Consider the following 72089-nt stretch of genomic DNA (forward strand, 5'->3'; position numbering starts at 1 on the left):
AGGATGAGAAGGTACCAAATGTAATAATAGAGGAAAATTATACTTCAAGACAAACCTGGACTAAATCTCATGTATGACCTATCTATAATAGACCCAAGCTTGTAGTGTAGGTTCATCACAACTTGATACGTGCATATCATATTTTAGAATTGTGATTATGATCATTGAATGTAAGGTATAATATTAAATCCTCACATACAAACACAAATAGACAAGTCTAAGCACATCCTAACTCTCTCGTTGTTAATTAAATTTATCATTCTCAACTCTTAATTAATTTAGGTCCAATAGTTTATTAATATTTTTTTATCATTAATTAGATATTAAATTAGTCTAGGTTGTGATTTTTTTTCATTTTTATTTCTAACCATATTTTTTCTCCATTCTAAAATCTGTGTGTTTATATTAAATTTTCTTTTTAATTGATAAATTGTATATTGTGATTGTACATCAAAGATTTTTCTCATATCCCATATTTTAATTCAATATAAACCTAGACCTAACACTTTAATTTCTACGCATAGTTTTACATACATTTGATGACGCTCGTCTTGAAAGTACCAAATCTCAAAAGAAAATAGATGTGATTTCTTATGATAAAATATTATGATATTAAGATTGATAATAGTATTGAATAAATTACTGATAAATATAATATTCCTAATGATTCCCCCCTCTCTTACATTCCCTAAATTCTTCCTCTATTCCCTCTTTCCAAACCCAACTATAAACCTTTCCATTTCAACATCCATCTCCACTCCTACATTAATAAATTCCTAACCCTCCATCCTTAATCACCTCACATTAATTATGTTTATACCCTACTTTCCATACACAACCTACTCCATCATCTCTTTACATCCTATTTCTCTACCACCTCCACTCATACCTTCCCCACTATCCCATTCCAAAGCATTTACACTACACTTTTCTTCACACATTCACACTACCTCCACAATTACATATTCCTCACTTCAATGCATCATGAAATATCTTAATGAAAAATTTAAAATAAGCTTGATACTCAAGCTCTAAGATATACAAAAATTTGAATAATGAATTAAATCTTAATCTTCTATCTTAAAATATTTTAAGCTATCCATTTCCAAAATGCTTTGTGATACTAGAGTTTTAATTTTTTATATTCACTATCGTGGAATCTGGAGGTGTCCTTGCCGAAGCAAGACAAATCCCCCAATGTGTACAACCCACTCACAAGGTAGCAACACACACAGAGTTAACATAGCCGGGGACTCGAACTCAAGACCATGGGGAGCATACGCACGCCTTAAGTTGCGATCCACGACCGGGTGAGCTAGGGCCGAAGCCCTTAGAGTTTTAATTATGATAAACTTTTGCAATAATACTCCCATATTTTTCTCTCTATAAGATAGAAAAGAGGTTTTTGCAAGAGAGAACCTCGAAGAAGCAACGACCAAATTTTCTACAGCAAATTTATAGCAACTTCAACCTACAACGGCTCTCTGTGGGTTTTCTGCAGTGTAAATAAGGCAAGCTCTGCTGAGATGGGTTCCAACCTACAACGGCTCTCTGTGGGTCTTCTGCAATGTAAATAAGGCAAGCTCTGCTGAGATGGGTTCTCTTTAAAATTTCCACTAGGCCTCTTAACACAACACATTGCATGAATGTTAATTTTACACTCAGGAATTGCATCAATTAAAACCAGGCTCTAGTAGCTTTTGGGTTTCTTGCTTGACTCATCCACTCCCCTTCTCCGCCCTACAGCTTGGGAACCGCCATGGGAAGACTTAGCCAAGTTAGACCTCTCTTTTTCACGGGGGTACAATTTCGGAAGGCTGATTTAAGTGGCCGACACGGACGCGTTGGGCAGCGGTGAAACCCTGGGAGGAGCAGATCTGAAAAGGGTTACAAGACAAGCAATTGTTTTGGCTTGCTAGTTGAAAGCTCAATTGTGGAAGTTGATCTCTCCAAGTCCGAGTCCTAGAATGGTGAGACCAATTGCATAAATTCTCTCATCTCAGAAATTCAAGCTCTCAACATTTTCTTCTCATTGCAAATTATTACTAGTGATATAGATACAATTTCATGCAACCCGCACGATGCTTTGAGCTCCCAGTTACAGGCATTGCAAAGTTTTTCAATGGAAATTGTTCGAAGGTGGGAATTTATGTGAAAGGGAGGAGGATGGGCAGAAACAAGCAGGCTATGATGAGAAATTTCATAACAGCTATACAGGCTGCAAAAGTATAAGCTCCATGGAGAACCTATTGCATTGCTCAATTTCGGAGGACGAAACGATGGAATGCAATTGCAGCAATGTAGTATCGATGAAGAAACGAGGAATTTGAAATATGTGGTTGCCTCAAAGCAATTTTAAATCATATGTAGGACTCACGCAAGAAACCCAAAAGCTACCAAAGTCCCATTTCTAATAGATGTCATGAAACTCATAAGGAAAATCCTGAACCATTTGAGATTTAGGTATAAAAGCATCATCAATGCAATGTCTAATGTTCAACAGGTCTCATTCCTTGGGAATTTTTAAAGAGAACCCATCTGCAACAGAGCTTGCCTTATCTGGTATCGAACAAGGCCCACCTTCAAGAGAACTGATTTGTGAGAATGCATCACAATTTAGAGGCCCTTGCAGTGGTTTGGGCTTACCTGTAGAAAGCTCAATTGTGGAAATTGATATCTCCCAACTCCAAGTACAAGAATGGCGAGGCCAATTGTATGAATTCCCCATCTTAGTAGTTCAAGCTCTGAACCTTTTCTCTTCGTTGGTGACGGATAAAGAGTCTTGCTGCTTCCACTCGTTCCTCAATTCTTTAAATGAGACAGAACATATAATATCTCTCTGCGTTGTGGGTGAGTGACATTATGAATTCTTTTAACGGTTTCTGATATTTATTGCAAGGTTGTCTATCTGACAATTTGTGTAAGCCTTTGCATTGCTATACTTCTGCACACAATTTTGTTTGATATTAATTGAGAGTATTTTGACGCTGTAGTCTGTGCCTTTAAGAAAAGTTGTAAGGTCAATGTTGAGTGTTGATTTTCGCTAGTTTCTGATCTAGTTGAGCTTTGCTGATTATTTTTGTGATCTAGTTGAGTTTTGCTAATTATTTTTGTTATCTAGTTGAGTTTCAAAGAAATCTGAGGATGTGGTTTATCAAGGAACCTAAATTTATTCCTCCTTTTCTCTTCTATAGATGTATAAGTTTCAATATCTGTTCCATTCTCCTCACATAAGAATGAATAGGAAAAACCAAGACCTGTTTAGGTATCATACATGGGTGCTCACAGGTCATTGAAGCTAATCCATTACTCATCCTTTCTATATAGTACGGTGACTATATAGTAGAATTGAGCAGCTCGTGGGGCAGAGCAGGTATGTGAAGAGAAACTTCATAGACAATCAAATAATTCATAAATTCTAATGAATAGTTTTTAAAGATTGTTGTCGTTTGCTTTCATTTTGAGCTCTACATGTGATGTCTTATACATTCCCTTTGCCACACTCATATATAACTTCTGTCTTTAATGGAATACTCTCCATATACTTTTGTAACATTGAAAATGGAAGACCCCGCAACTTTGGTAGCTTAATCTAGTGCACAATGTTCCAAAACTTTTTCAAGGCTTTGTTCATCTCTGTTATATATATATCGTAAAATTGCAACATCCATAATGTCTCCATACTCCTGGAATAGTCAACATCTTAATTGCATTCGTCGTTGCTTTATTTCATTTGCACTAGAACCTTCTCATGAACTGTTGTCTTGTTTGGAACGCTCCTTTGCTTAATCCTTGGTCCTAAAACAACATGAAATAGTGTCAGTCTGTTTCTTCTCTCTCCAGCCAAATAGCTCAACTGATATTCTAATGACTGGATGATCACTTGTTTATCCATGAATTTTTTGACCTTTAGTGTAGTGTCAAAAATATATTAATTGAGAAATCCTATTGAGAACAACATACATAGAGTAAAATCCATACAGTGACCTGGACATGATTCAGGTGAGCATGATATTTTATTTGATAGCCATGATAGATGTCCCTGGGGTGCACCGAGAAGAGGGTCTATTTGAAAATTATTATAGAGAACGAAGAAACTTCAAAATCTAATAAATTATTTAAACTTTGGGCTAAGATAGATAGCCAACTGTATGGTGGAGAGGTAAGTATAGCAAATTTGGATCAGTGAGTGTCCCGAATGGAAGTTTATTTTGATTTAGAAATTTTTTCTTTTTTTGATATTAAAACTTGTTGGGCATGCTCTTAATTGGTATGAAAGCTATGCTCTTTATTTTTTAGATTCATTAAGTAGAAATGGTGTCCGAGTCATACGAATTCAATTCATTGTTGAGGAAGCGATTCCACCCCATTTTCCATAAATAAGAGAGAGTGATGAAATGACATCATTGTAATCAAGAATGAAAGAATCCTTACTGATTTCTACCAGACATTTTCAAGTTATTTGCCAATATCTTTACAAACAATTTACATGAAGCCTAAAACCCATTCATCCAATATTTTTGGAAACAGAATAATTGTTGGAAGTGAAGTCCAACGGACTCCTTCCTTTTGCCGCCAAAACTCTTGGCTATTCATATTCTCTTTGCAAGCTCTTTAAGAGCTGATTGTAATTCATTTGTAGAGGTTAATTTTCTGGAGCTGATTGCAGTTGTATATATGTAAACTAGATTGGTGATTAATAGATTGATTCCCCTGCTTCAAGTGTGGATGTAGGCAATTGCCGAACCACGATAAATCTGTGTGTTCTCATTGTCTGTGTTGTGTGTTTTTAATTCTGTTTATTTGCTGTTTTAATTCGTTTCTTCATCCTAACAATTGGTATCAGAGTGAGGTTAGATCGCTGTTTAGATTTTGGTGTTTGAATTCCAAAATCATGGAAGAATCGAAGAGAGAGAAGTTCTCCGGTCAGAGCTTCAGGTTATGGAAGGTGCAGATGGAGTCTTTGCTGATAAAGCAAGACCTTTCACTTGCGCTTGAAGGGAAAGCAAAGAAACTAGCTGGGATGGCTGATGAAGAATGGGAAAAATTGGACAAGAAGGCGATAGCGACAATTTTTCTCTCGCTGTCCAATAATGTTCTCTTTAATGTCACGGGTAATGCAACAACAAAAGATGTATGGGATAGACTCACAGCCATGTATGAAATGACATCGACTGCAAATAAAGTTTTTATTATGAAGCGCTTGTACAAACTGTAAATGAAGGAAGGTTGTGCTATGGCAAACCACATCAATGAATTCGATACATTGATTAGTCAAGCGACTTCGGTGGGGATGACACAAGATGATGAAAGCAAGGCTGTTCTATGATTATGTTCTTTGCCAAGCAACTGGGATGGCGTTGTAACAGAAGTTAGCACATCTATATCTGGTAAAAATAAGTTGGTTTTTAATGATGTAGCAGCTACTCTTCTTAGCGAGGATTTGAGAAGAAAGATTGATGAACCTTCATCCGGTGAAGTCTTAACGGTGGTCAGCAATGAAAATAGAGGTAGAAGTCATAATAGAGGCAGAAATAATTACCATAGACGTTCGAAATCAGCAAAGAGATCGAAGTCTAGAAACAGAAATGGTGAATGTTGGTTTTGTGGCAAAGCTGGTCATGTGAAGAAAGATTGTAGAAATTTCAAAAGGGCACAAGAGAGGGTGCGAGACAGCGAAGCAAATACAGTTTATGATAAAGATGATAGTGTATTAATCCTTTCAACAACCGACACTATTTCAGATTCATGGGTTCTTGATTCCGGTGCCTCCTATCATGCTACCTCATGTCTTGAAGCATTCATTAACTACCATGAAGGTCATTTTGGCAATGTTTTCTTAGGAGATAACAAAGCTTGTGAAATTACAGTCAAAGGGGATGTATTGCTGCCATTAGAAGGTGGTAAAACATGGCTGCTCAAAGATGTTCACCATGTCCCAAAATTGAAGCGGAATTTGATATTCGTTGGACAGCTCTTTGACCAAGGTCTAAATGTAAATTTTCTCCCAGATACATGGAAGGTAACTCATGGTACCATGCTGATTGCAAATGGTAATAAAGTGGGAAGTCTATACATATTTAAGACTCATGGTGAAGTGGGAGCTGCAATGGTGATTGAGGACAGCAAAGCGGATCTTTGGCATCAAAGACTTGGCCATATTAACAAGAAAGGACTCCATGTTATGCATACAAGAAATCAGCTACCGGGCCTCAAACTTGTGGACTTAGCCTTTTGTGAACATTGCCTTTATGGCAAACAAAAGAGAGTCAGTTTTTTGAAAGGTGGGCATGACACAAAGACAACACCGCTGGAGCTTGTATACTCGGATGTTTTTGGGCCTACCGAGGTAACCTCCATTGGAGGAGCTAACTATTTTGTAACTTTTCTTGATGATTGTACAAGAAAAGTATGGATTTATATGCTTTCTAGGAAATCTGAAGTACTTTCAAAATTTAAAATTTTCAAGGCTTTAGTTGAAAATCAGATTGGGCATAAGATTAAATGCTTACAAACCGATAACGGTGGGGAATTTTGTTCACATGAATTTGATGATTTTTGTGCTGATAATGGGATTAGAAGAATCAAGGTTGTTCCTTTCACTCCTCAAGAAAACGGTGCAACCGAGAGGATAAATAGAACAATTCTTGAAAAGGCACGATGTATGTTGTCTAATGCAGGTTTAGGCAAGAAATTTTGGGCAGAAGCGTGTAACACAGCAGTGTATTTAATCAACTGAAGTCCATCATCTAAATTGGATTTTGGTATTTCGGAAGAGGAATGGCAAGGGAAGAGGATTTCATACTCGCATCTTCATGTGTTTGGATGCGAAGCCTTCTCGCATATACCCAAGGAAAAGTGAACGAAATTGGATCCAAAGTCGCTGAAATGTATTTTTGTGGGGTATGGAGAAGAGCAATTTGGTTTCAAATTGTGGGATCCAGTTCACAAAAAGATTGTTCGCAGCAGGGATGTAGTTCTCCATGAAACCTTCTTTCCTGCACTACAAGATTTAAATAAATTAGAGACAGAATATGTCCCTATGTCTTTGTTTCAGAATTTGACTACTAGCGCTCTGCCTTCGGTCTCTCATTCAGTGGGAGCTCCTATGACGTCTACCTCTGTTGAATATAATTCTCAGACTGAGAATGAAGGAGTGTTGAAAAAGTTTGGTCTTCATTTAATTCAGAATTTGGGGGTCTGCAAAACAGAGCACATCCTCTTCAAACTAACACTCATATGGAAGAACATCCATACGGTGAGCACTTTGGCTCACATCATCACCAAATTGTTGGACATTCTCCACTGCATCTTGCACACCTTGCTCCACACTCCCCACATTCCTCACGGCATGCTGCGGAGCTTTCTAATGCAACACATCCACCGCAGTCCCCACACCGCGCAGCTTCCTCCACTCCTCCGCAGGCCCCTTGTGGTCTTCCCCGTGAGTCTCTCGCAGTCTCCTCACCTCTCCCGCGGGCTCCCTACAGTCCACTCCACGGGGTCCCTGCAGGCTCCACCTCTGCAGTCCCACCGTGGAGTCACCCTCCAGCGCAGACTGTGGAGGATGCCATCACGACTCCCCACTCTCTGCACTCCCGACAACCCCAGGCCGTGGACAATTCTGTCGTGACACCCAGCTCCTTGCACACATGCAGAACGCAAGTAGTGCAAAATATTGCTGCGGGTTCCTCCTCCCATGACGTGCCTGCATTAAACAAGGATAAAAATCCACAGGATTTCGCATACCCTGCAGATAGGAAAACAAACAGGAATATTAGCAGACAAATTAACAGTGGGAGTGATGTTAATTTACATAAACAAGGATTACAAAAATTGAATGACTCTACTACTGAAACAAAGAGTCAATTGAGGAAATCAACCAGACAGAGGCGACCTCCTACAAAGTTCTTCGATTATGATTTACTGTTTTGTGAAGAGGCTGAACCTTCTTTGCTCATCTCTGATCAAACAGAGCCTGCAACATACAAAGAAGCTTGTAAAATTGCAGACCGTGATAACTGGCACGCTGCAATGTGCGAAGAAATGGACGCACTAGTGAGAAATCAGACATGGGATTTGGTGCCACTTCTGCCTGACAGGAAGGCATTAAGAAATAAATGGGTGTATAGACTAAAAGATGAAGCCGATGGTCACAAAAGATTTTGAGCAAGACTGGTTGTAAAGGGATATGCTCAGTAGCAAGACCTCGACTTCAAAGAAATTTTCTCGGCAGTAGTTAAAATGACTACCATCCGAGCAGTATTGGGCTTAGTTGCAGCCTGGGATCTTGAACTTGAACAGCTGGATGTGAAGACGACATTTCTCCATGGCGATCTTGATGAGGAACTATTTATGCATCAGCCGGAAGGGTTCATTAAAAAGGGGCAGGAACATCTTTATTGCAGATTGAAACGCAGTTTGTATGGGCTTAAGCAAGCCCCCTGACAGTGGTATCTTAAATTTGACAAATTCATGATTGATCACAAGTTTACTCGCAGCGAGTCTGATCCTTGTATCTATTACAAGAAGCTTCCTAATGGCGAATTTGTCATTCTTCTCCTTTATGTGGATGATATGCTAGTGGCCGACACAAGCATGAGGATTGTGAGTGAACTTAAAACTCACTTAGCAAAGGAATTGGCCATGAAAGATTTTAGGGGCAGCAAAGAAGATCCTAGGAATGACTATTTTTCGGGATAGGAAAAAGAAAGAACTCAAACTATCTCGCAAGACTACATTAAAAAAGTCTTGGACAAATTTGGTATGGCGGATGTTAAGTCTATTTGTGTACCCTTAGCCTCTCATTTTCAGTTGTCTTCTCAATTGTGTCCAAAAACACAAGAAGATAAGGAGTTTATGGATAAAATTCCATACAAATCTGCAGTTGGAAGTCTCATGTATGCTATGGTGTCTACTCGATCGGACATTGCTCATGCCGTGGGATTGGTGAGCAGATTTATGGCTAATCCGGGAAAATCACATTGGGAGGTGGTTAAGTATATCTTGCGGTATCTCAAAGGTACTTCTGATTTTTGTTTATGGTTTGGAAAGCACAAGGCAGTTTTGCAAGGGTTTACCGATTCTGATTTTGCCGGTGACTTAGACAAAAGAAAGTCTACGTCAGGTTATGCTTTCACATTTGCCGGGGCAGTGATTAGTTGGACCTCAAAATTGCAAAATATAGTTGCTCAATCAACCGCGGAGGCTGAATACATAGCTCTTTCTGAGGGAGCAAAAGAGATGGTATGGTTGCAACTCTTGTTCAGCGAGTTGGTGTTGAAGCAATCAGATTTGTTTTGTGATAACAACAGTGCCATTTTTGTGACTAAACATCAGATATCTCAGCCGCGGTCAAAACATGTTGATGTTCGCAGTCATTATGTTTGCCATATGGTTGAAGAAGGCAAGTTTCATGTAGATAAAATTCATACCGACATGAATCCAGTTGATGTGCTCACTAAAGTAGTTAAGTGGGAGAAGTTCGATTTCTGCCGAGCTTCTCTTGGCTTTTCCAATAACTGATAGCAGGACTGAGTGGGGGAATCTACTTGTTGCAGTAGTTCGTTGGCCTTCAATGGGAGATTGTTGGAAGTGAAGTCCAACGGACTCCTTCCTTTTGCCGCCAAAACTCTTGGCTATTCATATTCTCTTTGCAAGCTCTTTAAGAGCTGATTGTAATTCATTTGTAGAGGTTAATTTTCTGGAGCTGATTGCAGTTGTGGATATGTAAACCAGATTGGTGATTAATAGATTGATTCCCCTGCTTCAAGTGTGGATGTAGGCAATTGCCGAACCACGATAAATCTGTGTGTTCTCATTGTATGTGTTGTGTTTTTTTAATTCTGTTTATCTGTTGTTTTAATTCGTTTCTTCATCCTAACAATAATAACATTGTATGCTGGAAATTAATTAATCAGGAGCAATATGAACTGAAATCTGATTAATAGCTATCTCTGACCTTACACAGTTGTCACCAGTAAGTTTACAACGATTGGGTATTGGCATTGGAAGTCGCCAATCCAGACTATACACCCAAGTCAGGAACTCAGTTCAAACTGAAGATGCGGATAAGATGCTGATGCACTCCACCCGTTAGCCCTGCTGCAGGTCACACCAAGTGAGGAGTAACCAGCACAAATAATGAAAGAATCCCGTCTCTCCGTTCAGTTCCATTGATACACCTTGCAGCCAAACCACATGAAGAAGTATATAAACAGCTCCTGAAAATTGCTAACATGATTCCGGTTCACAACAAACTCCAGAACATCAAACAGTAATCAATCAAGGAATTAACGGCTTCAAGAGAACCCATGAACAGATGAAATTGTGAGTGCTTCAGCACACTTATGGATAGCCAATAATGTTAAGACTCCTTGGTCACGCTATGCAAAATCATGACCTTTGATGCCAAATATTGAGAATGATATTCTGTGCAATTCAATTGCAATATTAATCAAATAACCAGACATGAATCCGATTTGCCAACCTTTGTTTAGTTTCGGCCCCAAATAACTATCCACGGCTATTTCAAAACTCATTATTTCCAAGCCTTTCTCTTGACATAGGAATAATAGTATCGTCGTCGAACACTTAAATCATTTGTTAATATTTGGAGAGCCCGATTTAATAACCTCTCGGTAGGAAAGTCAAATAAAATATTTACATCCAATCTCCTGCAAAGCTTCATGGCTAGACTCGGCAAAGATAAATTGTTCAACTTTTATATCGACTCATTTATTTATTTAGCAGATAACACAATGAATCTCACATAAAAAATATATCATTATACTCAGAATAAAGTAATCTTTGTTTTCCCTCAAATCGGATGTCAAATACCTCATTTGGCAAATATCTTTATATTCTGCAAATTTGTCTCCACTGGAGATTTTACAAATTTGGCTCAGCTGTGAAGTCCATCACTAATCCACTCTCGGAAAGAGTCAGGTTTTCGTCCAACCCTTTTGTCAACTTCTGAAGGTTTTCATCTCTAGAAATCATAAATCGTTTATCAAAATCCAAAAGCATACCCTTATAAAGCCCAGGACTTCCTTATAAAGCCCTCTTGGAAACATCTAGAAGATTAGGCTGAGTGGAGAACTTTATTTAATAAACTGACCTTATAATAATATTTTATTATTTTATTGTTATTTAATTAAATTAATCAGTATAAAGTCATCATTTGAATATTTAATTCTTCTTTTTGATAACTTAATAAAAATCAATTTAATTAATTGTCGCCTTAAAAATTGGGGACATTATAATCCTTCCGGCCCAAACATTGCTTGTCCTCGAGCAATTCTTTGCTGCAACTAGCAATATGAAAAACGCTACACCACTCTGCTGCCCTACACTGCTGCAACCAGCAGTGCTAAAGTCTGCAACTCCATTATCCTTGAGCATTCCCACTATTAAGCTGATTAATGGATCCCAAATCATCACACTCTCACACCAACAAAAAAGGTGGAGGGATAGATGTTTTTTATCATGCCACCAACACCCAATGTCCATCTAAAACTGTATGAATTCTCAAGGGTGTGAACAATGATCATCCTAAGTGCCATAATCAGTCATGACAATACACCATATGTTGCTGTTATGAATCAGGACAGCATCTATCCGACTGAGAACCTTACTCCAAGTGAAGCAATAAGTACCTTCAATGACAAAGGATGATGGGAGTTCATCAATAAGCCGAACCTCCAATAGTAGAAAGATGACACAATCCTCTCCAACTCCTCCAATCAGCTGCTGTCCCCAAAAGACAACTTGAAATCTTTGTGGTTTCATCATGCGATGTACCAAGGCCTAGCTGAAACTTATCCACACCAAGTAAATGCCACTCATCATGAAGAACAGCTCCATACTCCAATAATGTAAAAATAGAACAGCTCCATACTCCAATAATGTAAAAATAGAACAGTTCCATACTCCAATAATGTATCATGAGGTAGAAGTGTAACTGTAGTTTTTCCAGGAGTATCCACATGCTTAAATAAAGCTGAATCACCAATGACCCCATCCATGTACGCTCTTTCATAGGCTGGTCCAAAAAATGTAAGCTTTACCATGTGAGCCTCTAGAAGAGATAACTCCTCAAACTTTCCACGAATGGCCAAGAGCCCAATCAAATCACTTTTGCCTCCCTCTACATGTGTAGGTTTAACACTAGTGGCTGATCTACCAAGTGTCCTTTCTTCCTCTATGATTTGAGCCTTCAATGGGTTCTCCAAAGGAAGTAACTCCTGGTCCTCATGATGTATACAAACAGAAATTTTCGGACCATACCTCTTTGACTTTCCATGTCCACACAAATATGAATGTTCTTCTTGCTTGCTCAACTCAAAAGGACCATCCTCTGTATGCTCCATCTCCATATCTTCTGCCCTTGGAAGAAATAGCGATCGGAGATAGGCTTCTCTGCGTTGTCTTGCTTGGGAACTCAACAACTTTAACTCACTATCTCTTCGTAGCCATCCATCACACATGCTTTTCGTCTTTTTTACATCTTTCATGCTATAGTATACAAACTCAGACCTCTTGTGGCTTGGATCCATAACAAATGCCTCGTGTTTGACTCTCAAATCTTGAGTGCTAACATTGGAAGACTCCATAACATTTTATCTTCACGTGTAAGGGCTGTTAACTCATAATTCTTCATAGGTAAGGGACTGCTGTTCCAAATCAGGAAATCAGTCCTTTTCTCATTCCTTTGTGTGATGTCCTTATAGATCTTAGTCACCTCTCCTTTTATGAGAGGATGGTCATCAACAAGTGCTGATTCAAGAGATGTCTCCAACTGAAAATCAAATTCACCACCTATCACTGATTCAAGAGATGTCTCCAACTGAAAATCAAATTCACCACCTGTCACAACTCCTGTCTCATGGCTGCAAGTTATATCTTCATCTTCTCTTCTAAAAACTTCACATTGGAGTACCACAAATTCTTGAAGGGCCGTTTGTGTACTCTTCAAGGAATCCATATTAACCATAAGCTCACAGGTAAGCTTATCAATATCATCTTTTTTCCTCCTAATGCATCAAAATATATCTCATTAAGCTGGAGGAGATGATCTCTATCCAAAAGTAGGTGTAAATGATTTAATTTCATCACAACCAAAGCTTCTTTGAGTACTTGTAAGGGTGCAAGAGATAGTTCTCCTAATAGGCCTTGGTGTCCCCCTTGAGCCTTCCAACAATAATCAGCCAGCATCTTGAGTATCATCAAATGAAGTTAGGGCTGCAATAATCATGTCTTCGTTTACCCTCAATTGACCTTCCAAGTGATGTGACTCTTGAAGTATAGCGTCTTCAAACAAATGTTCTGATTTGTCTTCATTATCTTGCCATTCAAAAAAAACTTCCTTCATAACATCTTTCCCACAAAATTCACGTTTTGAAGTTAGGCCAACATCATGCTCAATCAAAGGATTACCATCATAATAGTGAGTAGAAACATTTACCTCATGCCCTTCTTCAACTGCTGATACAAAATCTGACTGTGAGCAATCTAAATTAGATCTATCAGCTTTGCACAGTCCTTTTTACTGATTATAATTATATTTTGGATTCAACTGTGTGAGAACTTTTGCATCAATGTTTTGGGTCACACTCTGTGAACCATCATCCACGGAGTGTGACCTGAAACATTGATGCAAAAGTTCTCACACAGTTGAATCCAGAAACTAATTATAATCAGCAATCTAAATTTTCAACTTTCACCTCATACTTATCAATCCACTGTTGAGTGTCCTCAATGCAAGGCTCGTGAGGTGACAAAGGACTACTGGTCAAACTCAGAAAATTAGAATCATGTTCATGTCCCTTCAAAGTGTCTTTGTTGTCCTTTATGGCATCTTCTTCCAAGGTAGGTTACTTCTTCATAAGTGCTGGTCTATGGGGTGTGTCCAGCTCAAAGTCACATATTCTCCTAGCTGCCTTAGTTGTCATTAAACTGATCCATACCTGCACCTCTTTAGCTGTTATGGTTTTTTGCCTCCAACCAACTCCTTGATGAAGTATCCATGACAAACGAAACATCATCAAATTGTAGGACCTTCTTGTTAGGCAATTTCTGTGTCTCTACAATCATCTCTCTAAGACAATATGCCTCATATGATCTTAACAAGTATTCCTCCAATGTCATCATGTATACGAAGCAAGGGAAATCAATCTCACTATGGGCTGTCATACCTTGCTTGTAGCTGGAATCTGAAAATTGGGTTGATTCTTGCTTGTCCATATCCTTATATGGCTGAAGTAAACTTGTGAACATGGTTGCATCCTCTGCAAGGCTTCCACATGTTCGGCTAGGAGTTTAAACTTCTAGACATTTGGACTGAATTTTGTCTTTTCCATGATCATTTGTAGGCTGCGAGTCACAAGCAAGTGATTCCCCTTTCTTCTCCATCCTTTCCTCAATGGTGACTTCTGAGTTTTCTTCTTTCAAGAATGGTACTACTGGCTTCCATTCTTTACTCTGCTCATTCATTTCAATTTCTCCATCCAACTTGTCTTTAAGATACTTTAATTCATCATACTTAGAACCTATGTCTTTTGTAAAATCCTCAAGCCTTTCAACCTTTCCATCTTCACAAGCATCAACTCCCTCTTGACTAGACACAATTTGACCTTCTTTTGACTTTGATTGAGATTCTGATTCAGAATTCATTTCTTCTTTCCTTTTCTTTATGTAGTACCTGGGAAAAGATTCGGTGGCTTTGACATCCTCAGCTTCATCTGAGTATTTATCAAAAACTCAAATAATCTCCTCATTCAGGGATATAATATTTCCCATCAGACTTAGATATTCTTCAAAAAGTTAAAAGATCCTTATACTTTTGAAAACTTTTGTACCATCTAGCGATTTTTTAAGCTGCAATTTCATTGTCCTTTTCTTCCATTCCTGTGATCAATCTAAGTACCCCATAGTAATTCTGGCTCCAATACCACTGAAATAATCCTCACTGATTTCTATCAGACATTTTCAAGGTATTTCCCAACAATTTTTACAAACAATTTACATGAAGCCTAAAATCCATTTGTTTAATATGTTTTGCAAACAGAATAATAACAGTCTATGCTGGAAACTAAGTAATCAGGAGCAATATGAACTGAAATCAGAATAATAGCTGTCTCTGACCTTACACAGTTGTCACCAGTAATTTCATTAACTCGCTGCTGATATTTTACAACAATTGGGTCTTGGCATTAGAAGTCGGCAATCCAGACTATACACCTAACTCAGAAACTCAGCTCAAACTGAAGATGCTGATGCACTCCACCCTTTAGCTCTGCTACAGGTCGCACCAAGTGAGGAGTAACCAGCACAAACAATGGAAGAATTCCGTCTCTCCGTTCATATCCCTTGATACACCGGGATGGCCTAAACAGCACACACTAAGTGTTGACAGTGCTTAGGTGGCTGGTGGGCCCTCTTCAACCATCCCATTTGCCGTTCACAAGCTCCGTTTCCATTGGCTTTCGAGCCTGTGTAAATTTTAAATTTTTTTGAATGGTTTTATCTTGCCGCCCATATTATGTTCATACGCGACAAACAACTTTCCAGACCGAACCGTTTTATGCGTACTCCTGGCCTGTGCCAAAAATGGCAGCTTTGGAACAGGGTATGGGCGATCCTCAGGATATGCTCTGCTAGACATGTGTGCAAAATTGGAAGAAAAGACAACGCATCTGAACTGTTTGTGGGATATGCACAGAACCCTGGTCTCTTTGAATGCTACGATTGCAGGATATGCACAGAATGCGTTTGTTGAAAAAGCTTCAGAAACCTTCAAGAGGATCTAATCGGCTGCAATCTTTGCTAGCATCCTCCCTGCCTGTGTCAAAATGGGAGCTTTGGAACAGGGTTTGGTCATCCACCACAGGTGAAAGGTAAGGAATTTAATGGGATATTGTAGTTGCAACGGCTTTGTTATACATGTATGCAAAATGCCTAAAACTGTGGTCTCATGAAATGCCATGCTTGCAGGATATACGTAAAAAGGATTTTTTCAAAAGGCTTCAGAAACTTTCAACCAAATGCTATCAACAGATTTAGAGCCAGACTGCGCAACCTTAATGGACAGAGGGCTTTTTTCATATGTATAAAGCTTAATGGAAGGTGGATTTTTGTCAGATATTATCGTTGGAAATGCTCTAATAGACAAATATGGAAACATAAACGAGGCACAATGCCAAAAAAATGTGGCCTCAGAGAATGCAATGTTTGTCGGATATGCACAAAATGAATTTTTCAAGGATGCTCTCTAAATGTATTTGAATTAGTGAAGCAATTTAGAACATATTCTGAAACTAAACTTCGTGTTAAATGTGCCTGCAGCCAAGCAGGTTTAGAGAATGTGGGTTATACATATTTTAATCACATGGGTAACCTTTATCACGTTACATTTTCAATTGATCATTATGTACATGCTTGAACTACTTGCTTGTGTTGCCTACCTAGAGGACAGCTTTAGCTTTATCAAAAATATGTCAATTAAGCCAAAGGTGGATGAGTGGATCTGTTTTCTCTTGTCGTCTGCAAATCACATATGAATGTAGGCTTAGGAGTCTTTCAGCAATGATTTTAAGAAATATTTGACACATGTTCTTTATACCTTGAAACATCACCTCTAATTTTAGATAAAATCAAGGAACCTTTTGTTGATGTTGGTCCTTTTGAGCCTTTACTTTGCATGACATTCTTATTGAAAGGACTCTAATGTGCTTCTCATTTTTTTTAGTTTGATTTTGTTACCTATGAATATGAAGCCTCTTATTGACATTTGATAAAAAATTTATGTTTTTGTTCTGATATTTATGTGACATCTGACTTACCCCTTTCTAGGTGATGTTGGGTTCTATATTAGGAAGTGCAAATTTATCAAAGGCAAGTGCTTCCTTTCTTAATAGAACCATGTTTTGGCTACCATCTATAACCAATCTAAGAAATCCTTCAATAGACCTCCTTATCAAAAAATGTTCTTGTTGTAGCATTTTGTCTTTCATAATACTTGTCACATGCCTAAATATCTTAACCTATAGAAATTTATAAGTGTTAGAGGTGATTGTGTCAATTGGTAGCCTTTATTGGGCTCAAAGGTTTCCTCTTGCCAATATTCTCCCTCCATTCCTTGAAACCAAACATTTACATTTTTGTTTAAGACCTTTGATTATTTTAGTCATTTAGACTCCTCATTACCTATGTACTTTATCATCAATTTTCCTATTTTTTTGCTCACTACTTTACCTTTGGCACTAGGATTTATATCTCCATGTATTTATGTACCTATTAAGTTAAAAGACTAATCCATGAGCCTCAATTATTCTCCATTTACAATTTCCATGATTTCTCTCCTTTAGCATTGAGTATTCACCATCCTTAATTCCTAATTTGAGGATTCACTTTTCCTTTAAGTCTAAAAAACTTGGGTTTGTTTATTTTCCCTACTCATTTTTCTCATCCCACTTCCCATCTCACTTGTAGGATTACTCATACCATCATACCCAAAAGGTATAAAGTATTTGGTAAAACCAATCTTTAAACCTTGAAAGTCTTCCACCTTATTTCCCTTGCTATTTTTTCTTCTAGTAGTAGATACACCACATTAATAATCCCTAACTCATTTCCATTCACCTAATGTATGAACAAAAAAATAAAAAAATATGGAAGATGACAAAAACTAAGGAGGAATCAATAGAATATCATGAACAATGATTCAAAAGTGTGGTTAGAAAGATACGAGATACCTTGACATAAAAGAAATGAATTGATTGTTTTATTTAAGGGTTAAGCTCTCATATTATAGTAGAAATAGATGAGAAGGTTTTCTCTCTATACAAGGATGCAGTACAATTGATTATTGTAATAGAATCATAGGCAAAGATAAGGGAGAATGATTTAGTAGGAAAGGATGAAATTGATCATTTTAATTAGGGTTCAAAAATGTAATATTGAAGTTATAAATTATAATGAAAGGTGAGAAGTTTGAGACTTCTCCCCCACCTAGAGGAAGTACAAGTTTTGGTTTAAAAATTACATTAGGGAAGAATATCTAAGGAATGAATGTTTGATAATCAAAGGCATGAAGAGGGCTGCCACACTAAGAGAACTTGAGAAATTAAGTAAAGTATAAAGTGGAACAAAGATGACACAAATAGGTGTCCAATGTTACTTCATTAAGAAGAAGAACATGAACCAATAGTTCATGGATTGACTAGGAAAGAATTTTTTGGATGTGTATGGAGAGAACATAGGGTTTAACTATAAGAGCATTCAATGTTTGTTTGCCCTATGGCTACGAGAACTTTAATTAAGAGAAAGTATAAGACCACTTAACAATATATAGTATATGGTACTACAAATCAAGATATATGACCCTCCATGAGTTACCACAATAACTATTGAGGAGACGGTGGGGGAGGCTACCACAATAATAATAGAGGTACCACACAAAGGACCAAAAGGCCAAGATATTATAACTATGGTAAACTAGGAAATTATGCTAATAAGTGCAAAATAAAAAAAGGACAAAAATCTGTATATATAATTTTGTGGTGATAAATCATATGTATTTATAATTCTTATAAATTTAATAGCTCTATAATAATGTGTTGGCACCATTTATTAGAAAGTGAATAATTGTCTAGTCCAAATGTAACATATGATGCTAAATAAGGTATGAATAACTAAAATAGAGGAGAAACCAAATCAAATATAGAAAGTGAATGTATAATAGGAGAATCCTCATTGACAAAAAGGAAATAAAAAGTAATACAAAGGAGGAAAAAAAGAAAAACTCAAGAGAAATGTGTCATGTTGAAACTTAAGAAAAAAGAGAAAAAGAACTTCAATAGTTACTAGGGTTGGATTAATAGAAACATATCCTAGGAGAATATTATGAAAGTGAAGATGAAAAGATAATATCTAGTTAATGGGGGACATGATTCAGTGATAAGGAATTCCAAAGAGATAATTAAGAAAAATAGGTCTATATACTAAAAAGAATTGGTGAAATTGGTAGAATAAAAAGAGGTTGGTGTTCAATGGTTGAATAGGATGAAGTTGGATACCGTAATTCAAATAAACTCATGAAAGATGGAATTGGGGTTTTTTATGACAAAGAGGAGTAATTAAAATTCAATTAGTTTAGTCAATTCTAGGATTGGATTAAGGAGAAAACTATAAGCTATTAATGTTCTTTATATAATTATGGGTTTCTTAAGAAGAGGAAATTGTCAAAAAATAGAGGTATCAAGGTCAAAGAGATGATTTTTAAAACATAAAAAGCTCATGACTTTTTCATATGATTTCCCTACTGCATGAATTTTTTGTAACAATCATCTCAAAATAAACTAAATAAGTAATTAATAATATAAAATTTAGGAATTTTATTGAGTTCAATAAATTTTGATAAACCATGTTATCTATGTTTCTTCCTTTCTCCACCTCTCTCTCCTAAACCTATCACTCCACCTATTTGTTGCTTCCTCCTTCTCTTTTGTCCATATTTATACATCCCTCTCTAGACTATATCTCTAACTGTCATTGAATACCTCATTCGTTCTCTCAAGCTCTACACTTTTATTTCTACCTCTTCATAAATTCCTCCCCTATATCACTCTCTCTTCCCTAAGATCTAGACTAGTTTCTCTGCATTTCCTTCTCATCTCTAGCAACAAAATTCAAAGGGGACAAGGAGAGGAGTAGGGAAGTATCAACAAAAGGAGAGGGGGAGAGAGGTGAGTAGGAGAGAGTAATTGGGGAGAAGAGAGAGTGTGTGTGAGAGAGATAGAGGTAATTGGGTGGTAGGCGAAGAGAGAGAGAGAGAGAGAGAGAGAGAGAGAGAGAGAGAGAGAGAGAGAGAGAGAGAGAGAGAGAGAGAGAGGGTGATTAAGGTGAAGAGAGAATGAGAGGGAGAGTTTGAGATTGTTAGGGGGTAGAAGGAGAGGGGTAGAGGGGAAAGTATTGACAAAGAGAGAAGAGAGATGGGGACAAAGGTGAAGAGAGAGATAGAGAGTAATTAGGGGGTGGGGAGAGGGGGAGAGGGAAGTATCTAGAGAGGGGGAGAGAGGTGAGTAGGAGAGAGTAATTGGGGAGAAGAGAGAGTGTGTGTGAGAGAGATAGAGGTAATTGGGTGGTAGGCGAAGAGAGAGAGAGAGAGAGAGAGAGAGAGAGAGAGAGAGAGAGAGAGAGAGGGTGATTAAGGTGAAGAGAGAATGAGAGGGAGAGTTTGAGATTGTTAGGGGGTAGAAGGAGAGGGGTAGAGGGGAAAGTATTGACAAAGAGAGAAGAGAGATGGGGACAAAGGTGAAGAGAGAGATAGAGAGTAATTAGGGGGTGGGGAGAGGGGGAGAGGGAAGTATCTATAAACCCATAGGGGGAGAGAGGTGAGAGAGGGTAATTGAGGGAAAGAAATAATGTGAGAGAGAGTTGGATGTAATTAGTGGATAAGAGAGGGAGAATAGTAAGTATCAACAAAAGGAGAGAGGGAGAGATGTGGAGAGAAGTGAAGAGAGTGATAGAGAGAGGACAATTAGGGGGAGCGGAGGGGGAGAGGGAAGTATTAACAAAGAGATGGAGAGAAAGGATAATCAGAGGGCTCTCTCTCCATCTCTCCCCCCTCTTCCTTTGTTGATACTCCCTTCCTCTCTCTCCCCACTTCCCTTCCCCTAATTACCTTCTCTCTAGACCTCTCTCTTTGAACTTGTCTCCTCATCCCTCCCTCTCTCCCTTTGTTGATACTTTCCCATCCCCCCTCTCTTCCCAACCCCTAATTACCCCCAACTCTTTCTAATTCTCTCTTCCCCAAATACCATCTCTCTCTCACCCCTATCCTCACCTCTAACTTTACCATATGACCCCTTAGGTGTCATTAGGGGTCATATTGAGTCCTAACAGGTCATATGGTGTCCTATGACCCCTTAGGACACCATATGGTGTTATTAGACATCGTATGGTGTCCTAAGGGGTCATATGGTGTCCTATGACCCCTTAGGACACCATATGACCCCTTAGGTGTCGTCAGAGGTCGTATTGTGTCCTAACCGGTCATATGGTGTCCTATGACCCCTTAGGATACCATATGGCCCCTTGGGACACTATATGGTGCTATGGGTCGTATGGTGTCCTATGACCCCTTAAGACCCCACATTGTGTCATTAGGGGTCTTATGACCCCTTAGGACATCATATGGTGTTGTTAGGGGTCTTGTTGTGTCTTAAGGGGTCATATGGTGTTCTATGATCCCTTAGAACACCCTATAACCCCTTAGGAGACCATATGGTGTCGTTAGGGGTCATATTGTGTTCTAAAGGGTCATATCTGTTAGTTCTCAGGAAGGACAACTGAGAGGGGGGGAGGGGGGTGAATCAATTGTCAACTGGTTATCAATAAATAGTAATCCAAATGCAAGTTATTCCAATTTAAACTTAATGCCTGGTAAACCAAACTTAAGTGTCGGTAAAACAGATTAACAGTTATAGCAATACTGGTATAACTTAATGCATGAAACATAAAGAGAAACAACATCCATAACACATAACACATAACACAAAGATTTTGACGTGGAAACCCGGTAAGGTAAAAACAACGATGGGAAACCTTACTCACAATCAGATGATACTACTATAGATAGTATGTGTATAAAAATGGGGTCTACACATGCAGAAAGGCCAACTGCCTAGAGCTCATTGCTCAATCACAAAATAGGAGTCACACTGACTACACAATTGGATGGTGAAATCCAATGATAATGTACTGCTCAAAATAGCATCTCCAATGCTGGATTCAGTACCGGTTAAACTCTGAACATGAGTGTCAAAACACCTTCATAACCTTCCTTCAATATTCAAATAATGTCTGTGTGATTCACACAAGGATCTATTTTTTTTTCGCGCTTCAACATTTGAATACACTCATACCATAACCATATCCCTGATCTTCAATAAGATCTTACAATCATTTATACAAAACCTAAAACCAAATGTATAGGTCGGCTCACTAAAGATATTACATTTAAATTAATTACAAATAAGTCTTGATGCGATACATCATGTCGGCTCAATACATTTACCACAATATCCAATCAATAAACAATCTCCATAATGTGCCGTGCTGATCTGGAGTACCGGTCCATAACCTAGACCTATCTGCCGGTAAAGGCAAATCTGTCAACCCGATTAGACCAATAAGCAAAACACCAAAACCAAACTTCCAATCCATGTCTTTGACATAACCAAATGATCTCCAAGATATCATCATTGTCGGTGAACAATATAACCTGCTGGTGAACACATACCTGTGACTGTGCATAAGCCACTAACCATACTGGTGAACATAATGTAAACCTCCAAGAAGAAAAGTGTTGACATCAATGACAAAACTAATGCAACACATGACAAAGTCATCCATAATACCAACAATCTCCCCCTTTGGCATTGATGACAACACTAGATGGAAAAACATTTAAGTGCCAAAAACAGAATGCCAAAAACAGTAAACCAATCAATCTCCCAAAGATAGATCAATACAAAATTTGTTACACAACCAAAACCAAAAGTACATATATCCAAAGAGTATATCTCTCTCTCAATGAATAATCTCTCCCCCAAGGAATAATGTTTTTCTATAGATATCTCTCCCCCTTTGACATCAAATGCCAAAGCAGTTAAGAATTCAAAACTTAACATTCTGCCAACTATTACCCCTGAGAAGTGGCTCTTCTCCATCAATGCCGGAAAAAGATTTTTCTGTTTAGTCCCTATGGGTTTGATGCCAATCTTCAACATCTAAGTCTCTGCCGGTGGGGAAATTACCCCAAGCTGCTCTCTGAGATATTCAAATGTTTCCTTAGAAAAAGGCTTTGTAAAGATATTTGCAATTTGCTCTTTAGTATTCACATAAACTAATTTCACTTCATTTGCTTCAACATTCTCTTTCAGAAAATTGTACTTAATATAAACATGCTTTGTCTTAGAGTGAAATACTGGATTCTTTTATATATCAATTGCTACTGAATTATCACAATAAATGATTATTGGTTCTTTGCATTTTACCTTTATATCCTTCAACATTTGCTTGATCCATAATACCTGAGTACAATTAGTTGTTGCTGCAACATATTCTGATTCTACTGTTGATAATGATGTACAAGTTTGCTTCTTGCTTATCCATGAAATCAATCTGTTACCAAGAAAGAATGCACCGCCAGTGGTACTCTTTCTGTCATCTACATCTCCTGCGCAATTTGCATCGGTGTATGCACATAAATCAAAATTTTCATCTTTAAGATACCATAAACCAAGATTTGTTGTGCCTTGTAGGTACCGAAAAATCCTTTTAACTGTTGATTCATGATTTTCTTTAGGATTGCTTTGAAATATTGAAACAATACATACTGCATTCATTATATCAGGTCTTGTTTGTGTCAAATACAGTAAACCTCCAATCATAGATTTGTACCTTATCGGATTAATAGGAGCTAAATCATCTTTCAATGTCAATTTATTAATTGTAGTCATAGGAGTACTTACCGGTTTGGAATTTTCCATACCAAATTTCTTCAAAAGTTCCTTCAAGTACTTTGTTTGACATATGAGTATACCTTTATTTGTTTGTGAAATCTTTAAACCTAATTTTTTTTTTATCTCTCCAATAATAGACATTTCAAATTCTTTTTGCATCTGATTAGCAAAGTCCTTACATAATCTATCTTCACCTCCAAAAATGATATCATCTACAAAGACTTCAATAACCAAAATATCATCATTGGTGACTTTGTAATATAAATTGCTGTCAGCATTACCTTTTTGTGTAACCAAGCTTCAAAAGATATTTATCTAATCTAGCATACCAAGCTCTGGGAGCTTGCTTTAATCCATATAAAGCTTTCCTTAACTTGCAAACCATATCCCTATTAGTTGTCAAAGAAAATCCATTAGGTTGTTCAATGTAAACTTCCTCCTCAAGATCTCCATTGAAAAATGCACATTTTACATCCATCTGATAAACTTTATAGTTATTATAAGCTACAAATGCAAGAAATAGTCTAATTGCCTCAATTCTGGCTATCGGTGCAAAGGTTTCGTTATAATCAATTCCTTCTTTTTGTGAATAACCTTTACAAACTAATCTTGCTTTGTTTCTAATTACTTCTTCATCTTCATTAAGTTTATTCCTAAATACCCATTTAGTTCCAATTACATTTTTTGTCTTTAGGTCGGGGAACCAATGTCCAAGTGTTGTTCTTTTCAATTTGTTCTAATTCATCTTCCATTGCTTTTATCCAATGTTCATCCTTACATGCTTCAATAACAGATGCTGGTTCAACTTGAGAAATTAAACATACCTCTTCATTTGCCAGTCTTCCTCTAGTCATAACACCTTGATTCTTGTTTCCAATTATCTGATTTTCTAAATGATTCAATCTTACATACATGGGTTTGTTCTGATTAACATTCACATGCTATTGTTCTTCAGTTATTGTTGATTTTTCTGATGATGCCGGTGTGGCTGTGTCTTCATTCTGTATTGGTGCAATCTGTGTCAGTTCATCTATAATCATTTCAATCGCCGGTTCTACAGATCTTGAATCTCCTCTAAAGTGTTCATCTATCTTCACATTGGTACTCTCAATGATTTTCTGTAACCTTTTATCATAACATCTATATGCCTTGCTTTTAGATGAATAACCAATAAATATTCCTTCATCACTTCTAGGATCAAACTTGCCAATATACTCATCTCTTCTAATATAACATCTACTTCCAAATATTCTAAAGTTTTTAAGAGTAGGAATATGACCAAACCATAGTTCATAAGGGGTCTTACCGGTTTCACTTTTGATGTGAACTCTATTGAAAGTATAAACCGTTGTATTCACTGCTTCTCTCCAATACACATGAGGTAGATTTGCTTCCATTAACATTGTTCTTTTTGCATCTAGAATAGTTCTATTCTTCCTTTCTACAACTCCATTTTGTTGGGGTGTTCGGGGGTGCTGATAGTTGTCTTTTGATTCCATTCACTTCACAGAATGCATTAAATTCCCTAAATGTAAATTCTCCTCCTTGATCTAATCTCAAACATTTGATTTTCTTGTCGGTTTCATTCTCTACCATTGCCTTGAATATCTTGAATCTTCCAAAAGCTTCTGATTTCTCCTTGAGAAAAGTAACCCAACACATTCTAGAATAATCATCAATTATTAGCATAAAGTATCTATCTCCTTGTAGACTTCTTGTTCTTGTTGGACCACATAAATCAGTATGAATTAAATCAAGAATATTATTTGATTTCTCATTAATTCTTTTGAATGTTGTTCTAACTTGCTTTCCCATTTGACATTCCTTACATACCGGATTATGAGGTTTCACAATCTTAGGTAAATCCCTTACTGCCTTAGTTGAACTGATTTTTACAATGCAATCAAAATTTACATGACAAAGTCTTTTATGCCATAACCAACTTTCATCAATGTGTGCAATCAAACATGTTTTAACACTGGTATTCAAGTGAAAGATATTACCTTTAGTCTGATTACCGGTTGCAATCTCCAATCCAGTTCTGTTTATGATTTTGCATTTCTCATGCTTGAACTGTAACTAAAATCCTTTCTCAACTAACTGACCAACACTAAAAAGATTATGCTTTAAACCTTCTACATAATAAACATTGTCAGTATTATGCTTACCATCCAAAGATATAGTGCCTTTTCCTTTGATTAAACAAGCTTTATCATTTCCAAACCTTACTAGAACTCCATGAATTTCTTGAAAAGATAAGAATTTTCTTTTATCACCAGTCATATGATGCGAGCATCCACTATCTATAATCCACTCATCTTTTTCTTCAATTTTTGTTGTCAATGCCTGCTCTACCAGTTTGACAATAGGTGTCGGTTGATCTTCCTTTAGTGCATCAAAATCCCATCCGTTATCTACTGGATATTCATCTGAGTCATCTGTAACACCTTCATCTGCATAGTAACATGACTTATCTCTATTTTTCTTAAATCTATATCTCTAGTATTCAAGGTTATGTTTATATGATCTTTTTGCTTCCTCCCTTAATCTTGCATGTCTATCAGGACATCTAGATGCCATATGACGAACTTTATTGCAATTAAAACATTTGAAACGTGCTTTACCTTCATACTTACTTCTAGCTTGACCTTTAGGCATTTTCCTTGCAAACAGTGCTTCAAGTTTTTCAAGTTCTTCATTTTCTCTCCTCATATCTTCAAGTTCTTTTGCATAAAGTGCTTTCCAATCAATTTTGTTAGATGATGATGATGCTGATGATGATGATTTGAAAGCTAATCAGTCTTTACAGTAGCAACAGAACCAAACTCTTCAAGTTCAAATGCTGAAAGTTTTCCAACCAAAGTATCTCTAGAAACTGAAGTATTAGACATTGTTCTCATTTCATTAATAGCAGTCACTTTCATTTTGTAAGCCGGTGGCAATGCTCTTAAAAATTTAGACACAATTTCATCTTCACTTAAAGATCCTCCATGATATTGTATTCCTAAAACAATTTCATTAACTCTTTCCATAAATGCAGAAATTCTTTCATCTTCTTCTATTTTCAAATTTTCATACCTGACCCGGTAACATTCCAATTTTGCAATTTTGACAATGGTATCTCCTTCATTCAGTGTTTCCAGCTTATCCCAAATAGCTTTAGCAGTAGATCGGTCTGATAATCCCATGATTTGTTGATCTGATAATGCACTCAAAAGTGCTTCTCTTTCTTTGCAATCATTGTCCATGTCCTTAGCCAATGTTGGTGGATGAGGTTGATTCGGAATAGGAGCAACATAGTCATTCTTTGTAACATCCCATATATCTCTTCGAATGCAATTCAGATGTGTTTCCATTCTGATCTTCCATATGCCATAGTTAGTTCCATCAAGCTTCAGACTGTCCTTCCTGAAAATATTTGTTACCATAGGATCTCCTCAAGATGTTAGGCTTCTCCAAAAAGAGGACTTAGCTCTGATACCAATTGTTAGGTCCTGGGAAGGACAACTGAGAGGCGAGGGGGGTGAATCAGTTGTCAACCGGTTATCAATAAATTGTAATCCAAATGCAAGTTATTCCAATTTAAACTTAATGCTAGTAAACCAAACTTAAGTGCCGATAAAACAAATTAACAGTTATAGCAATACCGGTATAACTTAATGCATGAAATATAAAGAGAAACAACATCCATAACACATAACATAGAGATTTTGACGTGGAAACCCGGTAAGGGAAAAACCACGGTGGGAAACCTTACCCACAATCAGATGATACTACTGCAGATAGTATGTGTATACAAATGGGGTCTGCACATGCCGAAAGGCCAACTGCCTAGAGCTCATTGTTCAATTATAAAATAGAAGTCACACTAACTACACAATTGGATGATTAAATCCAATGATAATGTACTGCTCAAAATAGAATCTCCAATGCTGGATTCAGTACTGGTTAAGCTCTGAACATGAGTGTCAAAACACCTTCATAACCTTCCTTCCATCTTCAAATAATGTTTGCATGATTTGCACAAGGATCTGCTTATTTTCGCTCTTCAATATTTGAATGCACTCATACCATAACCATATCCCCGATCTTCAATAAGATCTTACAATCATTTATACAAAACCTAAGACCAAATGTATAGGTCGGCTCACTAAAGATATTACATTTAAATTAATTACAAATAAGTCTTTATGTGATACATCATGTCAGCTCAATACATTTACCACAATATCCAATCAATAAACAATCTCCATAATGTGTCGTGCTGATCTGGAGTACCGATCCATAACCTAGACCTATCTGCCAGTAAAGGAAAATCTATCAACCCAATTAGATCAATAAGCAAAACACCCAAACCAAACTTCCAATCCATGTCTTTGACATAACCAAATGATCTCCAAGATATCATCACTGTCGGTGAACAATATAACCTGCTGGTGAACACATACCGGTGACTGTGCATACACCACTAACCATACTAGTGAACATAATGTAAACCTCCAAGAAGACAAGTGTTGACATCAATGACAAAACCAATGCAACACATAACAAAGTCATCCATAATACGAACAATATGGTGTTCTATGACCCTTTAGGACACCATATAACCCCTCAGGAGACCATATGTACTAAGTTTAAAATAAGGACATATATAAGGGTGAAGAGAGATGAAGAGCTAAAAAGAGGGAGAAAAATTGAAGGACAAGGACATAAATTGAGATAAAGATATTAAGGAGTGTGAAGTGAGAGGGAGAAAAACTGAAGGACAAGGATGGATAGAAAGAGGTAGACATATCTAGAGATTGAAAAGGAGAGAGGAAGGTAGAGATAAAAATGAAAATAAAGGGAGAGGGAGATGAATAGATGTAGAGAAAGAGAGAGGTAAAGACAAAGATAAATATATAAAGAGAGAGAAAAATTGATAGAGAGGGGTAAAGAGAGTGAGATACAAAAAGGAAGAGATAGAGAGATATAAAGGAAGAGGAATATCGATAGATAAAGAGATGTAGATAGTGCAAGAGAGTGACAAAGAGAGATAGAGATTATAGAGAGGGATAGATAGAGAGGGAGAGATAGAAAGAGGGAGATATAGAGATATATAAAGACACTATAGAGAAGGATGGGGGGATAGAGCTAGAGATATATAAAGAGGGAATAAAAAAAGAGATAAAAGTAGAGAAAGGGAAAGATACTTAGAAGGGTGGTAGAGGAAGAGAGGGAGAGGTAGATTAATCATGTATAGAGGACGATATATAAGATAGAGGAACATATAGAAAGAGAGATTGCCAGGGAAAGAGATAGAGATGTGAAGATGGAGATAGAGATAGATATGGATAGAAAGTGATAGAGAGAGTAAAACAAATGGAGGGAGAGATGGAGTGAATAAGCAAGATTTATAGATAATGAGATATAAATATACATGAAGATAGATCTATAGGGATATAAAGATAGAGGGGATAAGATAGGGAGAGAAAGGAGGTGATAGCAAGTAATAGATAAGTATAGGTAGGATAAGGTAGAGGAGTGACATAAATAGAGAGAAGAGATATTATTAGAGAGATATATAAATAAGAAGAGACAATGATGGAGTGGGAGAGGGAGAGATAGGAATAGAAAGATGGAGATATATGCAAAGATGCAACTTGGGAATTTATTTATCTATATGGGATGAGAAAATAAGTGACATAATTAGAGAAGAAAGAGATAGATAAAATATATTTATATAAGTATAGATAGAAAAGTGATAGATAAAGGAGGTGATAGGAAAAAAATGAGACTTTGTATGCAAAATTTGTGAGTATTTAATTTTTTAAAATGAAGGATTAACTTCAAATGATTATAATTTATTTTTGGTCTATAATATCATAAAATTACTTTATCCATTTGATAGGTTTCTGAATTACTTTTCGAACGCCTGTAAAAGATCAAAATTTTGATTAGAAACGTAAAAGTTATGCCCATTTTACTAAACTATACTTTTTGTGTAGAGCAAAACTGATATCTGTTTTTGTTTCCAAATGGATATCTGATTTGAAAAGGCATGACATCACAACAGTGCCATCACAAATCAGATATCCGTTAATATCAGATATCCGATTTGGTTTGGTATTACCAAACCAAATTCAAATTTTGGCCGACCCAAACAAAAATTTAAAGCGGATTTTGGCATGTTTGGCAAAGTTTAAAACACGTTTTTTTCTCCATTACCACTTTTTGGCCCCCCATGATCTTGCACATACCCAAATATTCTTAATAAATACCCTCTTGATACTACAATAAAAAAGAAGATAGGAGATCTATGAAAGGGGACATTAATAATAGAAGATAAAATCCATAACATCCTCATTTATGCCTTTATTATAATGCATTGTTGATGAAATTGACCTACAATCCTATATTGACTTGAATGTGTTCCATGAAAAAGATAAGTGGGATAAAGAAAGAAACCCATATAATAGGTAGCTAAAGAGTAGAAACATTTTAAGGTGTTTTCATTAATGAAGAGAGAAAAGGATTAGCTATAAATTGAAAATTAAAGTAATACTTAATGCACATGGATCTATAAAGGATTGAATTTGTATGTTAGGATCACTTATGTAATTAAATACATACATATATGTCAATGTTTAGAATGATGAAATACAGCTCTTGTGGATGATTTATTATAGACAAATATATTATTTTGTGGAGGAGGTTTAAGGTTCCAACCCCCAAGGTATATGATAGTGAGGTAATAGATAATTAGCATTTCTTGAAGATGATAAATGATAGATAGATATAAGGGCTAGGTTGGGAATATAAGGGTAAGAGATGTTAATTTTTTTTGTTATATGATAAAATTATGCCAAGGGTTGTGAGGTTTAGGGTAGGATAGGATAGAGGGTAACAATAGTGGTAAGAGAGGATGAAGCAAGAAAAGTGAAGGGTAAGGATTGAGAGGATGACACATAGGGGTAGGAGATAAAGTAGTTTCCTGAGAGAGAGAGAGAGAGAGAGAGAGAGAGAGAGAGAGAGAGAGAGAGAGAGAGAGAGAGAGAGAGAGAGAGAGAGAGAGAGAGAGAGAGAGAGAGAGAGCAGGCTAGTTAAATAGATTGTAACCATGCCTTTCTTAATGCATTATTGGTTAAGGAGTGTACAAGTAGTCTAGTTTTGATATAAGGACGTTGGTACACATGTAGATTGCAACCATGCCTTTATTACATACATTTTTTTAGAAAAAAGTTGAATAGATTACAATAATCAAAGAATTCTAAAAATTTTAAATAAATAAAGAATAGAATAAGAATGAATAATTCCTTGTAAATGAGTAAGAAATGTGGTGTCAAAATAATTCACACCCCTTGTCTATGCTTCCAAATTTTGTATACATGTGTCTATTAGAGTAGTTCTAACCACAACATCTAATAAATTGATCTATCCTTTATGATTTGAAGGATGTCTATACCATGTCCCAAAGCTCAAATTTTGGTACAAGCTATGAGGATGTGAGAAAGGATTGCAAAGTTTGGCTTTACACCTACCAATTACATTTTCTTAAAAGTTTCTAAAGATCATGATAAAAATTTGATTTTGTGAATAATGTGCAATGGGTGCATTCCATGAGTGCACTTTTCTTCAAGGCATTCTATCAAATATTTCACATAATTTTGCATGTCCTATGATCATGGCATTCCATGAAACCACATTTCTTTGAGGTATTTTATCAAATAGTTTATGTTCCTTTCTTATGCTTCCCAATTCTCCATATATGTCTCTTAGAGCATTTCAAATGATAATATTTGACAAATATCCTACTTTATTTAAGCTTTTATGGATGTCCATACATATGATAAAATCTCTCTAACTTTTATCTTTTGATTGATTGCATACCTTGTTCCAAAGCTCCATTTTGGCACGGTAAGGAGGATTTTGGAAAAGGTTGTGGATTGTGCTTTTACACCTACAAATTGTATTTTATTGAAAATTTTCAAAGCCTATTCAACAAATCCCTTTTGTGCATATCCTACAACCATGTCATTCCATGAGATCAAATTTCTTTGAGGCATCCTATAGAATATTTTGTGTGCCTATATATGTATCCACATTTTACATAAATGTCTACCAAGGAATTTCCAAATGTTATTTAAATAATCACATTCCTGTTATGCTTTGATGGAGGCCCATACCCTATTACAAAGCTCTTATTTTTGCATAGACTAGGATTGCACTAGAAAATACAAATTGATCAAGGTTTGAGATGAAACATTAGAGTGGAGAGAAAATTAAGTTAATAATGTCAAAAAATAATTAGAATATATATATATATATATATATATATGCACCTCGTTAAAAAAAAAACCATAAATTTCTTATTCCCCAATATAATAAGAAAACTCTTATTTTACCCTTATACATATCTATATATTGATAAACATGAGTAACATCTACCATCTCTAAGATTCAAAGAAATTTAAAGAATGACAACAATGTATGAAACCTAAATAAGAAGAAAAATCATCAATCCAAATCAATTTGAAGGAGTTTGAGAAGACAAAGTGACTAATTGCAAGATAGGGATCTCCAATTCATAATATACCAATGATGGTTAAGTATGATAGCAAGAACACTAGAAGGTGAGATAGAGATTGAAGTGTCAAAGAATAGAAGTCACCAACCCTCACAAAACAATAATTCCCTTATTAATACATCGTTTATGGGCACCAACCCAAAGGAAACTACAATTCCTTAATTTGAGCTCCAACTCAACACAAGAGAGGCACTAACCTTTTACAAATCAAGAGGTACCTACCTTAGAACTAATTACAACAGATAATAGACATCCCCTATCTGAGATAGGATTAGAATGATATCAAATAGGACCTTTGTAATTCTACTTTGTCATTTTGACAATCTCTAGTCCACTTGCTACTTTGCACTACACATACCACCTCTATACTGAAAGATAGATAAAGACTCACATGGATAGAACCATAGAGCAATTTAATTTGTCATGGATAACATTAGTTAGATCCACATATTCACTCATACAAAAAGAAAGGAAATTGATCTTCTTTAAATACATTTCTTTTCAATTCTAGATATGATCCTTAAATTGGCTTAGATGCAATAAAATTATCACAAACAATGTCTTCTATGCACTATATTGGAGTTGAGGAAAAATCAACTCTATAGCTCCCAAAGATTACCTGCATGCAAACTTGTCATAGAAAGATAGAAGCGAAATAACTATGGAGGCCAGAATTTAGAGATCCAGAAAAAAGGAGTCATATTGATTGTGTAACCAGAATGCAATTCAATAATTACAGTTGTTATGAAAATACAAAGAGAGAATTCTTATAAAAGGATACTCAAAACCCTAAAGGAGAAAACCCTAAAGAATTATAAGATTCCTAAGTTTAGCTTAAGGATGGAGTATAATAGCCTAATAATTAAATAAATAATTATTAGCTAATTAAAGATAACTCTAACACCCCACCCTTAAGATGAACTTAGGGAGTTGCTAAAAAACAACTAAGGACTAAAAAAGCATGTAAAAAATGCAGGAAAGCAACAATGGGTCCCGACAACTAAGTTTGATAAGGTACCCAAGTACAATAAATCTCTGTAAGGTGGAGAAAAAAGAGAAAACCCTGTGGGAACAAAACTCCTCTCTAAGAAGAGATGAAAGCTCAAGTGAAGGACTAAGAAGCCTCCAAACAAGAGTGTTCCAGAAGATAGCAACAAAATTAGATCATGAAGAACACCACTGAAGCATGAAATAGCTGCAAACACTATCGAAGAGTAACTGCTAATCTAAAGAACCTCCACTGAAATAGAACATGACCAGGTAGAGAAGACTATAATATGTATGAGTGCCCTCAAATGACACTACTCGAATAAAATGGCAAACAAAGGCAAACAACTGAACTCGAAGATACAGATGGCATGAAACACCAAACCTTGAATAGCTGATCAATTGAACCAAGGAAGCATTAGAACAACAAGACAAACCTCCCCATAATGCTGAAAAGGGAGAGGGATAGGTACACTAAAAAGAATGACCAACAAGAATTGCATGACAAAAACCAGGAACATCGAAGGCACAGAGAATGTACATAGTGTTGTGGAAGGAACACTCACTTGACACACATCATAACACTAATGTCGTGGAAGGAACACTCATGCGACAAAGGTAGATGTCAAACAAAGACAAACATCAACCCCCCATGGCATTTTATAAGTAGTGCATGTATAATAAGGCACAAGATGTGCAAGATTCCAAGTATACAATGCATGGTGGCACTTTATCTTAGTGTGTTTGCATTAATAAAATGCTACAATGATAATAAGAAACAAAAAGAACAGCCAAGGACAAGACATCCTACTCAAAGAAAGAAATCCCAGGACCTGAAACATCCAAGATATTCACCAGAGTGTTGAAAAGCAAAAAACTGAATAAAATGTACCTGGAGTAGAATCTGGAAAGAAAACTCATATGACTAGAAAGTACACAGAACAAGATTTCCAACAATATAAAGTTTTAAAAAAATGGAGTTCAGATGCTCAAGTTATGTCTCCGGGAGTGCAAAAAGGAACCTCTGGCTTTGACAGCAAAAAATACCATCAAAAAAACAAAATCAAAAGTTCAAACCTCCAAATCTGGATAGAGCTCAGAAAGAGCTTTCCGACGTTATAAGGTTTTTGAAAAAGCGCCTCCGTATGACCAAGTTAATGCTAAAAGAAAAAAACCCCTATTATTTTTATTTTTTATTTATTTTTTGACAAAAAAATTTTGACGCATTTGCAAGTACAACTGTACGGATTTCGTGCCTCGAAAAATGTGCCAATAAAAAATCATGCCCCAGATGCCCCTATCACGGAAAATAAGCAAATTATATATCAAAATTCATGGAATCAGCCTTCTGAATCCAACTGTGAGGTCCTTTTGGCACCAAAATGTACCCAAAAATCAGCTACCCCCAGAAATTTAAAAAAAAAAAACAACTGCACAAACCCCCAAATACACAGATCTGAAGAACAAGGCCCAAAATCTCTCATGAAGAGAACATGAGCATGTGGATCTAGAGCTCTGATACCATATTGGAGTTGACAAAAAATCAACTCTACAGCTCCCAAAAAACACCTGCATGCAAACATGTCATAGAAAGATAGAAGCAAAAAAGCTATGGAGGCCAGAATTCAAATATCCAAAGAAGAGGATTCATATTGATTGTGCAACAAGAATGCAATTCAATAATTACAGTTGTTATGAAAATACAAAGAGAGAATCCTTACAAAAGGATACTCGAAACCCTAAAGGGGAAAACCCTAAAGAATTATAAGATTCCTAAGTTTAGCTTAAGCATAGAGTATAATAGACTAATAATTAAATAAATAATTATTAACTAGTTAAAGATAACTCTAACACACTACAATAATCGTATTCGATTAAAGGCTAGCCCATTTTTTATTTGATCAAACACTTTATTATAGTAGCTCAAGAACAATGATGAGTTTGAATTTGAGCATGAGTTTCCTTATGCGCAGGAAATGCTTGATAACCAATGACTCTAATGGAAATTGTTTACAAGTGACTCTATATTCTAGGTTGTAGATGCAAATGGGAAGTCCATACCATTAAGTATTTGTGATTGCAATTGTTTTTTTATTCTTTTGGTCTTTATATTTATTCTTACCAAACCCTAGGAACAAATTAATCTCCAAGTTGAGTAATAGGTGAGTGAACAATGACTTTTATGAAAAATAAAATTTTGGCCAAAGTGTTATATTTGTCACTCTTTAAAGTATGGTTGTGGAAACTTTAATAACCATGGACCCATGAGCTAGTATTTCTTTCAGTCATTGCTTCGTTACATTAGCAATATATTTCATCTCATCAATTTTTAAGGCATCCTCACAAGAGATAATAGTGGGTATAGAAAACAACATTTGAGAATATTGAAGAGGTATGACTCTAGGTGTTTAATATAAGAGGTCAATTGAACTACTTGTTCCTTTAGCTTATGCTTAGTCTATTTGCTTATTCATTTTACAAAATGATTGAAGTAATGATAGATAGATTATTCTCAATTTATAATTGGCTTATCTATACTCCAAAATTAACCTTCAACACTTGATAATCAAATGGTTATGGTTGGAGGTCTCTTTATCTTTATCCATAATTAGAGTGTACCAATATTTTTATCCTTGACTATGATGTATTAGTATAAATTAATAAATAACTATATTTTTCTTTGCTTGAGGTGGTTTGTATAACATTGTTGAAATTGTTTACAAATCTATTACTAAAGGTTTGGAAACCCTCTTTATTTTCTTGGTAGTGATATTAGGCCATGTTAAAAATTCAACAAGAGATGAATCAACTTCTTTTGACTCTTTCCCCTACTCTTGGCATCTTGAACATTTTGCACATAAGTTTGTAGGGGAGGAGAAGAAATAGATAAGAATTATATGTAAACATTAGAAATTAGATGAACCAATTTCCAAAATTTGAAATTGTAGTTGTATCCTCTAGAGGTGGGCATTTCTTTATATTTTCTCTATCAAATTGATCAAATAGAACATAATAGTTTTATCCTTTTTAAAAATATTTTTGTCTTGACTAATTAAGGATAGGATTCATAAACCTTTTTTTTTTCAGGGCAATAATTCCAACTTTAACTAGTCCAAGGTAAGGATCTTTCCTCGCTATAAGATAAATTGGTTATGAAGTCATATAAAAAATTTGGCATCTTGAACTTGTAAAAATTTCTTATGTAAGGTGTCTCTGATCAGATTTTCCTAATCATTTATTTCTTTATTGTCAAGGATGATAGTCACAAATTTGAACATCCAAGGTTAAAAATTTCTAGCATTTTGATTTTTTACGAATATATTTAAAATGGATTGAAAATTATTAATTTATGTTTGGAAATCACTCTTAATTGACATGTTAGGCAACCTTAAATCATTCTAGGTGCCATGATGAGAAATTTGAAATGTCTCCTCAATCCACTCTTGCATGATATCTAGGAACACTTACAGACCATCTTTAAGGTTTTCAAATATTTGGTGTATTTTTGCAGTCTATCTTTGGATATTTTGGCAACAGTGAAGACACCCCAAATTCCATTTTGTTAATACCCTGCAATCAAGGGCGTTCAGATGAGAACACATTTCTTTGAGGCATTCTGTCAATCAGTTCGCGTGCCTTGTCTAAGCTTATACATTTTGCATACGTCTACCATGGCAGTTGCAGCTACATCATCTCTGTGATGGATGTCCATACCCTCTTCCAAAGCTCTCATTTTCCCACAGCCTGGCAAAGGTCGCATAGTCTGGCTTTATACCAGCCAATCAAATTTGGTTGCAAGTTTTAAATCCTTTTCATCAAATGCGTTTTGTGCATATCCTGCAACCATGGCATTCCACGAGACCACGTTTCTTTGAGGCATCCGATCAAACAGTTCATATGCCTTGTCCATACTTCCACATTTTGCAAACATGTCAAACAGAGCATTTCCAATTGTAGCATCTGATAATAATTGCCCTTATGTCCTGCTTTAATGGATGTCCTTACGTTCTGCTTTAATGGATGCCCATACCCTGTTTCAAAGCTCCCATTTTGGCACAGGCGGAGACTACGTTGGCAAATAATACTGATCGGATTTTCTGTTTGCCGCATTGACTTACGGATAGCCAATAATGTTAAGACTCCTTGGTCACGCTATGCAAAATCATGACCTTTGATCTCAAATATTGAGAATGATATTCTGTGCAATTCAATTGCAATATTAATCAAATCACCAGATATGAATTCGATTTTCCAACCTTTGTTTAGTTTCGACCCCAAATAACTATCCACGGCTATTCCGAAACTCATTATTTCCAAGCTTAATTCTTGACATAGGAATAATAATATCGCTGTTGAACACACATATTATTTATTAATATTTGGAGAGCCCAATTTAATAGCCTCTCGGTAGGAAAGTTTAATAAAATATTTACATCCAATCTCTCGCAAAGCTTCACGGCTAGACTCAGCAAAGATAAATTATTCAACTCTTATATCGACTCATTTATTTATTCAGCAGATAACACAATAAAGTTCACGTAAAAAATATATCATAATTCTCAAAATAAAGTAATTCTTGTTTTCCCTCATATCGGATATCAAATACCTCATTATGCAAATTTGTCTCCACTAGAGACTTTACAAATTTGGCTTAGCTGTGAACTCTGTTGCAAATCCACTTCGAGGAAAAGTCAGGTTTTCATCCAACCTTCTAGAAATCATAAATCATTTATCAAAATCTGAAAGCATACCTTTGCTACAATCTTAGGATGTCCTTATAAAGCCCTCCAAGAATCATCTAGAAGATTTTTTTATTATTATTCATAAACGACAAAGCCAGAGAAATTTGTATTAAAAGTTAATAATCTAATTTACATAGAAAATACCAGTGTCCTTAGAGCTAAATATTCAAAAAAGAAGAAGGGCAGATTCCTAGAATAAACTATATTCATCCCACTACAAAATAAATCGGGAATGATCTTAGGAAATTCAATGACATCCTAACTACCTTGAGAGTTTGAGAGTATCAACATTAAAGCTACATAAAAGTTTTCATTAAAACTAAACAAAATTTCATATCTAGGAGCAAAAAAATCATTTGCTTTATCCATGCTTCAAAATTCGACCCTATGCTTGATCTCTAGACTGAACACGACCACTTCCTCGCGATTGGTCCTTGCCTTTGCTTAGAGAGCCCGTCCGCCCACGCCCATGACCTTGACCCCCTTGTGGAGCATCACGGCCATCTCCACTTGCAGACGAGTCATCATGCTCTAGTTTTGGAGGGAGGAAGCCATTTAATCTGGCAAAATCTCTAAATTCATCCTCCCTATCTCGGTTATGAGGTTCATCACCCAACAGTTTCCATTTAAGAACCCTGAATGCCCTTGCTGCAAAGGCCCTATGCTACAAAAGAGTAGGGCCTTTGAGGTCGAGGAGGAAGGGGTAATAATTGACAATTTCTCCCAGAACTAAAAGAAGGATCATATCTCTTGGCCGAGGGAGCCTAGTACCGAGGATGGCATATTTAAGAACCAAATCCAAGCCCACCAACACTTCTTCTTCAAACAACTAAGAAGTCAAAGCCATCACCTCTGCCTTGGGAACCTAGTTATCAAGCAATGAGGCCATGAATCTTGAAGATATGTGAGAATTGTCCCTCGGATATTCTTGCCTACTCAAGTGACCATGACCTAGGATTAACTTGATCGCCAAGATTACCAGCAGTTCCAAATTATGAAGAAGTCTTTTGAGTCTCTGGTCCGAAATTTCTTTGAAAGACACTTGGCGGCTCAGATAGGATAGGGAAACAAGATTATTTGCCCCAAAGCAAGAAATTGGTTCTGGAAATGCCCTTACTATGAAGCGAAAAGGGTTTGCCATTTTAACCGAGAACTAGAAGAGCATGTCCTTTTGCCAACTAAGAGAAACCAAGAATGGAAGAAAGCAACATAATCGAAGCAAGAAAGTAGAAATAAGCCTTGGCATAAATGGAAATAAGTGCATCCGACATTCTCTCTCCTACCTACCATCATTTATGAGAGTTGCCTTGAGTAGTAAAAACTAGGAGGAAAGACAACAAAAGTTCATTTTCCAAAGTTTGGATTTTTATTAAAAAAATCCTTACTACTATGCCAGGAAGCCAACTCGAGCTCTCCAAACTATAAAGGCGATGTCCTTTCATCTTTTGAAGAATTTATTATAGATTGCAGTGGCATCATCAATCCTTCTTGAAACATGCCAATACCAGGTCATTTAATGATGTCAGTCATTGATAACCGACATTTGAAAAAGCACCCGACATTTTAAAAATATTCCTCCATCTATTTAGCAAATGTCTTGTCAAAATAGCTATGACTTGGTGAAAAAGAAATAGCAACTCCCAGCTTAGTATCTCCAACGTAACCCTTAGTTCGGCGGGTAGGTGGCCTATTTCAAAGACAAAGTCATTGTAATGTTTAACAGGCCTTATCATTCGAATTCAAATTTGAAAATCCAAGCAAAAGAAGCCACCTGAAATGAACAAAAGAACAAATGAAAAACATTAAAGCTTGTTGCTACTGATGGAAATACTCCTCGTTTGAATCAGTAAGACTATTAAATGTTTGAATCATCTGCCCACCAACTGAGAGCAATCCCATCAGATGCAACCTTAGAAAGGACATCCGCATCAGTATTAGGTTTCCTATAGATGTGCTTATAGGTAAAATTTTCAAATGTAGACAGAGTCACTAAGATTTTTTCAAGCAGAGCTTGCAGCCTCCAATTTGGGGAATTTACAGATCTTACTGCAAATTGATAGTGATTGCAGAATCCCCTTCAATTTCTAGATTCTTAATTCTTCTTTTAAAACATTCCTTGAGACCTAGCAAAAGGGTCTTAAATTCAACAATGTTATTAGTGTTAGGAGGAATAGGCACAACCAACCTGCCTTTAATAACTCCTCGAAAGTCTCTAACCACACATCTGATTCTAGAAGGACCTGGGTTTCATTTTAACCATCCAACTTTGGGGTGGATCCAAACTGCACTACCTCTATCATTGCTTTTCTTCCTTATAAATGGAGGAATTTTGATGTCATTCCATCTTAACCTAACTCTACCATTCCAATTAGTGAAGTCTTTATTCAAATTTGGGGTGAGAGCTAGTTTTCTATTAATATTCTCAACAATAGAAGCTTCTATTGAGGAAAGGACTGATTCTAATTTCCTTGCTTTGCTTTCAAAGTGTCTCCTATTACGCTCTTTCCAAATTTCCCAAACTAGACAGGAGGGGGTCATTTCCCATAGGGGACTCAAGATACCATCTTTGGCTCTTATTGTGCACCCTTGAAAAAGTGAAACTATGTCATTTGGTAGGGCCGTGATCCAACCAAGTTTAGCACACAACCACCTTCAACACTTTGCTAAAAAGGACAATTTAGTAGGAGATGATCAATTGATTCCTCATGGGCTTTACATAGTATGCATCTAGATGGGCCCTCAAATTCCATCTTTCTGAATTTCTTCGTTATGAGAATTTTCTTTCTGGTTGCCAACCAAGCAAAGATGCCCACTTTAGTAATAATCTTGTAGCTCTAGAAGAGTTTGTGGGGAATTCCCATATCCTCAGAAGCACTTTGATTAGCGAGAATGTTATAACCTTCCTTGGCTTTATATTGACCTGATTTTGATGGAGTCTGAATCAATGAATCTGCTCCCTCTCTAAAAACCAATTGTCTATCCTTTATGATCTCAAAAAGTTGATCTAGTTCATTGGGGGGAAGGGGGAGGCCATCCAGTTTCTTCCAGCTCCAACCAAGAAAGGAATTCTCCCATGAAAAATCTACATAGTCCCTCACATAAATCCCCCAGTGTTGTCTTAGCTAGGCCCTTGTGGATTGAACAAAAATAAGACTATCTAAGCTTGGATATCCTCCCCAGGAGTCTTCCCAAAATAACTATGATGAACCATCATGGACATTCCAAGAGACAAAGTCTTCTATTAGAATCCTGCACCTCAAAATAAAGTTCCAAATACAAGATCCTTTCAGAGGATTACTGACTCGCAAAAGATTTAGAGTTTCCCCCGCTACTATATATTTAGTATGCATCATTCTTACCCATCTTGCTTTGGGGTTCATAAGCATTTTCCAAACTAGTTTTGCTCCCGAAGCTTGATTCTGGATTTGAAGGTTGTAAGGAAGCTAAGTAGCGGAACAACTTCCTACACTAATCTTGAGAGGAGGGTAATGCAAAAACTTTTACAGATATTTACAATAGTTATAGAAAATAGAAATAGATATAATAACATTCAAACCATAACAAAGTGATTTACGTGGGGAAAACCCTTTCGGAAAAAAAACCCCACACTCCAAAAGCTGCCCAATATATTATGTTGATTTTATTGTAGTTATGGTTGGAATCCACGGGCCTACATAAAAACTTGTGATTATATTGATGATATAATTATTATATTATTAGTTGTGAGATAATATAATTATATTATAATTATTATATTATTAATTGTGATAATATAATTATAGTTATAATTATTAATAATATAATAATATATTAACATTATATTAATATATATAGTCATTAATATTTAATTATTTAATATTATAATAAAGTATGGTGTCCCTTGCTGAAAGGGCATCTCTTGCATATATATTATGAGGCGTGTGATCTCATTGAAAAAAAGGAAGATGATAATAATAATAATAATAATAATAATAATAAAATATAGGCAATACCTAGGACTTTGACATGGTATCAAAGCAAGGTTAAGAGAGTTGAACCTGGCTTATAATGATTTCAGTGGCTCCATTCCTCCAGCCTTCAGAATGTTGCCAAATCTCTAAGTTCTCTTCCTCAACAACAATAGTTTGAATGGGACATTCGATGTTCTCGGGAATAGGGAAGGCATTTTTGGAGTATAAGTTTCGATGGAAGAAGTCTTTTACAAATGAAATTACAAGAAATCAGTTTTACATCCTAAATACTGCATATAGGGAATTACGACATACACATTCCCTTGGTGGATCATTGACATGAGCTTTGACCTTGGAGGATTATCTTCTTCTTAGTCTTATCCGTATTTGGTGCCCTTAAGGGAGTTTGTATGCAGCGCTCGAAGTAGTTGAATAGAGGAGAAATTGCAGGGATGTTTTATGAAGAAAGACACCATGCATAAGAAGCCCATTCGATACATATCTCCACCTCGATAATCAAAGAACCACAAAATGTAATCCATGAATTGTTACTTCCATATACAAAACTGCGGACTATCCTACACCCATACCAGAGATTTCCAGTGCCCATCATTCATAATGGATATGCGATGAGTACGTATGGAAGACTATCGTAAGTGAAATAACTTGGAGTTTCGTATTCTCTATATCGGTCACGGGAGAGAGATATACATCGAAATACAGGGAAGCGATCATTCTTAAGTGCACGAAACTATCATAGGAAGGATAACCAATATGAAGATGAATATGGGAGGTTGATGAAAACGTCTTATTGATTATTGAATAGGTATATGAACTACAATGTGCAAAGGGTAGCAATTAACATTATACAAGGAAGGACAACATAGAGATGGTTCGTTGTTCATAGTGAAAGTTCAAATACAAGAAATTATATATTACAAGGTGGTCATATTAAGGAGATGTTTGCATTAGTGAAGGTAGCTATCTTCTTAAGAAGTTGTTGTTTAATGAAAAGTTGTGACTCATAAATAGTAATAAACCCAAAGGTTTGAGAAAAGAGTATGACAAGATATAAGTGTAGACTAATGAAGATTAAAATATGGATTTAAGAAGAATGTTAATGTTGTGAAGGGAAGAATATATATTTCAATGTTATAGAGCAACAAGCTGGAGAAGACATAGCCACATTTATGATCGAATTTTGAGGAGAGATATTACCATATTTATGATTAGCACAAATCAAGGGGAATATATTAAGATAAGTTCTATTCTCCAAACTATTCTCAAAATTTTAGGTCAAAATTATAATGAAATGTATTCAATTGTGATAAAGTTATGTTTATTAAAACATTACAACTCTCACTTTAAATTAAAATTGATGTCTCGGGACTTCATGGAGGTAAATCCAGAATGGGGACATTACAACCATGTTGAGATGGTTTCTCTAGTGATCAGGAAATTGCAGCAGTTAGAGGAATCTATGATTCACAAGATAGAGTTCCATGTGATATCCCTGGATGGATGGATACTTGGTGGGCTTGGGATTCACCAAGGGTGATGCAAACCTTTGAGACAAGCTTGAGATATGGAAAAATGAAGCTCTAATTGAGAGGGAGGCTCAACATTAGTGATCTTCTGTGATTTGATAATACATTTCTCTTTGAGAAAGACTTGAGGTGAAAGTCCTTTTCTCCACCCTTTGATATGGTTCATGGTGGATGTCATGCATGTGACTCCATGACTTCGTTGGTTCAGTGCTTGTTGAGCCCTTGTGAACATTATTGAGAGGTGACGATCTTGTAATATTTATTGACCATACCATCATAATAGATATCATGAGACGTGATATTTGTGGATAAGCCATGATGGTTGATATTACACAAAGAGATATTCATGGTGGATATTATGTGACATAATATTCATGGACATGCCATGAAGTAATATCCGTAAATGCCATAATGGTGGATATCATGAGACGTGATATCTGTGGACAAGTCATAATGGTGGATATTACATTATGTGGTTATGGTGGATATGACGTGACGTGATATCTGTGGATATGCCATAATCTCTGATATCACGGTGAGGTGATATCTTTCTCTCACACAATAAATGGAGCTATTGTTTTACTATAAGGTGTTATTACTTATTGAAGGATAAAAGGATTTCCTCCCTAGCTAAGAGGTAGTGTTGACGATAGCGTCGGGAGGACGAACCAGAAGATGTCAAGTAGGATTCCTCCCTAGCTAAGAGGGAGTGTTGATTTTATTGTAGTTGTGGTTGGAATCCACAAGCCTACATAAAAGCTTGTGATTAATATATTGATAATATAATTATTATATATTATTAGTTGTGAGATAATATAATTACATTATAATTATTATATTATTAATTGTGATAATATAATTATAGTTATAATTATTAATAGTATAATAATATAATAATATTATATTAATATATATATATATATATATATATATATATATATATATATATATATATATATATATAATCATTAATATTTAATATTATAATAAAGTATGGTGTCCCTTGGTGAAAGGGCACCTCTTGCATATATATTATGAGATGTGTGATCTCATTGAAAAAAAGAAGATAATAATAATAATAATAATAAAAATAAAATAAAAAATATAGGCAATACCTGGGACTTTAACATATTTTTCAACAATCAAAATAGATTACAATATACTTGTAGAGCAAGCTCTTCGCAGGAGTACCACTAATCAGAGATTCAAAGGTAACTTAATAGTCATAAGACTCTTACACACAACCTCTATCTCACGCACCTCATATATAGGAGATATAATACAAGAAACCATCAAACGGTATTACAAAACCATGGGTTAAAACCACTCAATAGGGTGTAGTCGACCTTATCTCCCTTTTAGATGCCCTATGATGTGTGTCCCTCCCTTTTACAACTCATTTATGAGTCTGATGTATTTTATATTTCCTATTCAGGAGTACAAACTTTCGGAGGCCATAACTTGAGAACCGTATGTCCTATTGACAAACCGTTTGAAGCGCCGGAAAGCTCATAAAGTTCTCTATTGCCTTGTAAATCTCTACGTCATTTAAGCTCACTTTTCAGGGTGTTTCAGGGCCTAAAAATCCCTCAAAATCAAATTTAAACCTTTTATTGGACCCCTCCAAAACGGAAAATTTAACATCTTCAAAACTAGCTGTGATCTTGCGACGTAACTTTACCGAAATGCTTATCTAGCCAACTAGAAGCTTCGGGGAAAATTTCACACCATTTCGTGCTCAAATGAAAATTTACTATAAATGGTAACCTCATATAAATGCAAGGTTGAGCACCATTTTCCCAACAAATCTCCCACTTATCGAACACCTTGCAAGAGAAAAGGGAGTATCAACACAGTAAATCAATTGCTAGGGGCCATGAGGCCCATAGAGTCTGAGCACCATTTGAACTTCTTTGTGCTCACAACCTTTGTTAAAGAATCTGCAACATTCATCAAAGTTTCTACCTTAACCAGCTTCACCCTACCATCTTCAACCATGTCTCTGACAAAATGATACTGAACATCAATGTGCTTGGTCCGAGCATGAAATGACAGGTTCTTAGCTAGGTAGATCACACTCTGACTGTCACAATAAACTGTCATGACTCCTTGTTTTATTCCAATGTCTGAACACAGCCTCTTAAGCCAAATGACCTCTTTACAAGCATGAGTATCTGCCATATACTCTGCTTTAGTAGTGGACAAAGCAACCATAGCTTGTCGCTTACTCATCCAACTAATTGTACCACCAAATAAAGCAAACACATAAGTACTGGTGGATCTTCTGCTATCAATATCATCTGCCCAGTCTGAATCCACATAACCATGAATATCAAGGGAAATCGTGTCTCCAATTGAATTACCATGATAACACAAAGAATGCTCTGAGGTACCCTTCAAATATTTGAAGACTCTTTTGACTGCATCCCAATGAACTCTACTAGGATTAGACATATATTTGGATAGAACTCCCATTACTTGGGCAATGTTTGGTCTAGTACAGACGATAGCATACATCAAACTTCCAACTGCACTTTGGTAAGGCACTCTTCTCATGTCTTACATCTTTGATGAGGATGTAGGACAATCTACAGCAAATAATTTCATTCCAACTGTAAAAGGAACATACAATGGTCTACCATGTTGAACCTCTGCAATACTGAATTCACATACTTATTTTGGCCTAGCCATAGCTTTCTGTTCACTATATCTCTTCTGATTTCCATCCCAAGAATGTGTTTTTCTACACCAAGATCTTTCATTTCAAAGTTTTGAAATCATACCTTTCCCTTTTCCAATGAATAATGTATCATCAACATACAATGCAATGTATAGGAAATGATCACTATCAATTTTATAATAAACACAGTGATCTGATTTAGAACGCTCAAATCCCAAACTCAACACATATGTATCAAATTTCTGGTACCACATCCTAGGACTTTGTTTGAGGCCATACAGGGATTTCTTTAATTTACAGACAAAATTAATTTTACCTTTCACCACATAGTACTCTAGTTGTGTCATATAAATATCCTCCTCCAAATCACCATGAAGGAAATCAATTTTCACATCCATTTTCTCAACCTCTAAATCATAAGCAGCAACAATAGAAAGCAAAAATCTAATGGATGTCATTTTGGCAACATGAGAAAATATCTCACCATAATCAACACCCTCAATCTGAAAGTAGCCTTTTGCAACCAACCTTTCTTTATACTTCTCAAAGTTTCCATCTAAACTAATCTTTTTCTTGAACACCCATTTGCAATCAACATGCTTTCATCCTTCAGGCAATGGTACAAGATCCTTCATATCATTCTTTTCCATAGATGTCATTTCTTCTTCCATAGCAATCTTCCAGGATTGTGCATCATTCATACCTAATGCCTATTCTGCAGATTTTAGTTCATCCACATTAGTATTCAAAGCAAAAATACATCTCCAATCATCAAGTGAATACCTTTCAAGTGGTTGTCTATGTCTTGTAGACCTTTGAACAAGTTGAGTTGGAGGTTCTTCCTCTTCTGAAGATTCAGAGCTAGATGAGCTCTCCTCAACTTCTTGCCTGTCTAGGGGTCTGCTGTGACGTTTTCACACATCGCCCCATTGTAGATGGGGATCCCTACTTTTCGCTTTCTAGGATTAGTCCTCTTAGCTTAGTTCTAGGTTAGTGTTGAGTCTTTCGCTATGAATCTTTGCATTGAAAAGGTATAGTGGGTCAAGAGGTCAGAGGTTGATCAAGTTTGTCTCTTTAAGATGAACCGAGGTTCGACACTTCCTTTGCCCAGCCAAGATTTTATCACTTCCACTTCTCCCAACACTGCCCGTGGGTGCCCAGACCTGATCACTCTCATTTCCATTCCTCACCTTCGCCATCACCATTCCACCCTTCCATCCTTTTCATCTCTCTCTCTCTCCATTCCATAACCCTCCATCTTGATGACTTTCCACTTCCCCTTTCCTACCATCACCATTTCACCCTACCCTTTCCACTTCCATACCTCATACCTTCTATCTTACACACCTATTAACCTACCCTTTCCACCCTACCATCTACCCTCATCCTAGCTTACCCTTATCCTATCCCTATCCCAAACCCCTTACATCTCACACCCCTTACCCTTTTCACTACCCCTTATACCTCTTGTTCCACTTTACTCCCCATATCCTAACTCCTACCTCCCACCGCAACACTTCTTATAACCCCGTATCCACTTTCAATTCCCCCCTTATGTCTCCCTTTCCCCAGCATCTTCTCCTTCCCTTCCTCATGTGGCATTTCCCTTACCACTCTTCCCTTCCCCCACAACACCTCACATTTCTTCATCAATCCCTGCCTCATCACATCTTGGGCCCCACACACTCTAAAATGGAGAATTAAATAAATTATTTCAAGGACTCTCCTGCTAGGCCCAACATAATCTGAAATGGAGATTTGGAAAGCTTGTTTCAAGACATAATATTTCCTTTGATTTCCTTTACCACGTAGCTTTGATTTGGCCCCACCAAAATTTTGAAATAAAAGAAAAGTTTTTAAAAGAATCCTCAAAAAAAAAAAAAAGTATCCACCTCATCAGTCTTTGCAAGGTGTGGTTACACAAAATAAGGAGCTGGCTCTTAAAGAAGATGTGTCACTTTAGTGAAGATAGAAGAAAATAGACCCTTTAACATCCTCATTCTAAAGCATCAATCAAAGCAATTTATACAATCTGCTCTGGATAAAATGATTGATCATTCATTGATCAAACATACGTTGACAAGGAGAATTGGAACAATTTGAGTTTAAGGCAAGTTGCAGCAGACAGAGAGGCAGAGCTACAAATTTGAGAATCAAAATTCAGATCAAAACTGATTGTTATTTTCCAAATTTCTGATTGTTATTTCCCAGATTTGAATTAATGATGCATTAAGGGTGTGAAGAATTGTTTTGTTTGGATGTTTCTTGATTCATTATATGTCTTTCAGGTTTTGATAGGAGGATAGGAAGCTGATAAAGAGATCGTTTCAAACTACACTCAGGCAAATTGAATTCAAGGACTCACGCATCAATATCCACATTTGAAAAGGGACAATATCAAAATTCAATCACATAAAGAAGATGGGCCAGAACATTACTTTGCACTTATAGAGCTGAATGCAGGATATTCAACACCTTAAACAGAACTGGAGTTTGATACAAAGACAAAGGGGCGGATTTCAAAGGAATTCCAGATCATTTTCCAAGGTTCTGATTTGATGTTTGATATGAAGATAGAAGAAAAGAGAAAGATGAGCACCCAAGGAAGCAGGGAGGACAAGTCACGACAACATCAATCTGGAAAATAATTGTTCAGAAATAACTTCCTCCACCATTCAAGAGATCTGATTACACTTACATTGAGAAGCAGGTTGAAAGGAAGTGCTCCCTGATTGGAGTAAAATCTGCTTCCATTGCTCATAGTCGGGAGTGATGTAGACACTTGAATGGATGAAATGAAAGGAGTGGGAAAAGGATGTATTAAATTTCAAGTTTGGATTTCAACTTCATTTGAACACTTGAGTGAATTTCCTAATTCACTCCTGTACCTTCCAAAGGGACAGGAGCGAAGTTATTCAAGCTCATGTACCTTGCTAAGATCAAGAAGGGACAGGAGCGAAGTTATTCAAGCTCATGTACCTTGCTAAGATCAAGAAGACAGGATTGGAGAAAGAATGGACAAAGAGAAGGAATTGACTTATACATGCCCTTGGGAATGAATTCAAACCAAGTTGAATGACACAAAGTGAGGAATTTGTGCAAGTTTGCCTAATTCTCTCTCATCCCTTCCAAAGGTACAGGAGCGAATTTCCTAGTGGATCCCATACCTCTCTAAGGTACATAAGCGAAATTGTTAAGATTTACCTTTGCTCCAACATTTTGAACAAGGGGACCCCTTAAGGTGATTTTCTAGCATGTTCTAAGGCCAAGGCAACGCGAATGGAGGTGAGAAGAGAATGTTTAATAGATATACAAGCCTAATACCTCTAATTCACTCCTGACCATTCCAAGGGTACAGGAGCGAAATCTTTGAAAACTCCTAATTTCTCACTCAAGCAATTTGGACGAATCTTATCCTAAGCAAAGTTGAGGGCAAATTGCCTTGATTGTGGTGGAAGGATGATCTTAAAGCTAAAGTCTAAAGTGAAATTCTTGAGAAGACCTAATTCTTCACCTAGAACATTGAATGGATCCCGCTTGGAGCAGTTTTGAGGGCAATTACCATGATCTTGATGAGAGAAGGATTGGAAAGACAAGTCTAAGGTGGAATAAAGGAAATGAGAGCTGAATGGAGTAAAGGAAGAAATTCGCTCCTGACCCTTCCAAAGGTACAGGAGAGAAATCCTTCAAAGGACCTAATTCCTCACCAAAGACATTAAATGATTGTCATTTTGAGCAATAGAGAGAGCAAATTGACATGAAAATGGCAAGAAAGGGATTCAAAGGTCAAGTATAGGACAAAGTTAAGTGAAAAGAAGTATGAATTGAGCCTAGAGAAAGAAATTTGCTCTTGACCCTTCCAAAGGTACAAGAGCTAATTTCTCCAAGGCACATGTGTAGCACCTAAGTTGGACAAATCCCTCTTTCCAAGTTCTTTTATATTGATAAAATGACTTGTCTGTACATTGAGGAAGCACAATTTTGAAGTTTTAAGCATTGAAAAGTGAGCGACCATGAGAAATTTGAGAGAAGTTGATAATTCACTCTTGTACCTCTCAAAGGGATAGGATCAAATCACCTAACAGACTACGTACCTTGCTAAGGTACCCAAGCGAATCTGCTAAAACAGTGACTTTGCTCCCAAATTCCAAACAAAATTGCCCCCAAGGTGCCTTCTCGGGATGATTCAAGGCTGAAATGGCATGAGAAAGGAAGAGAAGTGAGTGTTTGATCAAAGCCTAAGACATATTTGTCAAGATTGCTCATGCACCTTCCATAGGTACAGGAGCGAAATTTCTTGAAGAGGAGTGTTTTGCTAATTAGGATATCTAGACAAGCCTCCTTGAAGGTGATTTAAGCCTTTTCCGCATCATGAACCTTCTAATGATCATGAAGATTAAGTGTGTTATCAGTAAACGAGTGAGAAAACTAAGAGCAACTCATAGTTTGCTCATGTACCTTCCAAAGGTACATGAGCGAATTACATTAAGGATTAGTGTTATGTTAATGATGGTGTGTTGATAGTTTTCTTCAAGGTGATTTCAAGTGTTCAAACTTCTTAAGCCTCATGAAAATCATAAGAACTAAGCATGCCTTCATCAAATAGTGATAAAACTTCAACATCTCCTAGGTTCGCTCATGTCCCTTCCAAGGGTACACAAGCAATTTTGATGTTAAAGGCATTTACCTCTCCAAGGTACAAGGGAGAAAGTGTATTTCATTGTGATAAAAACCGAATGGAGAGGAGGCTAGATGCAAGTCAGCCTAGAAGAAAACAAGGCAGTTTGATGCATTAATAAACCAATCTCATCTTTGGCGCCAAGAGCAAATTTGAATTTCTAATGAAGAAGTCGGCCAGCTTGGGGAAGATACAATTGATTTTATTTATTCAAACAAAGTCGGCTTTTCAAGAGAGAGGTGAAGGCACCTATATAAGAAAGAACACATCTTAGATATTCATCATTCATTCAAACACATTCTTCTCTAGAGCGAATTTAAGAAGCAGACTTAGGAAGCGAATTTAAGAAGCAGACTTAGGAAGCGAATTTCATCAGCAGATTTCATCAAGTATCAAAGAAGACAATTTCAGATCTTAAGAAGGAAAGTTAATAATCTTCATGAGCCGAATTCTACAAAGAACAAACTAGAAAGAGAAAACCGCAGCAGCTGATTTGAAGGCGAATTTTAAAACTTAATAAGGCAGGTCAAGACAAATTCAACAATCTTCAAGCCTAGACCTGATTCTCCAAAGTGCGAATTTAAGGAGCAATGAAAATAATTGATGATGGAGGAGGCGGAATTTAGATTTAAAATACAAGCTTGCAGAACAACGATCCTCCAAAGGTGAATTTGGTATATTTAAGGTGCAAATTTGATCCTTTGAGGGAGCAAACTCATTAGGATATTCAAAGAAAGGATTGAATTCATCATAGCAAGAGAAAATTTGCTCAAGCAAAGGACAATCTCCCCTAAATATGCACATATCAGACCTGCAAATCACATAAAATCAAAGATTATGTCAAACTGAGAGATTGTATAAACAATATATCATATGTGTTTGATATTCACTTATTTTTTTTGCAGCAGTCAGAGGGACCAAATTGGAGGGAGATCGAAATGAGGATCTCAAGAAGAATATTTCAACATCAAGGTCAAAGAAAGACCTCTTCAAGAAGATCTCATAGACAAATACAAGAGAGTCAAGGAAGCATACATCATTCATCAAGTACATCAAGGATGATGGAGGATCGACCAAGGTCATCATAGAGAAAGTACCAAACAAGGTGGCATCCCAGTCACTACTCCTCTAGTGAGAAAGGTCCACATCAACATGTCCAGATTCAGTGAATCACGCTTATACACGAAGGCACAAACTCTGATGTACCTACCCTTGTTTCCTATTGGTTCACAAACATTGAATGTAATATTCTCATTGGCTAAGGAGAGTTTGTTGTAACAAACCCTAATTAGGGTTTCCATCTTGTAATCCTAGCCATTGATTGTAAATCAATCTGAGCCATTGAATTATAATGAGCTCTCTATATAAATCCCTGGCTCTTCATTTGTAAAGGTTAATAGTTAGTTAATAGTGGTTAGAACAACCAATAGTCAATAAGTTAATAGTCAATAGAATAGAAGTTAGAGTAGAGTAGGAGGAGAAGGCAAGAAATTGTTGCCTTAATTGTAAAAGATTCCATTTTCATTGAAGATATGGTGAAATATGTTGTCCCTTTGCAATGTGCATGGTTTCTTGTTGAATCTTAATATTAGATGGTAGATAATTAGATTGAATGGAGAAAAATTATTGAATGCACTTGTGTGGAATCCACCTAGTCCATACCACTAGCCTCTTACTGTTTGTAAGGGTGCCCTGCGTGGTCAACTAGCATTGAACGAGCTTAATCTCAAATTGTTATGCGTCCATTGTTCGTGCATTAACTTGAATGGTGATTAGTGTCTGATGGTGTAACGATTTAAACATATTTGAAGCATCCCTTAGAAGATTGCACCAAGTTGTTGTCGGATTGTTCAACCTAATGGTGAGACCCAACCTAGTAGGACTCCACCTAGTCGTTCATCTACCTTCTTACATTCTAGGTCTTAGAGTAGATTCTCTAAATCCTACACCTTTTAGTATTTCTTTATTCTCCCTGGTGATTAGATAGAAATTGAGTTCCAACAAATCAAGCATTCAGGCATACAAACTTAAGTCCCCTTGTGAATCCCAACATAATCACATCACACCAACAAAGCTTATCCACACGTAGAGACCCTACATACAAGAACCTTGGAGTTTCCTCGATTGATCCTTAGGCAAAATCTTCAACATTCGAGGAAACTTTGTTCAAGAGAGGATAAGATGCCTGGGTATTTTATTCTGTGTTTGATCGTGTGTAAAAGACACATCAACAAAATTGGCGCTAGAAGGAGGTTTGATCATTGTCAAGCCACGATCAGTGGAACTTATCAAGTCATATTTAGAAGAGTTATCTAGAGCTTTTACCCTCTCCTTCATTCTCAACATGATTAGGAGGGCACGATAGAAAATGCAAACTCTTGAATCCAAGGAAGATCAATGGAAAGCCATCTTTGATGCTCAAAAGAGGTGGTACAAAGAGAGGAGGTGATCGCTAGGTTGTCAATTGGACTTGCAAAGAAAGGAAGAACTTTGTGCAGCTGGAACCAGTTGAGCTTTCAAGTTGAATATGAGATATTCAAGATCTCTCTTATTCCAAAAAAATCCAAAAAAAGTGAAAAACAGAAAATCCTAAAAACAAAAATAAAAAAATAAAAAAAGTAAGATTTCTCAATGGAGCATTTACAGTCTCATGATGAGAAACAAGTTGATTTTCTTCAACTATGGTGGAGACTAAATGCACAGCTTTAGCCATGCCGCTTGTCCGAGTTTGCAAGGCCAGGGCAGTGTCAAATCCATGAGACAAATGAACATGACGAGATGCATTGTTTGAAATACTTATCAAGAATGGAATCAACAGTACAAGGAAGATCTTTTGGGATGTACCCAAGCCAGAAACAAAAGAAAAAAATCTTAGTGCCCCAGAGAAAAAGGATCCTCTTTCAAGTTTCTTATGGATGATTGAAAGTCGACTTGTCTTGAATGGTGAAATGGTTTAGAAGACATATTGCTACCATTCTGGTGTAGGATTTATAATGCACCTCACTCTAAGTTTACTTGCTCAGTATGTGAAATGGCCATAAATCAAGTCAGATATCAGTTTGGGTTGCAAGCCTTATCCGAGGAAGAGTGTATCACGAATAGAACATGGAGTACACATCTTGCAACCGGATTTGGAAGAACTTATGAACAAGACATCACTACACCACCTGATTGTGAAAGAAGTCAGTTGCACGTCGATGATACAAATGCACCTGATGATCAATGCATTACAATAAGTAGCTCACTATGCCTTGCACCTAAAGAAGAGTATAATGGAATGCAATTTGAAGAAATAAATGAGAACTCTCAAGAAGTAATAAGGGAAGATCAACGTGTTAAGAAAGCAATAAGGGAAGAAGATGACTCATTCCTTGAAGAATTTTCATTCCTATTACAAAAGGAGATCCTTGAAAATGAAATACAAGAGATTTCAAGTAGCATCCTTGAAGAGGACAATCAAGTTGACATATTGAACAAAGAGATAAAAATCATCATAAGTGAGCCTAAGTATGAAGAACAATTTGAGGGGGCGCTCAGAGACATCTTCACCATCATACTATTTGAGGGGGCGTTGAAGGATCTTATAGAAGAAGTACAAATGGAATCACTGCCAATTTTTTTTCAAGACAAACAAGTTATTGTGGGAGATTTAGTTCATCATCAATCCATCAAGGAGTGCTTAATTTTTGAAGATATTCTCATGGAATTTTATAAGGATGCATGGTTTATGCAAGATGCTATTGAGAAAGTAAAGAAGGTCAAGCTATTCGAAGGGGCACTAAGTTTATTTCAAGAAGAGTTTGCAAATCAGGATCAACATGTTGCAAATGCTCGTGGAATGGTACATCATCAATGGCCACCTCTTGAAGTTACTGGTGAGCTTGCTTCCAACAATACACTTCTATTTGAGCAAGCCCTTGCATCTGAGCCCGAAATGTGCCAGGTTGTTTCTTTCCTTAATCCTAGTTTTGAAAGTTATTATGATTTTGATTATGGGAGTTTTGGGAAAACAACTTGTATATGGAAAGATCATGGACCTAACGAATTACCCCAATTGATTATTTTGAGTGAGGATTTGCTTGAGTATGAGACATGCATGGTGAGAGCTTGCTTTTCCATATTGAAAGATGAATTTGCTCGTTTGAAAACCATCACCTTCACCATGCTCATGTTGCACAACTTGAGAAATAATGTAAATTCATGTACATACTTTGCTTCTTTGAGTCTTGTCAAGTCTAGGAGTCTTGTATATAGGTTTAGAGTAGGTTTTCCTTTCGTGTGCTTTAGTTTAGAGGTCTTTTGAGCCTTATTCTTAATTTGCCTTCAGTCATTTGACTCATGATTTCTGAGGGGCTCAGGTAGTTAGTCATTTGCTTTCTTTCGTTTGCTTTTGGTTTGCCTTTCCTTGGTTTGTTTTGGTGTGCTTTAGCTCAGTCTGTTTTGGGTAGGTTTTTCTTTTGAGTCAGTTGGTTGGTTTTCTTAGTTTAGGTGCCCTAAGTGGGAGCCTTCATTTGTGAGAGAGGTATTTGTGTTGTCAACTCATATGCCAACACATTCTTGATCTTATGTTCGGTCCATTTCTTAGATATCTATTCATAAAGTGCTTTTGAATCCAAGGTTGTTCCTCTCCAACCTTATCATTTGGTTAGGACTTGTACTTGACTTGGAAGAGAATCACTTTCTATTTCTTGATACCGACATCTTTTGGTTACTATATCTTAACACACTAATAATCTCCGAGTCATTCTGATGTTTGGGCGAAGCCGTGATTAGTGAAAAATCCAAAGTCTAGCTTTAACGCCACTATAATCATCAAATCCAAGTGAGCTTCATTGCTTACAAGCCAAAGGAATTGATGGAATATGAAGGCAAAGAAAGCAATAAAAAAAATTAAAAAAAAGATGACATAAAGAGAAAATTCAAGAGGAAAGAAAAAGAATTGAAGAGAAAAATGAATGAAAATAAAATATCAAAATTGGCTATGGGAACATGTGAGTAACTCCATCGGGGCTAGGGACGCCTGGCTGGAAATGGAGCAATATTTGTGAGATTAGAACAATAACCTCGTCGGGGCTATAGACGTCCAACTGGCAGCAAGGCTCTATCTAGGATGCTTATGAAGTTTAGACAAACTACGTAGCTAATCACGATGGAACTACTATGCTAAAGTGGGGGCTAAATGCATCATTGTAAATTGTATACCATTAAATAGAGTGTCCAATTTCACACTCTCGTAGAAATCATTTCAGTATTTCCCATTCCTCTATATATTATAAGACATATTGTATTAAATTAATATTTAATTCAATAAAATTAGTCCTATTTCACTTTAATACATCGACACTTTATTAATCGGGCCCTTATTTTAAATGTTTCCTTTATCTTATTTCATTTCATGCTTATATGGGTCTTATTTTATTTCAAAGTTCAATGCACCTTTTCCCACATCTAATTATTATAATTTTTCATATAAATTATGTTTTTGGTATTAGGGTGTTATTATCTCGCAACCCTAAAAATTTGAGCCTATTTTGTTGGGATGATGGTGCTCAAGCACCATTGTTTGATGCTTTTTGGCTAAAATTTTGGGAGGATAATATGTTGGTCTTACCATTTCTAAAATTATCCCCAAAGGGAAAATACATGATAATTCTAAGTTAGCCAAAAGGTGATTTTTCTATGAAATCACTATTTAAGGCATCCCTCCTAATTCACTTCATCATCACACATTATCATCTCATATTTATGCTATCATTCTAATTCAAGAGCAAATCTAAGTCTAAAAGAGAAGCAAGCTACATCAAGGATATTCTATTATGTTTTGGTTATGATTTTATGGTGGATTTTATGATAATTTATCATGTTATTACATCAACACATGTAGGACTTATCCTAAGAGCATTGCATTGTCAATTGAAGGTATAATCGATTTAGTCAGCCAATTTCAATTTCAATTCAATTATATAGGGTTAATTTCAAACCCGAGGTTTGACCTAGGAAAACCCCTATCAACCCAACATCTCCTCGTGTTTGCAGATTCAAGTTTAGTTGTAGGTTCTAGATGGAGACAAAAGACAAAAAAGTGACTAGGATCCAGAAACAAAGGACCCTTTCGAAGCTCATCAGAAAATACCTAGACAATGGCATTTGGGGTGCCATTCTTGTAAAAGGGCGTTTTGGGCATCCTTGTCTTCTCAGTCTAGTTTAAAATTTGCCACAGTGCTAGTGCAGTGTCTTGAGACCCAAATCTAGATCTATGTGTAAAAAATAATTAGAAAGACAAGTGCTCTAAGTGATCTTTGCCATGTAGTTTTAGTTCAGTTTTTAGGCACAGGTGCACTTCTGAGTCCTCATTCCAATCCTATACGTGTTTTGAATTTTTTGTTCATGTATCAGATAGTTTTAGTTCACTTGTTAATTCATGTATGTTTAGATCTTAGTCACTTTACTTTCCAAATCAATCAAATCAACTTTTAGAGAAACGAAGGAATAAAATCCCTAAGGGAATGATTGACTCTCTTGAACAAGAGTTTAGTCAAGCATATTCCTCCTTTAGTGGATTTGTATTCCAATGTTTAGCTAAAAGAGGGTTTTTGACTTAGTCTCACTCATTCCCTTATTTAATCCTAAACAATGATATTAAATATTATAGTTTTGATTATTTAATTTCTATTTAAATCTTATGATGCATCTCTTGAAAATGTAAATTTATCCTATAGCATCTTTTGTAATTCTTCTTTCAAATTTGCAACAATCTCTCTTTGTATAAATTCCTCTATAATGTTCCTAAATTTTTGCCTAAGTTAGGGATTTTCATCCACTAAGTTGGTAAGAGAAATTAAGGGTTTCTATACTTTATAATATTGAGGGGTTTCATCCTCAAATTGGTAAATCCTTAGTTTTTATTTCACAAGGAAAATGCATAATATGACTTTATCAATTGATGTCCTTCCTCTTGATTTTTTTTCCTTTATATACATTTTCTATTCAATTGACATTTCTCTTCATTTCATGCATTTTGATCCTTTCATAACTTAATTACTTTTTTTATTTTAGTGATATTGATTATTTCTCTTTGATCACTCATTTTAGTGGTGATAGTTAAATTCTATATTATGGGGACAATGATCTATGTTTTAATTTCATCTTTTCAACAATTCATTTCTAGACAAGGGCATTACACTGTCTCCTTCCCAATATTGCTTGTCTTCAAGCAATAACTACTCCAAAAAACTTTATCCACTTAATGCAAAGACCACATAATATGGATCAATGTTCATCGATAATGAGCACTACAACAAATAAAATATCTTCTTTAGAAAAAATACTCTTTAATCATGGTTTCCACACCACCTTTGCATTCTTAATGACCTTATCATCATATGTGTAAGTTTCGATATCATGAGCACATTCCTTTTACAAAACTTTGTTATGAAGTTCAACTTTTTGTTTGTTGATTATAAGACCCCATGATGTCCCTTTTCAAAAATGGTATGATTTTAGATCAATGATTGCATTAGTTACTTGTTACCCCCAAACTTCACCACTGACATTTTTGAAAATGCTAGTAAACACAATTTTAATTCTCTTTTCATGTGGTACCACTTAACTTATTAAACCAAAAAGTCTCATTTGTAATTGCTAGTATCAAACTACTCAACGATAATATTGTCAATTGAAATATTTTTCCTCATGGCTATCATTTTGTTTTTCCTTGTTCAAAAATAAAGAAATATTGGTAGGAAAATTTCTTGCATCATTCCTAGATGTCCCCTCAAGGGTTAAAGGTGGAAAATGCCTCTTCAATTTCCTCTCTATGGTTGTCCCCAAGGGGTGGGGAAATCTAAAAATATAAGTAAGAACAATATTGAGATGGACAATAAAATTCACAATGACCCATGTCTTATGGATCTTACCTATACAATCCCAAACAACCATGTTAGGATTATGATTCCTCTTGAAAGGGTCCCTTTTTATCAAGTCTCATATGGTAGCCACTTTTGGTGTGCTATGTGGTCATATTCAAATGGACTAAAAATGATCATAGTGGAGTATACTACCTTGGAGGGAGTCCTTGATTATCTCTATGTATGGAGTGGCTTGGTATTTTCAAATACACATCTCCATTCTTCCATTTATTCATTCTTGGGCCTTCATTCAAAATGCCTTGAAATATCATGTCATTCTCATTTGTTTTGAATTTTAATTTCATAGTTTGATAGCTTTAACTAAGTTCTCCTAGTAAGTGCAACCATTGCACAACTAAGACCATATTTGTTTCACCTTATCTCACATCATATAAATTGTTCTTGACTTAATACCTCCCCCAAAATAAGTTGGGTTGTTGTAGTCTCCCCTTGCAAGGAATGATATGACCATTTGCAAGCATAACACTAAATCCATTTTTTTTTTTAATCTAAACCTTTCTTAGAAACCAAATCCACATCTATAAAATATTGTTGGCTCCACTATCAATCCACACTATCACCTTTGTGATCTAGAAAAACTCCTCGAACTCTCAGAGCATGATATTTGGGTTCTCTAGAAAAAGTAACAAGAGTGTCTCTCAAAATATCACATTCTTCTTTGCTTTCATGTACTTTTTCTAATTTGTTATAACCTTAGATTTAGTTCCCTTCATCTCTGAGTCTACCTTGAGATGAACTAGCATGCAGTGTATTTTCCCCTTCTCCATGCATTTATGGTCTAACTCCCATGACTCTCTATATAAGAAAAATACAACTTCTTCCTCTAAAGATCATTCTTGGTTGCTTCACTCTTCCTTGGTTTTGGAGGCAATGTTATTAGTAGAGGGGTATCTTTTTGAAGGAGTTTCTAATGATCTATCGGTGCACTCTTAGGGTGGAATTTGTTCTTGGTCATTGAATCTTCCAATTTCAAAGCCCTTTAAATGACATTTTGTAGAGATGATGGCCCAAAAATGTCAAACCAAACCTCGAAGTGACTCCAAAAGCCCTTCAATAAACAAATAAATGAGTGATCTGAATTATTTTGCTAATTCAAGGGACAATACTCAAAGAAGAATTGGTGGTATTGTAAACACATAATACATCATGCGAAAGATTCATTTCATTCAATATATATATATAAAATCCGTACAATTTTGGGCAAACTCGTGAAAGACCTATATGCCCTTGAATCTATCCAGTTTGGGCAAACTCATGGTGGAGATGTATGCTCGAGTCTGTACAAGCCAGGCAAACTCGTGAAGGAGTTGTATGCCCGTGGACTTCATGAGAGCTGAGTTGGCTAACTTGACAGATGAGATGTATATCACAGCTTAACAAACTTGTCCTAAGAGTTGTATGCCTGTAACTCTATCTATTGGATTCAAATTGAGCTTATTTATAAGCTTTCAAAGAAGCTGAACAGTCACTACATTTATGTCCTCATTGAAAATCGAAGAGACAATGCAATATTGAAAGGTTATTACATTTCTATGAGCACAAAAATTGTTTAAAGATTAAAATATTTCATTTAATTGAATACTTTGACTTATTTATGATCAATGAGTCTCCTCTCCATAAAATTTGGCACATGACTCAAATTGTTTGAAATTTTTCTATTTGCTCTTCTACTTTACCTTGCTTCCTCAATCGTGTCAAATCCCTAAAGAGTGTCTCTAGTTATTTCCTATCAAATATGTCTGTAATTTTTTGTGCAAAGTTAGTATATGTCATGATTTAATGACACCCTTGTGTGATTAGCCTATGATGCCACCACTTGTGTTATATCCTCTAAGTGTAAAATGACAAACTTAATGACTTCATTTTCTATCATGGGGCTAAGAGAAAGATAGATATTTAATTTTTGGACCCATGCTCGTGTAATGACCTTCCATGAACCATCAATTGTGGGAGAAAACATACTTAACCTTTATTGTAGATCTCTATTGGATTGCATTTTTTCTCCAATTGAAACATTCCTTGATCTTGCATTATGGAATTGTATAATGTAATTTGTCTTATGATATTTTGATGAAGTCTTGAGTATGCATCTATGCACTCTTCAAATTATTTGCTACCATATTTGGCTCTTCCTCTTCTAGTGGCTATTTAACTCTAGGTAAGAATGAGGATTGTGTGATTCAATGTGGTGATCCAAGTAGAGTTTTATTGTTATGTTCTAAGCCTAAATGATTTGAATTAGTACCTTCTCCTCCATTTGTTTTTACAAGCCTAAGGGAACTAATTGTATTATTCATATATTGAAGCATTTGAAGAAGAAATTATGTCATTTGTTCTTGTCTTTGCATGTAAGACTTCCATTCTAGTTTTCCCTCTTTATTGACCATATTATATTCTTTCCTCTACGTCTAATTTGGTTACTAGCCTCTTGTAATTTTGCCTCCAGTCTACTTTTCTCTCTCCAAGGCCCTTCAATCTCTTTTGCTCCACTGTGTAAGCTGAATTTAGACTCATAGGCTAGCAAGATTGTTGCTTTGATACCAATGTAATGCCCTATTCTAAATTTTCCTTATTTTTCCTTAAATAAATAACCTTAAATCATAATTTTTTAATAATTGTATAGTTGATTATAAATATTAAGAATTATAATTTTAAATATAAAATTTAGATTTAAAGTTTATGATGCATCTCTTAAAAATACAAAATTTATGTTTTGCCTTTGCTATAACTCTTCTTTCAAATTTGCAACGAATTCTTTTTGTATAAATGTCATTGGAATGTTCTTAAATTTCTGCCTAAGGGGTTTTCATCCACTAACTTGACAAGAGAAATTAAGCATTTGTGTCCATTAATTTCTAATCTTAAGTGTTTTTTTGTCTTGTGTTATTGAATCCTTAGTTCATATTCCACAAGGAAAATAAATAATGTCTTGATCAATTCATGTCCTTAATCTTGACTTTTTCTTCCTTCTTATACATTTTCTATTTAATTGACATGACTCGAGTCTTCATTTCACGCCTTTTGACCCTTTTATAAACTTAATTAATTTTTAGTTTTAACGATATTGCTTATTTCTCTTTGGTAGCTCTTTTTGGTGGTGATAATTAAATTCTATATTATGGGGACAACAATCAATGTTTTATCAACAACCTATTAGCGATTCATTTGTGGATAGGAAAGTTACATCCTTTGGACTACCTCATCTCTACTGTAAACTGGTCCCACAACTACAATATTTTGTGCGGCAACTACTAGTGATAGGTTGCATCCTTCTTCGCTGTAGACCAGTCTTCTAAATCTTTTTTCCCATGATTACATTAATATATTCTTCTTCTCTAGAGTAACATAACTCACCATCTTCACACCATTTATCCTCTCACCTACGTCCCATTCATATGTTTCATCTCTCAAACTCCATGTGGAGCACGTTTAATAGTTATACCAACAAAAGAGATTTAATCTCTCTATTCTAACAATACTATCCCTTGACCAATCCTAGACTCTACATCTTTCCTCTCCAAAAACGCTCTACTCACAAAGTGAGTGTTTTAACCCCACCAATTTTTTCACCTTCTGGAAGCCTTGAATGCCTTTGCTTTCCCATTATTACTTGCCTCATACTAACATCCACTTTAATTCCTCCAATACAAACCCTTTTTTTTCAACTTATTTTTGCTAGTTTTTTTCCCTCTTCCTTTGTTTTCTTCTTCCTAACTTGGTTAACCTCTTTGCAACATCATGTAACAACTGCACCTCTGCATCCATAGCCATAACCACAACTATCCTTTGATCTATTTAGAACCCTTTTCAATAACAAACTAAGATTGTCCCATGAATTTTCTACTCCCAACATCCTTGGATGCTCTGTTTTATTGGCATTTTGGCTTTCATGGAGAACTGTGTTTTCCCATTGGTTTAAGGATTATTATCTGCGCTGCATATTTTTTTCCTGCTATTCTCTTCTTGTCTGTTATGTTTCTGCAGTTGCAGAACATTGTAAGGTGTGTATAGATTGTACAAATTGCTAAACAAATTGTGCAAGTCGATGAATTATACGTAGATTTAATATTAGAGCAAGCTCTGAGAGATGAATGTTTTCTGTCCTGTGAACTATAGTTACCGATCATTGCCAGGCCTCTCATGCAAATTTGAATTCACTGTCACATGCATTGCTTTATGGTTCGACTGGAAGTTTGTTACAAGGGAAATTCGTTTTAGATGCTGTTGAGTGCACTATCATTGAGGGTCGTGTTTAGATATTCTCAGATGTCCTGCTGTAGTCAATAATTTCATAATCAGGGTTTTGTATCAGCAATTAATGTGCTGCATCAATTTTAGACACCAAATCTGCTTCCATGAAAGCAGCATATAAAATGTCATTAATGTGTTTTCAAAAATGCATGTTCATCGAATACAATCTAGTATGTGTGTTACAAGTTCAGACAATATGAATTATCCCTGGTTGTATGGTTCTTCCTGTTGTCGTGCCTAGTCTGGGCCTGGGGTAGGCTGAAAGGGATTGGGTCGATTTAACTTGCCCCTTGGTTGCTGATTTTCTGTTGGGCAACCTGATGTTAGGTCCTGCAAATCCCCTACAATTTCTGTTTGTCACTAGATCTTGATTCCTTCACTAGTATCTTGCGATTTGAAAGGTGGTGCTTCAATTGGGAGTCACAAAGGTTGAGGGTCATGTCTCAACTGAAGCATTAAGGTAAGAGATCCTCCACAATCTGAAATAATATTGTTGAATGCAACCTGGAAATGACGGGATTCACCTTGAAAGTAGATCCTAGCTTGGCAAGAATTGGTGACACTTGCAGGTCGCCACACTCTTGAATGCACACACCCCTAAAAAAACTCTATCTAGCACTCGTCAACGTCATGCAGCATTAAACTCAATGTGATAGCCAATGGATGTGTTCAGACGGGAGAAATGGGTGACCTACTAACTAGTGAGGCTCTCTGCAGTCCTAGAAAAATGGTGGACACCTTTTAGGGTTTTTGAGGTTTTTGTCCCAACCAACTTAGGATTTCTCCCAAAATTCCAATCAGTTAATTATATTTATATTTTAATTTTTTAAATGCTTATTAATTAATATAATTATTATAATGTTGAAAAATATACTTTTTATTTCATTGCTGGGCTGACCTAGCTAGGAAGGAACATGACAATAGCTCAGTGTATCATTCCCATAGAAATGGCCTAATGGAGGTGGTGAATAGAAGCTTGCACAATTTGTGCTGATGGAAAGAACCCCAAATAGTAGGAATTAATCTTGGTACAACAATAGTTTGATTTCAATTCTAGCATAACAAGTTAAGCAGTGAATCATTTTTCTAAACAAATAGTGTATGGTGAAAATTCAAATGGTGTAGTGCTTGATTGCTCTACCTGAAAGTGTCTCATTTAATTGAGACAGAAGATTTTTTGTTGAATATCCAAAATATACAATAGCAGGTTATATAAAACCTGTAGACAGTGAATGGGCAGCATAAAGAGTGCAGATTTGAACAGAAAAGAAAGAGTATTCCACGAAGGAAAGCATGTCATGGTACAGGACACAAAGAAAGGCATCCTCATGGTATCCGATAGGAATTAATGCAGGTACCATGAGACATAACAAACAACAGTCAAAATAGAGATAGGACATGTCATGGTACAGGACAAAAAGAAAGGCATCCTCATGGTACCTTATAGAAATTAATGCAGGTACCATGAGACATAACAAACAGCAGTAAAAACAGAGATAGGACAGAAGAAATAAAATACAGAGAACAGAGGAACTCGCTACATTATCTTATTATACAAAGAAAGAGTCAACAATTTCCCTATAAATATGTTTATAGGAAAACCGCAGCACAAAAGCAATTCAGTTTTGACTTATAGTTATTCTAACACCCTACCTTAAAGAAAAATAACTGAATTTTGATTTACTCTTAACAGATTTCTACACAGTACAAACTTTCTCTTGCCTAATGGCTTGGTGAATACATCAGCCATGCTATCATTTGTATTATAATATTGCATCTCTGTCTCTTGAAATTGAATCTTCTCTCTTACAAAATGATGTTGTATTTCAATATGCTTTGATTTTGCATGATAAACTGGATTGTTTTCTAGCTTGATTGTACTTCGATTATCACACTTGTTTGGAGTTGATCCTTCTTGCTTTTGTCCTATATCTTCAAGTATTGAAATTGAATCTTCTCTCTTACAAAATGATGTTGTATTTCAATATGCTTTGATTTTGCATGACAAACTGGATTGTTTTCTAGCTTGATTGTACTTTGATTATCACACTTGTTTGGAGTTGATCCTTCTTGGTTTTGTCCTATATCTTCAAGTATTGAAATTGAATCTTCTCTCTTACAAAATGATGTTGTATTTCAATATGCTTTGATTTTGCATGATAAACTGGATTGTTTTCTAGCTTGATTGTACTTTGATTATCACACTTGTTTGGAGTTGATCCTTCTTGCTTTTGTCCTATATCTTCAAGTATTCCCCTTAGCCAAACAGCTTCACAGATAGCATTGCACAATGATTTGTACTCGGCTTCAGAATATGATAAAGAGATGGTTGCTTCTTACTGCTCCAAGAAACAACTCCTGATCCTGTGGTGAATGCATAACCATTTGTTGATTTACAATCATCTGAACCTAATCAGAATCTAAATAACCTGTCAACTCAATATTCAAATTGTTAGTATATTCAATGCCAAAAATTATGGTACTTTGTAGTTATCAAATGACTCTCTTTGCTACTTTCCAATCAGGTTCAAGAGGGTTAGCCATGAATTGGCTATGTATGTTGACTGAATATGCAATATCAGGCCTTGTAGTGGTCAAGTAGTTCAGAATCCATACCATTTGTCTATACAATGTCCCATTGACAATAAAACTTGACATTCTGTTTTAGTGGCGTACATACTACAATCTTGTATATTAAACCTTTGGATTAATTTCTTTGCATACTTTGATAATTTCTGGATCATTTCATGTAGTCTCACGATTGATAATCTGCGGATCATTTCATGTAGTCTCTGGATTGATTGTCAAAGGTTTTTCAGACTCAGTAAACTTGTGCATTGAAGAATCAAAGATGGTGCAAAGGAGTTTTTTGAATAAGATGACAATTGCATGTAAAAGTACTAATGCAAATTGAATAAAGCAAAAACAGATACAAATAAGATGATGATATTTCCAAGGTACCAAGACCTTGTGGTATTCTATATAACACAAGCTTTCCCGAGAGTAATATAACAAAGTGAAATATAGATGTATTGAGTCCTTCAAGTCATTGAAAATTTGGGAACAAACACATTCCAGATTAGGCTTCCAGGAGTTGAAGTGTCCCCCATTGCAATGCTATCCCCCATTTCAATGCTACAGATTTATATGGATATCAAAAGAGTGGTGTATAAAGTTAAACACAGCAGATTTATATGCATATCGCAAAGGGAACGTATAAGGACTGCAGATGAAGAAGAGGATTGCAGATCCCTAAAATTCTCAAATGTCTCCCATTTTCAAAGTTACAGATTTATATGAATATCAAAAGGGTGGTGTATAAACACTGCAGATTTATATGGATGTCAAAAAGTGGGTGTAGAAAGACTGCAGATGAAGAAGAGGAACAAGTTAAATGGAAAAAGCACTTGCCCACAGAATAACCAGAGAGAAATACCTTGTGAAAATTTAATAGCATTTATGGATTACATTTATGAACCGTCTGTGAAATTTCACTTCACCATGAGCTGTCTAATTATACCATACACCATGTGCTGGAGCTTTAGCAATTAGAACACAACGACAGAAATAATAAATATGATGTTCCTAATTTCTGTAACTGAAAACGAAGAATGCTCGAATGATCTACGCACGAAGAAAGAGGCTTCAATTTTTACTAAGGGGGCTTTAACAGACAAAATATTTTACATCTATAAAAAAGAAATGAAAAAATAAAGCAAGGTTCCTTGATTAACCCAATCTATCAGATTTCTTTAAAGCTAGACCAGATCAGAAAAATAACCAGCAGAAACAAATACCAACATTCATCCTACCATTTATATTAAAGCTACAAATGAAATTGCATCAAATTACACTCAATTAGCATCAAGTAAAATTATTTACAGAAAGGGGTAGAAGCACAATGGCTTTCAATTGTTAGAGAGGAAACCTCAATAAATACCAGAAACATGTACAGTAGTGACCATTTAAACATTTCAAAATCTCCAACAGAGGGAGGGACGTATCAGTGGCTATGCCTCTATAGAACAAAATCAGCATACTTATAGCTCGGATACTGGGCTCTATTTCTCTTTGAGCTGCGAACATTTGGGTTCTCTACTTTATCCTTATCAGCAAGCCCGTGCTCTTTAACTTGATTATATTGACGCTTCAAGCTGTATCTAGGGCTACCCAGTTTGCTTGCTAAGAGATGCTCTGAAAGGGAAGGCAAAAGCATCTGTGCATGGGCTGGGAGTTCAGGACATAGAGATTTGGAATCATTTCTCGCTCTTTTTATTACAATCTTCTGCGAGGAGAGTGCTCCAGAAGGACGAATTATTTGCCACTGCCCCAGTGAAGCCATAGCCTTATCATCTTCTTTGTATCCATTTTGGAGAACCCAAACAGCTACATCAGCCAACATATTCAATGCGGCAAATGATTCAGGGTTTTCCTTCTGAATTTTGAAACAACCATATTCTTCACCAGAACCTGCTTTTTGGACCATCTTCCTCACCCATAATTCTGACGGCTCCTTCCTGTCATTCAGATTTCCATCTTGAAGCATTTTTTCTTCGGAACAGGGAAAAGACTGGGGATTCAACTCAACATGTGAGTGGCGGGAAATTGCATCTGAATCAGTAGAACTAGTTTGGAAAGCTCGAATTACTGAGGTAGGGGAGCTTTTGCAATTGACCTCGCTGTTCTTGTGCATGGAATTGGAGAGATTAACTTCCATACCTGAACTTCCAACTGGCATGCCCAAACCACTGCAAGGACCTCCAAATTTTGATGCATTGACCTCAGAAATCATATGAGATCCACCTTCAATACAACCGCCTTTCGTGAATGCCATCTTCTTTCGAGCATTGCCCCATTTCCAGAAACTATCACATGAATTCTCCATCGCTTCTACAACACAGTCTAAACAGACAAAAGAAATCTCCAGATAGGGGTGCCTTCAAATGTAGTGGAATGAATCGAATTGCCGCAGCAAACTGAAATAAGTTAAATTGAATATGACGGAGGAGGAATCGACAGATCAAAACACTGAATTCATATATTTCAAAAGGAGAATTTGTGATCTGAAGACGAAGGCGTCCAAATTAATTTAATAGTTTCTTAGTTTGTGTTAAATTAGGCAAGCGGTCTTGTGTGATGCATTTGCTTTCGCTAATTTTAGATAACAACACAGTCACATGTAGTCTAATTTGGACAGAATTTTTTTTTTCCGTAGAAGTTTAATGTTTAAACGAAATATTTTTAAATTAAATATAAATTTCATTTCTTAATAGAACACTCAACACTATTTTTTTTTAAGTATAAATGTTTAATATTTAAATAAAACATTTTTCAATTAAATATGAATTTCATTTCTTTATAGATTTAAATATCATCTTTAACATGTCTATTTTTAGTCGTATGATCTAAATTTAGTTCAAGATTGTAAATATAGTGTTGATCTCCATTTTTCGAGTTTAAATTAATTATAAGTTCCATCCAACATGACTTCAACTAGTCCTCATTGATAAATTTAAGCACATAATCTATAAATTTGAAATGTTAACTTAATGTTGTATAAAAGAACAAAGTCTTAGATCATTTAGATCATTTAAAGCACACATCACTTTGTCATCTCATAGCATAATCCTTCATGCAACATTTTTATAATATATATTATTACTTCAATATCTACAATCATAAAAAAAAAACATAGGCATTTACATTTTTCTTGGTCCATCTTCAAACTTGTCAGATATTGTTGAATTAATATAAAACGTCTAACTACAATCAAGAAAAGACACACATTTCTCTCTTGATAGGAGCCTCTACTAGTGATTATAAGCAAGGTCTAGTCTATGTACACAAAGGTGAACAATGTTTAAAGATCAAAAGTTCCTAATTCAAAGTTGCACATCCAAGTTCAAGGTTTCATAGAAATGTGTGTTTCAATAGAAGATTCATTGTCACACAACTAAACATCTTTAACCTCTTTTATCAATTTTTTTTTCTTTAATAAAAATATCTAAATTATTGATTGCATGCTATAAGTCCAAATAGCCTAAAAATTTACTTTCCTCTTTGATATTACATAAAAAAATTTATTTTATTCAAAAATAAATATTTATACCAAAGTTAAGAAAAAAACTTATATTACCTTTGTAAGAATAATGAAAAGTATATGAAGGAAAAGAATAATAAGAATAAAATTCAATCCTTAAAAAATATGAAAAATTTATAAAATACAATAATTTTGTAATGAAGTAAACATCTTTTATAAAATATTAGGAAACAAATTAGTATAATTTAAAATTTAAATAATAAAGTATAGAATTAAGTTTAATAGATTGACTAAAACAAGTTAATTGAGATTGTAAATAAATATAGATAGAATTGAAAAGTCATATCTTCTAAGAGCTCCTTTATTTTCTTTGAGACCTCCCTAACACCATTGTAATTTGGACTAGGAGTGAAACTTGTGATTGTAATATAAAACTAAAAAAGGGGTGAAAATTTATTCACACAAAAGAAATACAAAGCACGTGCATTAAACAACCTTGTCGATCTTGATCAGGTGGTCAAGCTTTTGAGATAGATCCGGGGGTAGTTGACCCATATCCACAATGTTCCAATTGTACATTTGATGAGAGGCCCATTTGTCCAAACAGTTTGCAACTCCATTCCATTCTCTAGGGATATGAATGAAAGTCACAAATTCTAAGGAAACACACAAATGAAGAATCTATTTGATAACCAAAATTAAATGCTAGCATACATCATCTAACCTCTGCCTATTCAACAAAGTTACCACCAATTGAGAATTAGATTCACAGATGATCTTTCTCCACCCAAGATCATAACTATGCTCCACTACATAAAGAATGGCAAGAGCCTCCATCAAATTGTTAGAATGCATGCCCTTATAGACAAAAAAGATAAACTGAACAATACCAAAGCTATCTCACCCAACTCCACCAATACATGTTGGCATTTTTTATGTTTATGTTGTGATTGTCATTGATGGACACACACTTGCATTGAGATCTCCTTTATATGTATGAGTTAGAGCACAATCGGTATTTGTTCCAACCGGTATGTTGTATTATAGTCTTTAGACTATTGGTGTTTTGCAGAATGTGTTTCCCGGTCTGAAGCGGCATGTTGACCCCAAGCGGTTCGTGGATCCCAAGCGGTATGAGGGATTAAAGTGGCATAACACATTTTTACCAATCTTCATTTTGTATGAACTAGTAATACTCTGTGATGAGTTACCAACCGACATTTTGTATGAACCGATAATACTCTGTGATGAGTTACCAACCGACATTTTGTGATGAGTTACCATCCACCAATTGTTTGACGGTGCCGACACTTTAACGGTGCTTTTTGTGTCGTGTTACCAAGTATGTCCAGGTTCATTGAACCTAGGAAATTGTAATGTAATCCTATTGGACCGACATGAAATCAGATTCCTTTATAAGGACATCATGTCTAGGGTTTTAGGTTGTTGATGTGGTTGTAGCAAAAGTTTATGTTGTTGCTAGGGTTTAAGGTGGTTGTGGAGTTGGAGAGAATATGAATGTGTAGAAGACTGAAGTAATGCTGGAGTGCATTAAGAACGAGCTATCAAGGATCCAATCGAGCAGTCTGTACTACTAGCTAGATCAAACACTTATTGATTACTCACATTTTGACAAGTCTGTAGCCTTTAACCGGGTAGGCCCAAAGCCTTTTGTAAATCCTCTAACAAGGTGGTTCACATCTGTGGATCTAAAATCCTCTAGCAAGGTAGTCTTTAATCGGACTTATCTCCTAACAGAGATTGAGATTCCTAACAGGATCTATTCTGGTAAAGAACATTGTAAGACCTTAACCGGCCTGGTTCCTATTCTGCAGATAGTTATTTGTGAGTTCCATCTCACCGTGGTTTTTCCCATTTGGGTTTCCATGTCAAAATCTCTTGTGTTATGGTGTTTTTGCTTCTGTGGGTGAATGCATTATTAGCTATTTGGTTTGCATGTGTGTCAACCGGTTTGTCTGCTAAATTGTTTTACCGGTTTACTATTAGTCTTGCAAAGTGTTTAAGTGCAGAGATTTTTGGCATACTAATTCACCTCCCCCCCCTCTTAGTATTCATCAATTGGTATCAGAGCCAACCTTTCTATAAGTTTAACCACTTCGAAAGAGATATGGGGAATACTCTATAAGGGAACTTACTCATCGGCTCACTCAGTCTGAGCAAGCCTATGATGATCTTATGGTCAAATACAAGGCATCTCAAGCAAAAAGGAGAGAACATGCAGAAACGCTGATGGAGCTATCTAAAAATAGTTCTTCAGATGAAGCAGACATGGAAGCCCTAATTGCAGAAGTAAATAAGTTGAATGAATCAAACTCCAACTTGAGAAAGGAATTGGAAGGACTGACTATCCGGATGTGTTAAGAGCTTGAGAACCGGAGGAAAGCTGAAGATCTGGTGAAAGAAAGAGATCGTGAGATCTCCAAGATGAAACAAGAGATCAGTGCCCTAACTGCTCAACTACATGCAAGCAAAGTGGAAAAGGAAGACATGCAAGGAGAACTGAACATTGCCATCTCTAAGAATGAAAACCTATTGGAAACAAATGCTGCTATTTCCAAAGAACTCTCTGAGTCAAAGGAAATACTTGCTAAGTTCAACAAGAGTACTGTCAAGCTAGAGCAAAAGCTTGAATCTGCCAAACCAGTCAAGAATACCAATGGACTTGGTTATTCCGGTTATGAGGAAGGTGAGACCTCTGGTACAAATGCTAGAACATCAAAGAAACAACCGACATCAAAGGATAAAGGTAAGCAAAAGTTTAAACCTGTTTGCTTCAACTGTCTTAAAGAAGGACATACTGCAAATGTGTGTAGGAGTAAGGCTTACAACAATTTTCCTTATTTCCTAAATGACAAGCCTAGATCCTTTAGATTCAATGGTAACTGTTATGCATGCAACAAGTATGGGCATAGAGCATCTAAATGCAGGTCAGTTATGAACAACATTGGTAGATATCCTCAGAGGACCCAAGGAGCTGGTCTTGAACCTTTTGTGAACCGGAATCACAACCAGTTTAATGCCTTCAATCATCAGCAAAGAAGCGGTGGCTATCAAGCGGAAACCGGATGGAGATCAAACTGTATGGTCTGTCATGGTCATGGTCACACTGCTGCAACATGCAGAAGGAATAACAACAACATGAAAAATGGACCTTGGAGAGCACCTGGATTG

At 36.0% G+C, this 72089-nt stretch overlaps 2 protein-coding genes across 2 annotated transcripts; one reads left to right on the plus strand and one right to left on the minus strand.

The window, feature by feature from the left end:
• The first annotated feature begins 1396 nt into the window (after positions 1–1396).
• LOC131856109 (uncharacterized) lies at positions 1397–16418 on the plus strand. The gene is made up of 2 exons (XM_059207420.1): positions 1397–15896; positions 15994–16418. The coding sequence occupies exon 1, from the start codon at positions 7240–7242 to the stop codon at positions 8167–8169; it is 930 nt and encodes a 309-aa protein (XP_059063403.1). The 5' UTR covers positions 1397–7239; the 3' UTR covers positions 8170–15896; positions 15994–16418.
• A 50330-nt stretch (positions 16419–66748) lies between these two features.
• Positions 66749–68008, minus strand: LOC131050977 (uncharacterized). The gene has a single exon (XM_057985299.2). It carries the CDS (start codon positions 67740–67742, stop codon positions 66876–66878), a length of 867 nt encoding a protein of 288 aa, XP_057841282.2. The 5' UTR covers positions 67743–68008; the 3' UTR covers positions 66749–66875.
• Positions 68009–72089: the final 4081 nt, after the last annotated feature.

This window comes from Cryptomeria japonica, chromosome 6 (assembly GCF_030272615.1).
Source record: "Cryptomeria japonica chromosome 6, Sugi_1.0, whole genome shotgun sequence".
Classification (NCBI taxonomy): Eukaryota; Viridiplantae; Streptophyta; class Pinopsida; order Cupressales; family Cupressaceae; genus Cryptomeria; species Cryptomeria japonica.

Excerpts from the sequence above, each read along its gene's own strand:
- LOC131856109 (XM_059207420.1), top strand. The coding sequence starts at position 7,240 with ATGGAAGAACATCCATACGGTGAGCACTTTGGCTCACATCATCACCAA.
- LOC131050977 (XM_057985299.2), bottom strand. The coding sequence starts at position 67,742 with ATGGAGAATTCATGTGATAGTTTCTGGAAATGGGGCAATGCTCGAAAG.